The 69814-nt window shown below is 34.8% G+C and overlaps 8 protein-coding genes across 19 annotated transcripts in view; 4 read left to right on the forward strand and 4 right to left on the reverse strand.

Moving 5' to 3' along the window:
* Nucleotides 1-4029: 4029 nt before the first annotated feature.
* On the forward strand, nucleotides 4030-8446 carry LOC18104880 (triacylglycerol lipase OBL1). Its single transcript, XM_006374861.3, has 5 exons — nucleotides 4030-4387; nucleotides 4750-4946; nucleotides 5126-5159; nucleotides 7146-7756; nucleotides 7860-8446. Exons 1-5 carry the CDS (start codon nucleotides 4072-4074, stop codon nucleotides 8088-8090), a joined length of 1389 nt encoding a protein of 462 aa, XP_006374923.3. The 5' UTR covers nucleotides 4030-4071; the 3' UTR covers nucleotides 8091-8446.
* Nucleotides 8447-9499: 1053 nt separating this feature from the next.
* LOC18104881 (uncharacterized) lies at nucleotides 9500-13860 on the reverse strand. 3 transcript variants are annotated; one of them, XM_024585783.2, is made up of 8 exons: nucleotides 13534-13860; nucleotides 13332-13449; nucleotides 13144-13236; nucleotides 12367-13062; nucleotides 11369-11732; nucleotides 11106-11187; nucleotides 10198-10452; nucleotides 9500-9767 (listed from the first exon to the last, which is right to left on the reverse strand). In XM_024585783.2, the coding sequence occupies exons 1-7, from the start codon at nucleotides 13726-13728 to the stop codon at nucleotides 10246-10248; spliced, it is 1755 nt and encodes a 584-aa protein (XP_024441551.1). In that variant the 5' UTR covers nucleotides 13729-13860; the 3' UTR covers nucleotides 9500-9767; nucleotides 10198-10245. The 3 variants fall into 3 exon arrangements, with proteins under 3 accessions (XP_024441551.1, XP_024441550.1, XP_006374925.1); XM_024585782.2 differs by having other exon boundaries at nucleotides 9500-9800; XM_006374863.3 differs by having other exon boundaries at nucleotides 9500-9779; nucleotides 13534-13858.
* A 4256-nt stretch (nucleotides 13861-18116) lies between these two features.
* On the reverse strand, nucleotides 18117-23225 carry LOC18104882 (uncharacterized). Of its 6 annotated transcripts, none has more exons than XM_024584239.2 (11): nucleotides 22997-23220; nucleotides 22843-22894; nucleotides 22682-22736; nucleotides 22476-22552; nucleotides 21291-22378; nucleotides 20935-21104; nucleotides 20117-20348; nucleotides 19761-19896; nucleotides 19201-19295; nucleotides 18984-19107; nucleotides 18117-18543 (listed from the first exon to the last, which is right to left on the reverse strand). In XM_024584239.2, the coding sequence occupies exons 1-11, from the start codon at nucleotides 23071-23073 to the stop codon at nucleotides 18466-18468; spliced, it is 2184 nt and encodes a 727-aa protein (XP_024440007.2). In that variant the 5' UTR covers nucleotides 23074-23220; the 3' UTR covers nucleotides 18117-18465. The 6 variants fall into 6 exon arrangements, with proteins under 6 accessions (XP_024440007.2, XP_024440006.2, XP_024440009.2 ...); XM_024584238.2 differs by having other exon boundaries at nucleotides 22476-22561; XM_024584241.2 differs by lacking the exon at nucleotides 22476-22552 and having other exon boundaries at nucleotides 22997-23207.
* Nucleotides 23226-24575: 1350 nt separating this feature from the next.
* LOC7464925 (THO complex subunit 5B) lies at nucleotides 24576-28847 on the forward strand. The gene is made up of 8 exons (XM_002320751.4): nucleotides 24576-24853; nucleotides 24939-25229; nucleotides 25317-25653; nucleotides 25743-26080; nucleotides 26186-26445; nucleotides 26792-27371; nucleotides 27459-27587; nucleotides 27971-28847. Exons 1-8 carry the CDS (start codon nucleotides 24653-24655, stop codon nucleotides 28226-28228), a joined length of 2394 nt encoding a protein of 797 aa, XP_002320787.3. The 5' UTR covers nucleotides 24576-24652; the 3' UTR covers nucleotides 28229-28847.
* Nucleotides 28848-29075: 228 nt separating this feature from the next.
* On the reverse strand, nucleotides 29076-32756 carry LOC18104883 (ABSCISIC ACID-INSENSITIVE 5-like protein 5). Of its 2 annotated transcripts, XM_006374865.3 has the most exons (5): nucleotides 32588-32756; nucleotides 31130-32190; nucleotides 30147-30218; nucleotides 29985-30014; nucleotides 29076-29473 (listed from the first exon to the last, which is right to left on the reverse strand). In XM_006374865.3, exons 2-5 carry the CDS (start codon nucleotides 32177-32179, stop codon nucleotides 29399-29401), a joined length of 1227 nt encoding a protein of 408 aa, XP_006374927.2. In that variant the 5' UTR covers nucleotides 32180-32190; nucleotides 32588-32756; the 3' UTR covers nucleotides 29076-29398. The 2 variants fall into 2 exon arrangements, with proteins under 2 accessions (XP_006374927.2, XP_024441287.2); XM_024585519.2 differs by lacking the exon at nucleotides 29076-29473 and having other exon boundaries at nucleotides 29783-30014.
* Nucleotides 32757-43655: 10899 nt separating this feature from the next.
* On the reverse strand, nucleotides 43656-45396 carry LOC18104884 (protein DCL, chloroplastic). The gene is made up of 3 exons (XM_006374866.3): nucleotides 44901-45396; nucleotides 44693-44807; nucleotides 43656-44096 (listed from the first exon to the last, which is right to left on the reverse strand). The coding sequence occupies exons 1-3, from the start codon at nucleotides 45239-45241 to the stop codon at nucleotides 43923-43925; spliced, it is 630 nt and encodes a 209-aa protein (XP_006374928.1). The 5' UTR covers nucleotides 45242-45396; the 3' UTR covers nucleotides 43656-43922.
* Nucleotides 45397-48190: 2794 nt separating this feature from the next.
* LOC18104886 (glutamate receptor 2.7) lies at nucleotides 48191-57056 on the forward strand. 4 transcript variants are annotated; one of them, XM_024584767.2, is made up of 6 exons: nucleotides 48191-48525; nucleotides 54207-55501; nucleotides 55605-55899; nucleotides 55977-56170; nucleotides 56247-56374; nucleotides 56481-56688. In XM_024584767.2, exons 1-6 carry the CDS (start codon nucleotides 48255-48257, stop codon nucleotides 56539-56541), a joined length of 2244 nt encoding a protein of 747 aa, XP_024440535.2. In that variant the 5' UTR covers nucleotides 48191-48254; the 3' UTR covers nucleotides 56542-56688. The 4 variants fall into 4 exon arrangements, with proteins under 4 accessions (XP_024440535.2, XP_024440536.2, XP_024440534.2 ...); XM_024584768.2 differs by having other exon boundaries at nucleotides 56250-56374; XM_024584766.2 differs by having other exon boundaries at nucleotides 48193-48525; nucleotides 55977-56374; nucleotides 56481-57056.
* Nucleotides 57057-64442: 7386 nt separating this feature from the next.
* Nucleotides 64443-69814, forward strand: part of LOC18104889 (glutamate receptor 2.7) — a 5612-nt gene continuing 240 nt past the window's right edge. The window contains exons 1-5 of the mRNA XM_024585022.2: nucleotides 64443-64716; nucleotides 67203-68494; nucleotides 68614-68908; nucleotides 69010-69407; nucleotides 69508-69814. The exon at nucleotides 69508-69814 is cut by the window's right edge and continues 240 nt beyond it. Coding sequence (XP_024440790.1) covers nucleotides 64443-64716; nucleotides 67203-68494; nucleotides 68614-68908; nucleotides 69010-69407; nucleotides 69508-69814 — 2566 coding nt within the window. The remainder of the gene's footprint in view (nucleotides 64717-67202; nucleotides 68495-68613; nucleotides 68909-69009; nucleotides 69408-69507) is intronic.

Below are 69814 nucleotides of genomic sequence, written 5' to 3' on the forward strand. Positions count from 1 at the left end.
TCAAAGACAATAGACTCAATTTTCCAACAATTCTAGAGAAGACTTCACATCCATTAGTATCAGCACCTTTTCCAGCCTAAAGGAATGGCCAAAAGATGTAGAACAACACCCAAAATAAGTTCTAAAACTAAAAAAAAATGTGAGCATCAAACTAAATTCTCAAATCAATGCTTAATCACATCTTTGACATGTCATTAGTTTAAAACAAATACAAATAATTTCTTAACATCACTTGTAATAAGTTTGGAATTACCCGAATCTTCATTCTTTGAAATTTTTAATAATTTATTACTTGAATTGGTTCAAATAATTCTGAGTGAACTGGGTTTTTCAAAATAGTGTTCATCCATAGTAATGTTCGTCATGTAAGGCCATTGTGAAAGAGAATGGCATCGGATCTAATGCAGCATACACGGCGGGCGGAAACGCTTCGACAATGGGGTGGTTGAGTATTTACGAAGGTGGTTGGTGGGTTCTTTGAATTTCTTTTTATTAGCTGGTGAATACCCTCTCTGCCCCTTGGCCCATCGCCGGTGGACTTGCTTGGCAAATAATGATGATATTAATAAAAACTACATCTTGAGAAAACACGGCTCCACGTGCTCACCAACTTCTGTCATAGTCATTAAATTCAATTACAAATCGATAATTTTAAAGCTAATAAAAAATTATTTAATAACAAATCAAATATAGATAATAAAAAAATCATATGATGCTTTTAAAGCTAAATGAGTTAATTAGCAATACCGTTTAAAAGCATATTATTCTTTTTTTATTCCTTCCCCTTTTTAATCTCACATCACAACTTCGAGAAAGGATCCCAATAATGCCATTGTAACTAAAAAAAATAAAAAAATATATTTTAATATATTTTTATAAAAATATTATACATTACATTACTAAAAATTCAATAAAAACTTGTTTTATACTGTAATAAGGGTTGTTTTCTAAATTATTTTATATAAAAAAAATATATTAAAATAATATTTTTTTATTTTTTTAAAAATTTATTTTTAATACCACTACATCAAAATAACTTAAACACATTAAAAAAATAATTTTAAATAAAAAAATTCAAATTTTAAACAAAGACTCCCACAGTCATGCACATTGACAAACAAGCCACCGACAGCCAAGTTGTATGATTTTAAATCAAATCAAATCCAGCTCATCTTGACATTGGGACAAATTATGCAAGAAAAAGAAAGCTGTCCTCTCATGTGTAAAGAAAAAGAAGAAAGGTATGAGAGTACCTATAGTCTACTGACTCTGCTCACCTCCCTCTCAAGCTCTCTGGCGACACTCTCTTTCCTTTTCTGTTTATCTTTGGTCTTTTATTTTGGTGTGGTTACAAATGGGAAAATATTGAATACTCTTTAGATCTTTGTTGTTTTTTCACCGTCCCGAAACCCTCCCATGGTGTTTGCTTGCTTGTTTGGTGCATGACTGTGTAGACACAGACGACGCAAACACATGAGGACTTAATTTATTAGATTCCTCCACTATGACCGACTGACCTTCTACTTAATTCCCTTCCTTCGCATATAGCCCCTTGCTTTTCTTTTATCATATTCACATTATCATTTCGTAGATTCTTCTAGACGAAAAGAAAAGTTTACATTGTTCATTCATGCACTAAATTAATCTTCTTTTTGCTTTTTAGTATTGTCCCGAACTCCTATATATTGAGATGATCTCCTTTTCTCTTTCGTGGGAATGAAGTGAAATTACATTAGATGGTTATAATTGCTCCATTTCATTAATTTTTTCTTCTGTGAAAAGTGAGCTTCCTTTGGTTAGATAGTGTTTTTTTTTTTTTTTGGCTATTTTGATTTGCAGGATTTTATTTTTTTTCTTTGATTATCCTTACAGTTAATATTAAATTATTTCTTTGCTTTTGCGGGATTTATCCAAGTATCTGATTTTCTAGTTTTTCATGCTAAAAAATCGATTTTTATCGAACCAAACCAGTTTAGTTTAAATTAGTTTTTGATTTGGCCCAGGATGTTTTTTTAAAAAATTATTATTCCTGGTTTGGTTGTTCTTCTAGATTTAAAATGTACCGTGAACCACGATAAATATTAATCTTTTAAATAATAATTAATTTATCATAAATTATTATAAAAAAATTCACTGGAATCTTTTGAAAACGATCATTCAAGATGAGACTTTTTATATACACATCACTTGCACAATTGAACTTTAATACCATTATAAATTAATGGAAAACGAGGTGTGCTATGAATTATATTTCATTGATAATATATATATATAGATCGCTCCCATTCAAACTACAAAATAAAGTGTGAATATATTGTAATTAGTCAACAAAAAACAACCATCACAGTTCAGTAAAAAGACATCACACGACTTATTGAACTGATGAATGTTGAGTTGTGTCTAAAACTAATTAAATAATTTAATTAGATAATTTTTATGTACTAGTCAATGTTATTTTTTATTTATTTAAAATAGATTGAAGATGGTTTTTGTTTAGTACAAGGATAAAAAACGAGTATTGTGACAAGTTCAATATACATGTGTTTTCTCTGTAATGTAATGGAGAAATTAATTGACTTCGTGTATTTGAGGTAAGGTTCGTAGAAAAGAATTAATTGTCAAATTTATTTTTTTTTGGAGAATATTTGATTATGTGATAATATTGATTGTTTTTTAAAATGATTTTTACTTGAAAATATATTAAAATAATTTTTATTTTATTTTTTAAAATTTCTTTTTAACATTAGCACATTAAAACAATTTGAAAATATCAAAAAAAAAACTTTGAAAATATCAAAAATAAAAAAATTTAAGTAAAGATAAAAATAAAAATAAAAAAATTTAACTTTTTTTTAAAATAATTTTCAAAGACAAAAACAACACAAACACAAGCTCTTAATTTTTAACTAGTAATTTGTTGAAGGACTATTACTTTTACAAATCACAACACTAGCTCCCAATAATTTAACCAATGATTTTCATATATTATTATTATTATTATATGAAAACCATTTAAAAATACTTAAAACATTAATTTATAATAAAAAAATTCAATTTCAATTCTAAAACGTGTATCATGCCGAGACTATTCCCACCGAAGGTGAACAACTCAGCAAAAGGGCTCCAATTAATACGGTGAACGACAGCTCTGACCTCATCAGAACTTTTAATTGATTACTCAATGCCTTAATTCGACCCACGTGGGTCATGCTGATAGATGATAAATTAATTACTTATTTATTTGTATCATTAAATTTAAAATAAACAAACTGTAACTAAGATTGTAAAGATAAAATTATTTTTATATCAAGATAAAAATATTTTTTATTTTTTAATATATGACTAAATATAATAATATGTTTTTGCATGATTGTTCCATAATTTAAATTTTTTTGTTTAATCAAAAGTATTTCCAAGTTTATTTTGGTCGAAACTAATTCACTATTTTAAAAAAATAAAAATATTATTTTTAAAGTGTTTATTTATCTCAAATAGAGATAATACCTTTATGATACAACTAAACCCTCCAAAATTCTAAAACAAAAAAAAACGAGAAAGAAAATATATATATATATATATATATATATATATATATATATATATATATATATATATATGTTATCCGTGTAGTAACTAGTTTTATTAGTTTTTAAAATATTGTAATAAAATACTATATCTTTGAATATTATAACTGTTAATAAAACTATGTAATTATTAATGAAATAATTATATTTTAAATTAAATTAAATAGTTTTTATTTAGTTTTATCTCAAGAATCATAAATATTAAAATCAATTATAAAAATTAAAGAAATTAATTCAAAATCTTTCTAAAGGGAATGTCTCTTTCCAATATTAAATAAACATATTTTTCTTCTTTATTTATTTACAAACTTCCAACTTCACCACATGTCACTTAATTTTACCACCTCCATGCACCAATCACTAATAATATGTTTTTGCATGATAAATCAACTCACATCATTTCCCCTTACCATACTACAAAACGCTATAAATAGATGCGCTCAGCTTGTCGAGATTGCAACAGAGGTGGGCACAAAAAATCATCATCATGGCCAGTAATAGCTATGGTGAACATTTCTATCAAAATAAGCTGCTGCTCGATCCAACAGAAGCTAGTTTCCTCGATCTGATTCTTTTCTTAGTTTCCTCTAACATAAAAGGTAGAGGATTCATTGAGTGCCACGAAGAGCAAGGGCTGAGAAATTTTAATAGCCGATGGATAGTCGTCATATCAGTTCTTGTGCAAAAAATCCTACTTTTCTTCAGAAAACCTATGGCTATGATAGGAAATGCGTTGGAGATGTGGTTAAACCTTCTCCTATCCAACGGCGGCTTTTTCAAGCTCTTGTTAAATATTTTGAAGGGTATGCAATATTGCATGTTTGCTTCTTTCGAATCGTTATATGAGACTTCATGTCTGCCCTTTTTTTCTTACAAAAGATGGATTAATCATATATAGATTCATAATATTTGTCAAACTATATAGCTAGAAGGCAACAACATGATGCACTAAAATAATTATTTTACTTGAAAAATATTTTTGACACTAATATTAGCGATCACTCACGTTTCTCTCTCTCTCTCTCTCTCTCTCTCTCTCTATATATATATATATATATATATATATATATATATATATATATATATATATATATATATATGCCCTGAACGTTTACATGTACTCTTGATAATGCATACAGATACCATTAATGTCATGTCAATGCAGGAAAAGTTGTAAAGACACCAGATCGATCATCGGAAAAGTTCATATCCGTTATAGGAAATCTTGACTTGAGAGTGGAACTAGACAAGAAATCCAGTCCTGGTGACAAGAAGTATAATGCATCCTTGTCTTGGATGGCCGCTAAATTGGCATACGAGAACGGAGCCTTCGTTGAATCGATAGTCAAAGATCACTGGAATGTAAGTATTTACGTCTATCGCTAGCATAAACCTAACATGAATAATTAACGTGTGTGCTGCATGGTCATTGAAGAGAATATAAATTATGACCAATCACAGCTGAAGATTTAACAAAAATTAATGTTGTCTAATTAATGAGTGTTAATGATGTCTTAATTTCTCGTCTCACTTCTTTGCAGATGAAATTCTTGGGTTTCTTCGACTTTTGGAACGGTTAGACTTCCCTAACATTACTTGATCTGGTTCATTTCCTTATTAAAGATATTATATGCATAATTGTGTCCAAGATCAAATCCAAAGTACCTATCATTTTTTTTTTTTTCAAAATCTAAGTCATCTCAATTTTATTTCTTTTAAAAAATATCTTAATTTAAAGCAGGTTTGACCAGATCAATAGAATTACTAAATTAATCTATTAAATTACTCAAGTTTGTTTAAGTTAATGACAAAACTAATTCAAATTAAAATTCAGTTTGGATAAAGTTTTGAATTACTAATTTATCTTATACTATAAAAAAAATCAATTATCTTATTAAATCAGATCTAATAACTATAATTACATGTATAATTACATGAAAATGAATATATATATATATATATATATATTTCTCTAACTATGATAATAAAAAATAACAAAGGGAAATTTGTTGATCGATGACTCTAAAGCATTAAATTAACTAAATAAAATCGATCATTGACCTCCAGTCAATTATTAATGAACTCATAAACATTATGAAGTGAGTTTTGAATGCTTCATCAGAATTTCAATTTCAATAATTATTGTTTATTAAGGGGAGGTGTGGTATCATATATGTTTATAAAAACCAAATTTGAAAACAGAAAGAAAAATCTAAAGAACCTAATCATCAAAAATTCTAAAAATGGCTGTTAATTGGTTTAGCTTTTTTCTTTTTATTTAATAAAAAATAAAATATTTTTTTTTGTTTCTAAAAATCTGAAAAAAGGGGGTAAATGATACCAAACCACCCCTAGACAAATCTAATCATCTAAGTTTGAATTTATGCACAGCATTAATAAAATTTAAATTTAACTTTTAGAGTTTTTTTTTTATGATGATCGTTATGGATTGTCAATTATATATCTTTTGTCTCTGTAATCAAGCAACTTAAAAGAGTATTAATTGGCCTGCTAATCTCCATCACTTCTGATAAAAAAACACAATCTATAATTCGAGTCAAACATTATAACATCTATGGAAATAATTAGGATTTTATCAAACAAATAAAAACAGATGATATTGGATGATATTCTCACAAGAAAAGGGATGGTACTTACAGATTTCTAGTCATAAGAGTTTGATGTGCTCAGTTGTTAATTCGTTGATTCGAAACTTGATTTTTTTAAAAAAATATATAGCCTTGTTTAATTTATTTTTTTAATTTAAATCAATTTATTCAATTAACAATCTAAATCTTAGATCAACTTACTTAGATCTATGTTCGTTATTGTGCTCCAAATTAGAATTGTTTTTTGTTGGAACATAAAATATTTTTATGTGATTGGTAGGATATTGTTGTGCAGAGAGAGAATGAAAAAATTAAAAAAAAACATATAAAAATATTTTATTAAAAATATTTTTAAAACAAACAAGGAAAGATTTTAAAAATATTTTTTTTATAAAATATTTCTCATAAAACAAAATAAAAGGACGCTTAGTATAAAAAAAATAAAAAAACTTTGGAAAAGCGTTTGCAATAGCAGACACACTTATTACTGTCCAGCCAACATCAAAATCAACTGACCGCAAACACATGTCATCTCACATGCCCTTCAGAGCACCAGACTCGTATATAGCAAAAGGGAGCTTCCAAGAATGTCCTCTCCCTTTCCTCTTCTCCATCACTGCATGTATATTTCAAACTAAACGCTCTTTCAGAACTCAAACCCACACTCTGGATTTGGACTCCAGGAAGAGCAAAAGGCAAACCCAACCACTTCATTTAAGATCCAAGCATATCATTTAATATGAACGTTCAAAAGAAATTAAAACAAAAATATCATTCATGTGACGATCTATGTCACCTTTTCTTTTGTTGTTTTTCTGTCACATGCACTGCTGTTATCTCTAGCGGATCTAATAACTATGAAAAAGAAAAGGCGTAATCCTTGAAGAATTTTAATTTCCTATTGGAAAACAAAAGGGCCACGAATAGTTTTTTTAATTGTGATGCTTCGCAGATCACTTGAACCAGGCTTCAACGCATGCCTTCATGTTCCAAGATACAAAGGCAGACCCTAACCTATTTGTGCTGGCATTTAGAGGGACCGAACCATTTGATGCATATGGATGGGCCACAGATGTGGATCTCTCCTGGTATAAGTTTAAAGGCATAGGTCAGATCCACCGTGGCTTTATGAAAGCCCTGGGCTCGCAGAACAATGGCTGGCCTAAGGAGATTATTGAACCAGATCATGACCACTTGTATGCGTACTACGAAACGAGACAAATGCTGAGGGACATAGTTTCCAAGAACGAGCAAGCAAAATTTATAGTTACAGGGCACAGTTTGGGAGGGGCATTGGCCATATTGTTTGTGGCTGTGCTAACCATGCATGGCGAGGCTGAGTTGCTGGAGAGATTGGAAGGCGTTTACACATTCGGGCAGCCTAGGGTTGGGGACGAGGAGTTTGGGGAATACATGATAGATGGGTTGAAGAAGCATAAAGTGAAATACCTGAGATACGTCTATTGCAATGACATGGTTCCTAGAGTGCCTTTTGACAACAATAGTTTCTTTTACAAGCACTTTTGGGAATGCAAGTACTATACTAGCTGTTATAAAGAGAAGGTAAGTGTTCCATCCCTCTCTCTCTCTCTCTCCCTCTCTCCCTCTCTCCCCATCAGTTATGCTGTTGATGAGCAATTAATGCATTCGTAAATAATTGATACAGGTTATGCAAGAAGAGCCGAACAAGAACTACTTCTCTTTGTTAATGGCCATACCCAAATTCTTGAATGCTGTTTGGGAGCTGATCAGAAGTTTTATAATCCCTTGCCTGAAGGGTCCAGATTACAGAGAAAGTTGGTTGATGACACTGATAAGGGTGGTAGGGCTGGTGATTCCAGGATTATCAGCACATTGTCCTCAAGATTATACTAATTCTACTCGGTTGGGGTCCTAAGCCTAGTCCCTCCAGCTTCAGGACTCTCAGCAAAAACTTCACCATCATAATATCTTTGAGCTTTTGCGTTCATTGCATATTTGATGATGAAATGATGTGCTCAAACAACTTATGGGATCTGAAAGTAGATCACTATAATATAATAAGTTGCTGTATTGTGTGTGAAAGACTACTTTGAACAATAAAAGTTGGATGTTCTCTGCTATAACCCTAGCTCTTGTATGATCAATGGGGAAACAAATTTAAATATAGCATTCCACCAGCTGTAGTCTTCAAAGAATGGTTTTCAGTTCTGGAAAATTATGAAAGACTACTTTGAACAATAAAAGTTCATTCACCGTTTGCCCCTTTTTTCATCCTTTGGGTCCTTCGTTTTTTCCCCACTATCATGCATAGTTTATTTATTCGATTCGATCATTGCATGGTGCGTCTAATTGAGAATTTTGGGCTTTATGGCTTGATTAAATTAGCTTTTTATCGCTAATATTGAGCTGGTGTTTAATTTTATAAATAATAGTTTAGATTTTTTGTTTTATAAAGAATTGAAAATTAAATGACTATAATTGAAATTGATAAAAAAAAAATACAGCTTTATTTTTTGATAGAGAAGAAACACTCACGAAAACAAAGAAGAAGAAGAGGGAACCTAAGCTCCACCTCCACCTCCACCATGCGTTGCCTTGGAAAAAAGTCCACAATTTCAAGAACACCAAAGAAAAACTACACGCGCCTCCTTAATATTGTGGTTTCTCTCGCTTGCTAGCACATATATAGACAACACATACTAGTACTAGCCACTTCTTTGCCTTCTTTTTTTATTTTATTTTTTTCAATTCAGCTTCTAATTCTATAATTAATCTTCAATATAATCTTAAACTCCCACATGAGCATAATGAAAGCCCAGAAAGAAAAGAAGTAGACAAATGACTAACCTTCAATATTATAGTCACGTACAAGAACCCGAGTAGTAAATTGGAGTGAATTAAATATATTATTATGTCAATATTTTAAAAAATAATATATTCTTGATTTTTTTAAAGTCACGTTATATTTTTAGCCTTTGTACAAATTATTTTTTAACTCTCCAAATCCATAGGATAATGTCATGCTGCTAGCTAGGCAAGGAATCAGTTGGAAGAGTTTCAAGGCTGCTCATCTCATTTTAATATATTTGTTTGCTTCCAGTAAATACCTCAACGTAGGTGAAAAACAACCAAAACATATCTCAATCCTTAAAAAATATTCATGATAAATAATTATAGAGTTAATATAAAATCCCACTAACATTGAAATTCCTAAACTAAATAAAAAATAAAAACAAAATTTTTTTTTCTCAAAAAGCTACGTACTGCATCAAAGCGTATATTTAATGAATTTATAAAGAAAAGCCTCACGAAATGATATCTCCATTTCAAGGAAAAATGTCATCATATAATAATTATTATTATAATAATAATAATTGTTGATATACATACATACATACATGCATACAAGGTTTAGCAGACAAATTTCCTGGAGATTTTGATACCAGGAATGTCACATCCAGGGTCTTGTGTCCCGTCTGAAATCTTAACAGTAGTACTTGTTCTTCACGCCCCAACTCAACTCCATTGACACCAAAATAGTGTCAATGGTGGTTTCCCTCCTATACGCTTCCATATTCTGCTGCAGTTTTTCCTGCAATTTGACCTGGGCAGTGATAAAATGAACCTTCAATAAAGTTTCAGGTAGTTGCCAGGATTATACTGCTTTAACAGATTTATTATTCTATAAATACAAATTCACCTTTTAGGAATGGCAAAACATTTTGTGCTAGCCCTAATTTTTCAGCAAGGTTATTTTAAGGAAATAAGATACCTTGACATGCTCCAAAACCAAAACAAATCATTGCATTTCATGGAATGCAAATGCGTTCTATATGAGACACGAACTACTAAACTGATGTTTTTCAGCATTAGACCAAAAGTAGCAAAGCTCTTCAGACTCTAGACAGGGCCAGCTGGTATGCCAGGGCTTGTCAGTAAAACCTTTCACAATAAACCAAATCTTGCAAGAGGAAAGGAGAAAGGTAAGAAATCTGAGACAAAAGTTGTTTCCAAGAAATTACCAGGTTTTATATCTATCGAAGTGTACCAACATGTGGCTGGATGAGATATCAGAAAGCATGGCATGTGAAACAACCACTCAGGGAACCCTTCTGACGGGTTCTGCGGAATGATATAACTTTGTGAGAGTTCGTGGAAACTTGATGTGCCTGGTTTGCTAGCACCGAGCTCCTCATTTCCTGGGCTCTCTTTTGAGCTGATCTCAGCTTATTCATAATTCTATCCATAGATGATGATCTCTTTTTCTCAAGCTTCATCTGCAATGAATCGAGTCAGTTAAGACCACAAAATGCACAAGCCTATAAATTTAGAAAACGTAGAAATAAATGTGAGTAGCCAAAGCTGGAACCTATCAATCTTGAATCTCAATGATCAATCATAGATTTATTTTTGTATTTTTCACGGTACACTATTATCTTAAGTACATTGAGACTTAATAAAACTTATTAGTTTTAGGAATAAAGAGTTCAGAATCCAGATAAAAAGTTCATTGCTCTGTTAATCAAATACTCAGGCACTGCTAAACTGTTATCAATCCTACAAGGGGATTTTGTTCATCAAAAACCCAAAACTTAGAATCCATTGTGTTTTATATCATTTGGGATGGCCCCTTCCCATCTATCAAACTGCAATGATGTACAATCCATGCAGTTAAGATTCTCACTTTCAGACATCTTAGCACAACATCCAACAGTGCTGATATATGTCCTGCAATAAACCTAGGTTATTACCTTTTGATATTCTATCTAACACCAGTATCTTATAATTAAGTACTAGCAAAGCTTTCAAGTGAGCAGAAAGGAAATATTAGAGAAAATATCTTCTTTGCTGCACCAAGGCTGATCATTAAGTGAATTAATCCTTCAAGTTAGTCAAAATTGTACGACGAAAACGCGTGGGGAAAAAGAACCTCAAGTTTCCTTATTTCTGCCTCAGCTTTTGCCTTCTGCAGGTTCTCCCATGCTGTGATTTTAGCTTCCTCTCTTTTGACCCTGCAAAAAAAAAGGGACATGTTCTATTATCCATCAAGGAAATTATGGTTTCTGTTCAAAGGATCTCGTGTTTGAGTGTAATTTAATCCATAGTTTCAGTACTAATTGCATCACATTCACAGCAAGTTCATGATCTGGCCTAATAAAACTAAAGGATTGCGTAAATTCAATATATCCTTACTTTGAAATGCTCTTTCCAGCCTCTGAAACATCCCAACCTGATGAAAGAGTATCAGCAGCTTTCTTTCTCCAGTCATCAACAACTTGTGAACTTTTTCCATGGTTGCGGGCTCTGTGTTTCTTAGACCACCTTGTGACAGTAACCCTCTCATCCACCTGTACATCCCTGGTCTCAGATCTAGAGGAAGGTACGCTCTGCAGTTCCACAATAGGTAGGACAGAGGGGGTGGAGGTGGAGAATGATGGCTTCCTGGTGGGAGATGAATGATTACTACCTACAGGGCTCATTTGGGTGGCCATGTCCCTTCTTGAAACAACACGGGAGATATCAGTTGCAGCATCCTTGACACCATCAAGCTTTTCATCTGCATGTTTAATTAACAGTGACATGGAATATTATATTTTCAAACTAAGAAAGGATCAACAATTGAAAATTAAAAAAAAAATCAAACATACATCAATATTTGTTCACATATTGATATTTTGATCTTATATTGAGTTTTTCACGATGTTCCCTGCCGGAGAGTGTGGATAGCCCACCTACCTTCTCATTTTCATTATAAAAAGGAGAGTAAAAACAACAAGAACAAAACAATTTAATGGAAAAGGATGCTTGACATTAAGATTGGATTCTTTACAGAGATTCTAAAAACGATTTTAGTGAGAGGCGCATATCAGGCATTTTATGATTAACTAGAATAGTAAATATATTTGGTTTTGCGAACAGTTTCAAGCAATACCACCAAATACAATTCAAAATGAGACCCCTTAATTCTTCATAAAACTGGTTTTGTGACTATCAATCTCATCCAAACCCATCAATTTGAATCAAACAACCAATGGGCGGTGTCTAATTCTTTGTTTAACAAGTTATAACTTCAACAACATAAGTTCTATAGATACATCATAATTCAATCCTCCAAAACAGAAATTAAAAACTGAAAAAAAGAAAACTATAGTGAAATTCAAGAAATCAGGCTGAAGTTCACAAGATCGTACCTTGTGATGGCAACGAAGACTGAGCTACCATCTCAGAACAACCATGCACACTAACCGAACGAGCCATACAGGGCTCTGTCCGCATGGGAAATGACACACCATGGCTCCCATGTGACCTAATACCCAATCCATCAGCAGCAATAACACCAGCTGAAAACGGAGAACCAGCAACAAAATTCCCCGCATTCCCTCCATCGAACACCTGCATCCCAGGCGAATACAAGGAATAATACGCAACTCCCGGTGGTCCAAGTGGTCCACTCTTTGACTTAGGCCTCCTCTGTGCAGGCTGAATCGAACTCCTAACAACCCCATCTCCCGAAACAGGACTAAATATCCACCTCTCAGCATCCTCCCATTTGGACGGCAATGTCCTTCCATTATTATTATAAGGCAAAACAGCAGCTCCAGTAGTATTCATCACTTGCCGCCTATTACTATTATTTGGCAACGGCACTCTCTCTGAACTCCAACCCTTCTGCATTCCAACACTAGAATGATACTGATTAAGGTAATTTGGGGTCCCAGGACTCGGAAATGTACCAGATTTTCGAGATGAACAAGCTATACTCTTCTTCATGTTACCCAATCTCGGCGAAGAAGATGTGACCACATTGTTAAGATCTAGTGACGCAGGCCTCCGCCTGTCTGGTTTCTTTGTGATCGCTTCAGATCTCGGTCTCCTCTCCTGACACTCTACATCAAAAAAGCTAGTCAAAATTAAGAATTTTTAGTACAAATTTGATCTGGGTTTGGATTGTGCAGTTAATTTGTTACCTTTGAGAGCGAGAGAGAAGGAGCTTCTTGCAGAATCTAGGAGATGAATATCGTCTTCTACAGAACTAATTCTGTTGTCTTCTTTTTTAACAGCTTTTATAATCGACAAGAAAACAGTGAGAGACTTAATTTCAAATTTTCTGTCTTTATGCGTATGCTTTTCAAAGCTTAGCTGTAGCTGTACGTACCTTTAACTTTTTCTGCTTTTCTGGAGAGACGGGTGTGAGTGTGCTGCTTCTGCTTGTTGTTGTTTCGATCTGGACCACTCGAAGAGTTCTCTTGTTGATCATGACCAGCTGCCAAATGCTGCATTGCACTCTCAAAAAACTCACTCAAAAACCATGGGTTAGAAAACGCATGCATGCAGGGAAGTTAGAGAAATGGTTTTACCAGAGAGATTTCAGAGGCGAGAGAGTCATGATCATGAGCATCGGAAGCAAAAGAGCAGCGATCGACGCTAGCAGAAGCAGAAGAGAAGAGACTGAAGTTGGACTCTAGAGTGAAAATTACAGAGTCAGGACTTGCATCTCGAGCTCTAAATCCTGATCTCGACGAGCTCTGCTCTTGGTACACCAGCTCCGGCATTCTCCAATTTTTCCTTCGCTAACTGCTCCTTCACATTCTAAGAGAGAGAGAGATTTGGCTATTCAATGGCATGTGTGCTGTGTAGTCACTCCATGGCGGGTATTAAAGCAAGGATGAGCTTTTTTTTATGTCAAGATCATTATGATTTTTTAATGCTTGTGACTTGACAAATTGCTCTAATAAATAAATAAAATAAATACATCACCTGCACCAAATTCAATACAAACCTAAATGGATCGATTTAAAAAAAATAAGAGAATTCCATTATAATAAAAATAATCGAGTCTAATTAAATCATCAAATCAGGATGGTAATTTCACCCAAACTTAATTAATATCAATCCAAACCGACCTGAAATAGTAGAAAAATTCAGACGCTATTGGATTCAAGTAAAACCTAAAGATATAAAATTGGTTTTTAAGTGGGTGTATGGATACAAGTCTACTCTAATAAAAAATAAATAATTTTTTTAAAATCATAAAAAAAACACTTAAAAGATTTTAAATTTAATTTTAAAATATGTTTAAGCACAGTCCCAAACGAAAAAAGAAAAAACAACCCGTGCCTAAACAATCCAAACTTGTAATAAAGTCAGTCCTGGAGCCGAGTTGATGATCTGATATGATTGTGTTTTTTAAATTTTGAAGGAGGTAAAAAGAACAGAGAGAAAGAGACAATAAATTTTCAGGTGAATTTAGGTTTTTTAGGGGGATTTGTAGTTATGATTGGACGTGATTTTGTTCTTGTTAATCAAGTAGAGGTGCGGTGTTAGTGCGGTTTTTGCTTCTTTTAATGGTGGTATGTATTATAATGGGGTCTCAGACATCATCATGCCCTTCTTCCTCAAAATTTTACAAAAACCATATTATTTGCCTTGACTGTGAATTTGACTGACTGTTTGTGAAAAGACACCTGGGGGCAACTGGATTGCTTGCTCGTTAGTCGTTACTGCCTGTCCTATTCAGTACGTGCGGGGCAACAATGACTTTAGATCACCTCTCTGTTTTTTGAACTTATCTTCCAGCTGAGGACAAAACGCAGGGGACAGGATGATGTCGCTGTGACGTAAGATTTTTACCTCCGTGAGTCGGTGAGCAGGGGAGCGTGGCAAGTGAAAAAAAGCGTCCCCCTTTTACATGAGACCACAGGAAGAAATAAAAGTCGGATATTAGCTGTGGTTCATTGCTGTTAATATGTTTGTCATTGCGGTGTAATAATATTTTTGAAAGTTTTTAACTTTTCTAGTTTTGAATTATTTTTTAATATATTTTGTTATTTTAATGTACTGGTATTAAAAATAAATTAAACAAAATTAAACAAAATTATTTTAACATTTTTAAATAAAAATATTTTAAAAAATAACATTTCGTATCTCTGGACAGAACTTAATAGTGATTAACATTAAAAGCACCTCAGCTATTTAAAAGTGATCAAAATCGTGTTAGTTTCTACCTTTTAAATTGTTTTTTAAGTATTGAATTAATGATTTCTGAGTATTTTGTATGATTGTGATGTGTTCATATTAAAAATATAAAAATATTTTAATATATTTTTTATTAAAAAATATTTTTAAAAAATATATGCATAGATTACCAAATATATTATCAATCTTTTCTCCAAAAGACAGAAAGAGGAGGGGGGGAAAAGCATTTTGCCAAAGCCCTATCATGTTTTGCCGGAGTTGAAAAGAATAGTAACCGTAATTTAAGCATGGGAGAATTATTTATTTCTTACAATGTTCAATTGTTTATGTTCGAACAACACCGACGGTCTGTGATCCCTTTAAAAGTGCCGTCGAGCGTGATGAAGATTTGACTAGATGGGTCTCTTTTTCTTGCCACCCCCTGGATTGACTGCAATAGTATCTCCTCGTGAAGCAAACATAATTTTGTGCATGTGATCATCTGACCAAGCTCCCTTTTCTTACCCTTTTTTATTTTCATTCCTTTCTGTCTCCTTGCTGTTTTTCTCATATCACCAAGAAAATCCTTCAAGCTAACAAACATAATTATTAACGGATTGAATTGGTGATTTATTGACTTACTTTAAGCTTAATTTGGATTTAAAAAAAAAAGATGAATATTAACTTGGTTAATCCATAATTCTATTGACATATTTAAATTTAAGTGAGATAGACAACTTGATTTTTTAAAATATTTTTTTATTTACAATAATATTGTTCTAAGGTTTTTTTCAACTTTTATCCAAAACAATATCAATTAATTTTTAAAAAATAATAATGACATGATGTTGTTTAGGATTGATTTTTGATCCACTCACAACTCGGGCTTTGAATTAGATGAAATCACAAGTGAGGCTAATAACTATGAAGAGGAATATGGTGATTAAATTTTCCAACTTGTGTGTTGGCTGGTAAAAACTAAACTGAACGAGTGAAATTTTATGGAAATGAATACCGATCGTAGAAGTTATTATTCACTTAGTATTTAAAAAATACAAAAAAAATCCAGTCAAATCTACCCAAAATCCACAACATTTACGAGAAAATGGACTCATCATAGGAAATAATTAAATGCTTAAAAGAGAGCAGCAGGAGCGCACCTCATGTCTAGCCGGTGGCAGCTTGACAGCCTGGACGCTTGCCGGTCAGACCAGTTATGCCATTAAAAAAATGGCCACGTTTATGGACGTACTGCCACAATGTCTAGAATATAGAAAGTTCTGAAATTCGAGTAACAATGATAGTTGCTAAATTATAAGCTGAAAACTGAAGAAACCTGCTTCTATGATGACTTTGATAATAGAATAGGACACTTGAATGCTTCGGTAAGAGCAATCTTTGCAGCTCTGACTCATCGGTAAATCCACAGCTTTAACTATCTTCTCAGTGTATCTTTCTGTCTCGTGACCTGGTTTATGCGTACTTATGTGCTTGTTATACCCGGTTCAAGGTTCGAACCGGTTATATGTCCAAGTCGTTAACCTGAATCAACCTTAAAACAAAGACGTGTTTTCAATTATTTTTTTTTAATAAAACATCTTCTTGATAAAAATTCATCAGGGTTGACTTGATTATGTGTTATCTAGTTAGGTCAGGTGTTCATCAATTAAAAAAAAATCTCTAAGTGAAAACTTTCACTTTAGATATAATTCTTATAAAATAAAACACGTGTGATGATATTTAAATTCTTGACCATGCTTAGTCAATATAATTTTGATATCACGTGAAAAAACTATTTAATTTAAAAATTTAAGATATAAGATGAAACCTCGAGATATAATTTTATATTAATTTTATATTATTCCTTAGTATTTCTCTTCACAATAAAACCAAGCTCCTGTCATTTTCAATTTCTCAAAGCTGTCAACAAATTAGACAGCTGAACCCTAATGAACTTGAATGGGAGGCTGCTTGTCCACATATCCAATCATTATCATGATAAAATTATTCTGTTTCAGAGGTTGTTTGTGTTTAATTTATCCAACAACATATCAGAGACACTGAGAGAAACTTCCTAATGACATGCCCGGCGGATCGTAAGTCCATTTCTCTTAACAAAACTTCAGGAACCAAATGCCTCTTTATGGTTTATCCCGTTCACAACAGCCTAAATTGAACCCCTTGATTTGAACATCTTACCTATCTATTAGAAGAAAAAAGAAGTTGGAGCTGGGTTCTCCATATCAGTATACGCATGGTGGTCATCCGTAGATCCCTCGACTCTTCTCTTTTTTTTATTAATTCTGTTGATCTCTTAGCTATAAGTTTGATCCGTAGGGCCATAGAAGCTAAAGGAGTACCCACCTGAACATTAACCACCCTTTCCTTTCAAAACCTCAAAATGAAACTATGAATTGTGACGTGCGATGATAGCTGTTTTTCTTGGGCATTCAACATCACAGGACAGGAGAATAGCCCAGACATTGGTTGACCGTCCCACACCAGCCCATACCCACCTCCCTCTGTACCAAAACATTCATTGACAATCACACAGCACGGTTGTTAGGCCGAACACGCTGCATTTTTCCATGGAAAGAAAAAGTAGGTGTACAAACACGGCTTCAAATTCAACTGCTTTTTAACTAAAATGAAATACCTTTCTTTAAACAAGAAATGCAGCCTTGTGCAGGAGATCTCTTGGTTGGCATTTGAAAGTTCCAACGACTCGAGTCTTTCCCGTCTTGGACACTTCAAGTAGAGAGGGGTTTCGTTAAGGAATACAAGCATGCAACTTTAATTAGCACCACAAAGGGAGAATCTCTAACGAATTATACTATGGGTATAATGGTATATCCCATGACACATTTTCCAGCTTGCAGCAGATGATTCCAGGAAAGTTAAAAAATAATTACCTATTGGTGATTTAAGGTTAAGGATCCCTAAAAATAGAGAATAAGTTCAAAGCTGATAAGTCCAAGAAACCATATGCAACAAACAAGCTTGGAATATCAGATTTTTACCTTGCAACTGTTAGTAAAAGGTCATTATCTAGCAATTTGATAGTATTAGCTCTCGAAACACTTGAACTAAAAAAGCGGTCTTCAAAAAAGGGAATGCTGAATTATTTGTTCGAGACTGTCCACTACACCTAGTAGCAACAATAAGATTACATTCCATAAATTTTCATCACTATAGCAAGCCAATTGATGATTAGAATAGCTTACATAACTGTACAGGTAGTCCAAGCCAGCTAATAGTCCCCTTTATAACCACTCGACATCCACAAGATGTTGACATCAGTTCCTTCCACCTGCATGCACGTGCATTAAGCTAATTTATTGTCCTTCAATCACCGTGTTGCTGAAGTAAGCAGTTATTGCCTTCAACTTGCCATTCATAAAGTTCTTCTCAACCTGGGACCATGGAGAATAACCCTTAGCAACAAGGATATGGCATAGTTTTTCACTGCACAAACCAACATGTCTCTAAAGAAAGCAAACAAGACCAAAAAGAATTCCTTCGCTGAGTTCATCTACATGACCAGGGTCGGTTAATCTACATGACCAGGGTCGGTTAAATGGTCACGTCATGGATCTAAGCAAGCAAGGACAAGAAAACCTATCTAAACTACGTGAGGGACCCATGTAAAATGAACAATACCTGCAAACATAACATGAGAGAGAAGGAAAGAATTCAATAATAACGGGCACTTAAATGTGCTCCTCACTACTGAGAGAGTAAAAGGGGCACCACATTCTATTTGTACCAACACATATAAGCTATTCATGGACAAAGCACAATGAATTCAACTGGAGAGCAGAAGGCACACAAAATGAACTAAATTGAACATTACCTCTAGTGACCATGGAGGATTGGAAGTTAAACACAACTCTGCCAATTGGTTGAGGTCAATATTTCTCGGGAGAAACATGATGATTCTATGACCAATTTGCTTTGCAGTGTTAAAGAGAGAATATCTGAACATGTATAGGAAGCATGAGATTTCATACCAGTATCGAAGATGAGCCAAAACTAAAAACCAAAAGGAACTATAAAGATTTCAAAATTACCCATCACGTGGCTTAAGCATGGTCTTGATGTTGTAAGTCTTTACTTTAGAATATGCAGGTCCTCCCCAAGGAGGTGACAAGAAGACACTGTCTGCCTGCAGTCAGGGAAGTAAAGATGACAAATTAAGACTGGAACTGAGCTAAAATGAGTTCATTGCTTTATTCAATATTAAAGATAAAACCCGACACCAATTATTTTTCTTTCCTGAACCTAAAATGGTGATTCACATCACTCCTTTCTCTAACTGAACTTCTATATGCAAGATGTATGAAATGGATGGGCTGGATAAAAGTTAAAAATTGGATACTTGAGGATCATAGCAACAGAGATTACAAAACCATAAATATTCACAGCTACAACAGTTAAACCAGTTCAACAAAATGGACTGAACACATGCAACGCACAAAAACCAACGCAGATGAAAGGAAACAAAACATATCATTGCTCCCTGACTATTGAAAAGAGAGAGAGAAGGAAAGGAGATAAATCACTTGGGATCTCCTACAGTGCAAATTACAACTCCAAAACTAGTCAATATGCAAGAAATCAGCTTCAATACCTTCAGTTTTGATGCCAAAGCAAAAAAGTCCCCTTCTATAAAGTCTATTTGATCACTAACTCCATAGATGGAAGCATTGTGAAATGCATAATCAATCTTCTTCGGATCAATATCAATTGCGATGACATGTTTGTACCTGAAACATTGAATGATATGAAAATCAAGTACATGTAAATTAACACATGACTTCCAAACATTCTAAAGAGAGCAATGGAGTTTAGAAAATAGAAAAATAATATGCATGGTGAAATTTTAAAAACTAAATGCCAAGTGAGCCATTTCTACATCACCAAGAAAACTTCCAGGCTAAGGCTAAAGGAACTTTATCTGGAATGGAGTTAAAAAAGTACAGTCACCTCTGTGCAAATTGAATGGCATTTCCACCAACACCAGTGAAACAGTCAATTATGGTGTCCCCCATACAACGCAATGCATGATGCTTGGCTATAGGCTCTGGTGTAACAGAAAACCATCCTTCTTCATCCATTCTTATACCATCATCAAATCTGGAAAATAAGGTGTACCTTTGACACCAATATTTGGCGATGTTTGAAGAAAACTCTTCAAACATCTGCTCACTTTGAAGGTCTGCACAAAACAAAGCAAAACCAAATTTTAACAGCATTTGATCAACATCAAGAAAACTGGGAAGTAAATAAACAGCACAAAGTTTCTATCAGTAGCTATCCTAACTACTTCAGCAAAAATACAGCCCATGCACAAGCTATCCCAACTCTTTAATTCAATTTTCACCGTCCTAACCCTTCTTATCTGCTGAATAGAAACAAGATGGATCAAATATTGTGAAAAAAATTAATTTCTGTGAATATTGAAATTTAATAGTCAATCTCAGTGACTACTATGGTAATAACTTCCAGTTATATAACAAACAAGAAAGCCAACAAAAAGAGGGAGGGGGGGGGGGGGGGACCTTCAAACAAAGGATGAAAATATCAGAACAAAGATTATTTTATGTACGATCAACTCCAATCAGCATGCCTTACATCAGTCAAAAACTAACTAAAGGTCTGTTTGCGTTCCTAAATGGGAACTAAATAATTCAGCATTATGGAAATAGATGAACAGAAGAGATTGAACAAAAACTGACTTCTATCAAAAATAATTTTATAGAATAGTCCATTTGCATGCCAAAATGGGAACACAAAGTATATACCTTCACTATTCATTGATGATTTCTTATGGACTCGTGTTTTTTTCTCTTTCTTTTTTGGTTTTCTGATGGCAGGGTTAAGCTGGATATCCAAATTATCAGTTGCGGGATCAGCAATTTCAAGATAGATATCACTCTCCTCAGTAACTTCTTCCGTGACTGTACTCATCAGGCTGCATGAAAAAATCAGATGTCAGCAGACTCACAAATGGGCAACACAAGCAGGTGTAAATTAAGTTAACCATGACAATCAGATTTATTGGTTCGCTTCATGTTTATCAAACCTGGTTACTTGATCATTCTCCAACAAGGAACAAATCAACCAAAAACAATTGAAAATTAGAATAAAGGCATAATACCCGTCCATACACTCCTGCACAGCTGATGGTAAGTGCAATGCAACTTCATCATCACAACTTCCATTGACAAGACATTCATCTGCATGCTCAAAACTTCCATTTGCAGGGACTATAGTTAAACCAGGCATGGAGTTGCCAGTTGCAACTCCAATCTCCATCGAAACTTCATCGGATGATTTATTTAAACAGCTCTCATCATTTGGTGGTCCCTCAGATGTCTCGTGATAATTAAGTGAACTGCAGGAAAAGGAAGGCCCTCCATCCATTTCAGTCACTTCAGCAGTTGCTTCATTCAATTCATCAGTGATATCGCCAGATGCTAGATGTTCCATACCAGGGGGTGGATACCATGTACAAGTGTCTGTTTTGACATTGTGGAAGTAATATCTCATGTACAGAGAGTCCCAATACACCCCCCAATCTCCAAAATCACCATAGTAGTTATAACTGTCTATTTCACCATGTCCAACCACTTCTGAACTCTGAGAGAACTCAGCAGGTTCAGAAATCCCCAAATGCTCTGTGCCACTATCATTGCAAAACTTATCACCTTCTTCATGATGGTTAGCAGCAGATGACTCTTCTAGACACTCATACTCCATCAACCTGTTGGCAATTTCCTTCTCACCATGGTTGACACCTGCATCTGTTAGACAGCACACTCCTGGAGGTGCACCATCTGAATTGCTCAAACTTTGTCCTCCATTATCATCATCCTTGGACATAACATCATTGTGTGGTACAGACTCGTATTCATGGCCAGCATTAGACAGACAGTGAGATGTCCCCCCAAGGTTTTTCTCCCTGACAGCACCAGAAATAATCTTAGTCGAACTTGCTGAATCACCAGTGGGGCATTCAGTTTCATCGATACCCACTGCAACATCATAAAAACAGGATTCACTTTGGCCCATCATTGACATGCAACATAAGGAATTGCTTGTGCTATCATTCAAAACAGAAGGAGATACAATCTCCAACCCACTCACTTGGGTAAATTCTAATGCTTCTTCCTTGGCTTCTTTATGACTACGGGAATGCTTCAAGCGAGCACCTCTCCTTTTGCTTTTCTTCATTTTGTTGCTCGTCTGCCAGAGTGTAAACAAAATCAGTAACATAGGTATCACAAATAACAACTACATTGGACTATAAATCATTAAAAAGCCAGTGAGAGCACGATTTTACCTCCTTGTTAGACAAGAAGGAAAAGGGAAGCCCTAATGCATCCATCTGTTTGATCAGTTGTTCATTCTCTAATATTTCACTTATTTCTAAACAAAAAAAAATCCCCCATCAAGACAAGAATTCCAACAACTAAACTGTTCAACTGCTGTATTAAAATTAAAGATTCTCCTTTCTTACACTTAAAAAAAGAGCAGTGACACACTTACCAATAGTTGAGGCTGGGATGCTGAAGCTAATATCGTCCAAGTCTCTAGATGATTTCTGTGTTTCAAGAGAAAATGGAACAAATAAAGTAACAAACTTAAAACCCTAATTGGATTGTGAGACTGGGGAGAGAAATTTAAATTAGCAAAACAACAGAACTTACAGTGGACTCAGGAAGCAAAGATATTTCTCGTGTCTCCGTCGAGCCATCGTTCCTGTTAGGTTAAATTTAAATGTATAAGAATAACGCACAGAGTCTAGTTTTTTTTTTTTGTCACAAAGAGCAGGGATGCAAACAGATAAAAAGAGAGATGAACCATATGTAGACTTCAGTGAGCTTGAAGAAAGAGCCAAGAGCTCTAATCGCTGCACCACCACCACCTTCAATTTCCATTTCGCCGCAGTCCGATTTGGTCGCTGGTCACCGCAGGTCAAAAAAGAATCATGCGAAGCTGACCGGAACTACAACTCTCCTGTTACCGCTTTTCTAATCACCACGGACAGCCGCTCCCGCTTCGCTTTTATGTGACGCTAGCACCATACGCCTAGACGACGACGTATCCACTCATTAAAATAACGAGACAAAGTGGCGCCGTATTATTTTAATTTCTTCCGCGGAAAAAAAAAAAGTAGGTTAATCTCATCAACACAACTGCAAATCCTGGCCCGATTTGATAAATCAACCAGATGTGGGATTAAGTTAAAAAAAAAAAAAAAGAGTTTTATATTAAACTAACCTTTTTTACTAAAAAAACAAAGTTGTGTCATTAAAAAAACCTTGAAACAATTTCTTTTTGGTTAAAAAAAATTGAATTAACATGTTGACCATGGATTAACCAAACTAATATGAGATTAGATCCTTGAGCTTGGTCAGATTTAGAATCGAAAGTATTATAATTTTTGTTTTTAGATGTGTTTTAAAAATACATTTCATTTAAAAAAAACATAAAATTAATGTTTTTTTATATGTTTTTTTTTAATTTAAATGTGCTGGTCAAAGTTATTAAACTCGATCCAAAAGTTGTCCCAATTAAGAGATTAGTTCTCAGGTCAACGCGTGAAAATTAGAAAAGATACTTGAGGTTTTAATATCTTATATGGAAAAGTTAAGAAACAATTCATGTGAATGTAGACTATATATACTATCTTCTTATTTTTAGTTGAAATTGAAGTATTTAAACCAATTTTTTTCATTTTATATTGAGAAAACATGACTTTATTATTACGAATATAAAATATATATACCAATTAGCTTTAAATTCTATATTAAAAAAGTAATATTTTTTTATAGTGTTTATATAATAAATTTTGATATAAACTAATAACAAAAAAAAAAAAAAAGCATGCTCGTTGGATAAAATTGAATCAAGCAGGTAAAAAACCTTTGACTGCCTTCCTTCCCGCATGCGCCTTTTTACCCTTACAATGAAACCACAGTTTTAGTAAGTGAGATTAGGTGTTTGCACATTAATTTTTTAGCTTGCCAGGCAAAAAATCCAGTTAGGAAATTGATTTTTTTTATTTATTAAGAAAAAAAAAGCAAGTTTTTATCGGGTTGTAAAGGGCCACGTGGATCTTGAGTTGAGCAGCGATCGCTTGTGATTAATATTTTTCTTTTTAAGATTTAATATGGATTTCAGGACATCCAGATTCTGAGTCAATTTGTTAGGTTAGATTAAATCTGATAACCTTGGTATTAATATTAAATTTTTTAAAAAAATATAAAAAAATTATTTTGATATATTTTTAAATAAAAATATTTTTTAAAAATACATTACATCATTTAAAAAAAACATAAAAAATATCCAAAATAACTCATTTTGATTAAAAAAAACGGATTGACTAATTAACCTAATCAATCCGCAACCAAAGACTTGGACCGGGCCTTATAACCATGCTCAGCAGCAGAGTTCAGTCGAGTGTGCTGGTTAAGTTGCAATCAGGAGAGCAGGGAAGCAGAAGAGGAAGAGAAGATGGAGGACGGCGAGATAGTGGAGGCAGTGGCAATGGAAGAAGACATGCAATTCTCTTCCTACGAATCACTCAAAGAAACCAAATCCTCTGTAGAGGAAATCATTTCCCAACTCCTCTCTATGAAAAGAGAGTCCAAATCCAAATCTCAACTCCCCGAATTCATCGCTCAAATGTTCCTCAACTTCGTCAATCTCCGCCAGGTAAACCTAACAAATCAAAAGTGCAAAACCTTTCTCAATTTCTTTCATTTGTTTACGGTTAGGGTTTTTGGGTTTTCCTTTTTAGGTCAATAGGTCGATTTTGCTAGAGGAAGATAAAGTGAAAGCGGAGACGGAGAAAGCAAAAGCTCCGGTGGACTTTACGACTTTGCAGTTACATAATTTGATGTATGAGAAGAGCCATTATCTTAAAGCTATAAAAGCTTGTAAGGATTTTAGATCTAAATATCCTGATATTGAACTTGTAAATGAAGATGAGTTTTTTCGCGATGCTCCTCAGCATATTAAAGGGTCAAATTTGTCTACTGATACTTCGCATAATTTGATGCTGAAGAGACTAAATTACGAGCTTCATCAGGTAATTAATTTAAATGAATTGATATTATGGGAAATGATTAGTGTTCGTAATTAAGGTTTTGAGATGGTGATTTTTTTTTTGGATTAGAGAAAAGAGCTGTGTAAGTTGCGTGAGAAACTGGAACAGAAGAAGAAAGGTTTGTTGGAGACTATTGCGAATAGGAAGAAGTTCTTGTTGAGTTTGCCGTCGCATCTTAAATCGCTTAAGAAAGCTTCATTGCCAGTACAGAATCAGTTAGGGGTTCTGCATACCAAGAAATTAAAGCAGCATAACTTGGCGGAGTTACTTCCGCCTCCACTTTATGTGATTTACTCGCAGTTGTTGGCGCAAAAGGAAGCATTTGGAGAATGTATTGATCTGGAGGTGGTGGGAAGTGTTAAAGATGCTCAATCATTTGCTCGTCAGCAAGCGAATAAGGACAGCAGTATGTGATTTGTAGAAACTTTTTTTTTTTTGTGTGTGATTTTACATGGTTGGAGAGAATTATACAGTGATGTTTGTTGAATGGATCAGGTATATCTACCAATGTAGAGACTTCCAGGTTGGAGGACGATGCACCTGATGAGGAAGATGATGGTCAAAGAAGGAGAAAGAGGCCAAAGAGGGTTCAAAGCAAAGAGGGCGTTGATCAGGCAGGATCATATCAAGCTCATCCGCTCAAGGTTTTTCTCCATATATTTGACGATGAGGTTTCTGATCCAAAATCTGCGAAGCTCATTACTCTGAAGTTTGAATACTTGCTGAAGTTGAATGTTGTATGTGTTGGGGTTGAAGGGTCACTTGAAGGACCAGAAAATAACATCTTATGCAACTTATTTCCCAATGACACTGGAGCTGAGCTGCCTCAGCAGGTATTGATTTGTTCTCCTTATCTGCCACCCCCCCCTCCCAGTTTTGTTGTTCCTTCTTTCATTTTCTTTTCCATATTATGATAATTGTTCTTGATGCCCATGCAGTCAGCAAAGCTCATTGTAGGTGACAACCTTGCATTTGATGAAAGGAGAACTTCACGTCCATATAAGTGGGTCCAGCATTTGGCAGGAATTGATTTCTTACCAGAGACAGCCCCGTTACTCGGCGACCTTGAAACTGCAAGCAGTGAAACTGCTAAAAACGAGATTGTTTTATCTGGATTGTCACTGTATCGCCAACAGAATCGGGTGCAGACAGTTGTGCAAAGAATTCGCTCTCGGAAAAGGGCTCAGCTGGCTCTTGTGTGAGTCACTGATCTGTCTGTTTGAAGTCTTGGATCATTAGGGGAAGACTAGACAAATGAGTTGGGGATGGGTACCAAAATGTGATCAAATCTCAGTATAAGCTTTCGTATCTTTGTTCATTCAGCTAGGACTACAATGGCATCTATTATGAGATAATGTAGTGACTCATATTGCGGATTTTTTTGTAGTGTTAATCTGTTTTACTTCTTATGACTTTTGATGTGTGCATATTGCCTCTTATTTTGTGTATTAGTTTTCATTCTGTGGCTCCCTTGTTGTCTTCTTTGTCATTGTGATAAGGTGTGCTTTGAGTTGAAAAGTTGGAATTCTTTGATTGGCTTACAGGGAACAACTTGAATCGCTTATGAAGCTTGAATGGCCTCCTCAGAATTGTGAAAGTGTTCCATGGGTTTTGCATACACCTTTATGCAATTTACATGGCTGGTCGCCAGCAGGGCCTCCACCTAATCAAGCTTCAACTTTGGCTGTTACTGATACGAATATAGTTCAGGAACCAATAGATGTCAATATGGATGGAAGATTGGAGAGTGCTAGGGAAGATGGGGAGCTTCCATCTCTAATTGCAGCTGCTTCTGCTGTGAATGATGTTAAGCTTACTCCAAAAGTATCTACTCTAGAGCATTCCAGGCAGCTGAGTTTAATGTCGAAGAGCATTATATCACCAATTAGTAAGGTGAAATCACAAAGTTTCAAGAAACATGATGAAGATTTTGATCTCTTGCTGGATACTGATAGTGATTTGGACGAGCTTTCACAAATTGAGCCAGAGGGAGAAACCGACGCTTCTATTAAATACAATGAAATGGCTGAAAAGTCATGGGTGGATTATGGGGTTAAAGAATATACTCTTGTCTTAATAAGGAAAAAGGATGACGGAGAGAAGAAAGTAAAGTTAGAAGCAAAGGTTAGCTTAAATTATTCCCTAGTATTGGTCCTTCATTAACCAGCTGTTGAAATGTAATGTCAGTTTCCTTCTTCTTTTTTATGGCAGGTTAAAATCAGCATGGAGTATCCTCTTAGGCCTCCTCTCTTTGGCTTGAGTCTGTACAGTGCTGCAGAAAATCATGATGAGAATAATGGCTCTGAACGGTACAATGAACTTCGAGCCATGGAAGCTGAGGTGAGCAAACAATGTCTTTTGGAATAGCTAGCTTTTATTTAGGTGACACATTAATAAACTAAGACATCATAATTATACTGCAGAATATTACCACTAGTAGATTATTGTTGCAGGCATTTAGTGGTTGTCAAACTTTGTGTAAATAACACCTTCACATAGTACTTCTACCCTACCAGTTATTTTGGGTATTTGAATGTTCTGCTTTGAAATCAATTTTCCATTAATGTTTGCCTACAGTTGCATCCTGGTGATTTCTCACCGTAGTGTTAAGCCTCCTAATTATCATAATTTTCAGTGTTCATATTATGTTGTTTGTTTCAAATGTGGTGTTAGTTTCTTTGCTGAAACACTACAAATTTATGTTTCCTTTTGGTGTTCTGCAGGTAAATCTTTATATATTAAAGCTGCTACCTTTGGATCAAGAAAATCATGTCTTAGCTCATCAAGTGCGCTATCTTGCAATGTTGTTTGACTATTTAATGGATGAGGCATCTCCAAGTGCAAAATGTACTTCTGTTGTCGATGTTGGCTTGTGTAAACCAGTTAGTGGTAGTCTTCTTGCTAGATCATTTAGAGGGAGGGATCGCAGGAAGATGATATCCTGGAAGGACATGGAATGCACCTCTGGCTACCCATACTAGCAATAGAATCTTGGGGCATGCAGGTGAACTTGTTACCACAAACTACTGCTGCTACCAATCAGCTGGGGGTAGGAATAAGCATTAGAGGGAGGTGATATTTACCTTTACTAGACTACATTGTTCTTGCAAAGGACCATTTTGGGTGCGCATTCTACTTAAATTGATGGATCTGCGAAACGCAACACATTAAAACTCTTTTGCAAGGGGCTATTGTATCATGTACTGCTTTGTGGATCTCGGGGCACCAAAATAGGAATTTCCCGGTGTAGCATGTGCTGACTGCATATAATTTCCCACTTAGGAGCTGAATGTTGTGATTTTTCCAGATTCTGAAGAGTCGAGGATTTCATGGCATAAACTTGATATGGACATGCAAATTTGTAATGTTTGTGGAACTTCATTGCTGCAATAAAATTGTGCGAGATACAGTTCTGAACCGGGCCAGTTTTGCAGATGGATACGGCTCAGATTATGAATGTTGTCGGGAATGGCATTGTAAGGCAGGAGGTTTATTTATCTATCATTTTATGTTCGTAACTGTGGTATCTCGTGAAAACATGTGATTAGCTGAAAAGCTATATTTATACCATCCATGAGACTGGAATAGCCATTTTAAGAATTGTAATATTATTTTTTTTCTTGTTTGGAAAAACATTAAAAAAATATTTCTTGTAAAATTTAAAAAAGCATTAAAATAATAGAGACCTGACTCTAGCTCAGGTCAGCTTCCAATCCAAAAAAGAAATCTCGAAATGATTTATATTAATCTATCCAACTCGTAGAGTACTTGCTGAAAATAAGTGAGGCTTGTATATATAATTCTTTTCCTATGAATGAGGCTTATACGTGAAAAAAATCGATCACTATGAAATGAAAAAAAGAAGAAGAAATACAACTCTGAGGAAAACATGGATGAAATGGTTCCTAACACAATGAATTTGCTTCCTTTCCTTGCCAATCTAATTACCTATTCAAAGAAGTTCAGAGGATATGCAAACACAGATTGTAGATATTGGAGGGTTTAATCTAAGTCACAGTAAAACTCTGGATCTTCTCACTGTAAAACTCATGTCTTCTCCATTTACAGAAGAAAACACATTTCCATTAAATATGTACAGTCACCTACCATACATAATTTTCAACTGTATAATCACAGACGACCCTTTCAATTCACCATGGACCTGTCTGAGTTCGTCTCAAGCACCGCCTCTTACCCCCCTGCTGCAAAGTCATCATCTCCATAACCTATGATACCACCAAACGGAGAAAAAATACCACAAAATAAGTAAAGATGCTGTCCATGATTTGAAGGCACTATGTTTGTAATGCCTTCAAGCAAACCATTAAAAAAGCAATATATAGAGTTATGCATGCATAGACGCACGCATAATCTAATTCCTTCTAGTGACTTTAGGCTTGGACATCCATGATAGAGAAAACAGTGGAAAATACATGCAGACTATTCAAATCACCAAGCGGATAAGAAAACGATATAGATAGCAGCATTGACTGGCCATTAGACAGGTTATGAGCAAATAGGCATGATTATTCGTTATGTTTTGATGTTTTTCCTTTTAGTAACCTTGGCTTGGACATCCGTAATAAAGAACAAATTGGGAAAATTCATGCAGACTATTCAAATCACCAAGCGGATAAGAAAATGATATAGCTAGCAGCATTGACTGGCCATTAGACATGTTATGAGCAAATAGGTAAGATTATTCGTTCTATTTTGAGTAGTAGATAGATTTGGCACCTGATTTTTCTGCATTTCCATCATTTCAGCCTGCAGCAACCAAACCACAATCAATGAGAGCTAAACACGGATTTTGAATTTGTAGTAGATACTGATACCACGAGTGTGTGGGTGTGATATGGCAGGCACACATAATTGTGAGTGCAATAAAAGCTAAAATACCTGTTTCTTCTGCAATTCTTCGTTTTCCGCTTTTAACTTTGCCACTTCTGCTTCCAATTCCATCGTATAAGCCTGGTAAAAATAGAAATGAGAAAAAACAGTATATACTGAGAACATGCTTAAAAGTAAGAATGAAACACACTCTATTTTCTAAATATCTACTTATACTCCCATATAATGTTTTGATTCGAAATAAAGCAAAGGGGTTGAACTTCTAATAAACGTTTGTTGAGTTTGGCCCAATACAAGTTCAATTTCATGTTGCGATCCTTAAACCATTTATACCTTGTAACAAACGGGATCCTTATAACTTCTCATGACCTTGACTTCTCAAAAACTCTCATCTTGTCATTTCAGATCGCTATCACATTACTATTCTGCCCCATAATCTTTCATGATGTTTTGGTATGCAGCGTGGCCATAGATGATAAAAGTAGAAGGTTAATGGCTAGCAAAATTCATGAACCACAAGAAGATGAAACTTGTGATGTTTTTTCTTTCTTAACTTTTGGTGACATAAAACATGTGACAATAGGGAATATTTCAAAACAACTTATTTGTGTAAAAAACTAAATACAAAGGTTCATTCTTCTTTCTTCTCATTTGCACAGCAAGTTTGTTTATATGGACACTTATCAAGTGTCTAGTAACTTCAGTCAGTAAAACATGGCCAATGAACTATTATTGGCTTTCCTCTACTTCGGTGCAGTGTACAAGAACTCTTGTGCAGTTGTAAGAAAAAACACAGGAAATAATCATGGTATTGGATACATCGAAAACACAGAAGATTCGTACTTTTCTCACATTCTTTTATCTTAAGATATTTAAATTGCTTCTAGATTAGGGAAGAGTTTCAATTCAAGCAAGAACAGATTTCAAACTAGTATACCGAAATTGAATCTGCAGCAAACTTACAAACTAAAATCAAGACCTATTTGTATAAACCAGTAGATTATAAGTACAATATCAAACAAGATAATCACCTGCTTGCGAGCACGAGACCTTGCAGCTGACTCTCTGTTCTTAATCATTCTCCTCTGCCTCCTCTCAACCACCTTCTCAACTGCGCCACCTGCTCTCCTTCCCCTTCCACTTCCACTAAATACATAAGGCACTGGAGATACTGAAGATGTATCCCCATTACTCTTCCCAATTCCATCCGATGACAGCTGGTTCGCAGGTGACCCTGTAGCGACACCTAATCCAACCACTCCCATCCCTCCACCCTGCATCAAATTGCTATTGATCCCTTGATCTCCAATCCCCAGAATTCCACCTCTAATTCCAGGACTACTTTGTGGAGGCATCTGTGTCACATATCCCATATTAGGCTGCTTAGGAAATATTTGTTGTTGCTGCTGCTGCTGTTGCACCTGTGCCTGATTTGATCTAAACCCGTTACCATTCAAAGGCAAATTCGAAGATTGCAACGAGATTTGATTGGTATTATTGTTATTCAATCCCACACCCCTATTCTGCTGAAACCCAATTGCTGAACTATTATTGGCTAACCGCGATAAATCACCAAAAAATCCACCATTAGTATTAATCTTTGCAGCCACTGGAATATCCTCCCTCACCACCCCAGCTCTCACCAAGAACTCCTCCAAAGTTATCTCTCCTAAGGTAGGCTGCCTCTGGGGCACATTATTAGCAACTCCAGCACTAGTCCCATTAATAGCATATTCCTTTGACATGTCTTTCCAGACCTCATCCACCGTCTTCAGGCTCAGTGTCCGCGGCAGCGTCAGCGAGCCCTGTCGCTGGAGACCAACACCATCTTGTACCCCAGCAGAGGTTGCTGTTGCCACGGTCTGCGTCTCCTCTGCACTCCATATACTCTTTAATAGCTCATCCATGTTCATTGACCCAAAATCCTTCCCTAATGATCCTCCCATGGTGTTTTGAAGTTCTTCAAGCGTTAAAGAATAGATCGATGACTGACTAGCCAACGGAAAATTCCCCGGTGGCCGGCCACCACCGGCATCTGACGGGTCATTTGTGAAGCTCTTGAAATTGAAATTAGTCCCCATTTTCAATATATCTGGATAAAACAGGGTCAAAACAGCTAAAAAATCTGACAACTAAAGCCAAAAAAAAGTTAAAAACCCTAGCCTTATTGCATTTCCAATCCCGTGATGATACTTATCAACCAAATCCCGCATAAAAAAAGTAAAAAAGTCTTCAACTTTTTATTTTTCAAAACAAAAAAAGCACGAACCCGAGAACACATTCAATAAGAGGACTAGCAAAGGGAAAAAAAGAAAAGGTCTAAAGCATGCAAACCATAAAGCTGGTGCATCAAGAACAAAGATCAAGAAGAAGCTTAGAGCCAGCAGAAATCAATCCAAGATGGTTAATTAAGACGATAAAGACACTACTAGAGAATATACAGAGTCGTAAGCAATGAGAGAGTAGAGAGTAAAGGAAGAACAGCTAACCATATACTTCGATTTTGTGTTTGTATTATTGGTCAAGTCTCTTTGTTTTTGCTGGCTTCGTTCTTTCTCTGTCTGCGTTTCCAAGTATGTCTTTGGTTTCCTTCTTCCTCGATTATTTAGGGCTTCTGGATGCGCCAAGTGTCGACTGTCTTTTCACCTTTTTCTATTTTTTTAGTAGATTTAAGACAGTGGAATGGAAGAGTTTAATATGTTTTCTTACAAGTAATCCCCACACTGTAATATCGTGGTAGAAACTGTAGCTAGAGTGAAAAACATTATTTTTATATTTATTCTTCTTAATCATAGTTTTAAAATATAAACAAATTACTAGTATGTGTGTGTACGTAGATAGGCTAGTTCACATCTGATAAGAAATTTTGACAAGTTAAACGAGTTTTCGAGTAAAAATTAATATAATTTTCAATTTAATTATTAAATTAGATTTGAATTTTATGAATATATTCTACAAGCTCCGTTATAAAACATGTTCAAAATATGCTGGAGGTTGATATTTAAGGGTTAAGTTTCAATGAGTTAAATTAGAATTTTCTTTAATAGATAATTTTAAGATTTATGAAACTTGGATTTTTTTTGCATATAATGTAAATTTTTTTAAAAAAAATATATATTGAAATATTTTTTAAAAATTTATTACATCATAATTATTAAAAAAATATTAATTTAATATTTAAAAAAATAAAACTCACTCTTCAAACACTTAAAAAAAGCGTTTTTGAAAAAATTTAAATTTTTTTATTTTTTTATTTATTTTAAATTAGTTTTTAGATAATTTTGATGTACTGATGTCAAAAATTATTTTTAAAAATAAAAAATATATTATTTTAATACATTTTCGAGTGAAAAGTAATTTGAAAACCAACTGTAACCATACTTTCAAACACGTATGTTAAATGAGTGTGAAAGTAAATTTATTTACCTCTATTTGCAAACCACTTTTTCATAGTCAAAATTAATTTCTTCAATGTTTCAACTTGTGCAGATCATTTATAACAAATTTCTTATCTTTGATTTCTTCTTTAATTGAACCTGTAATCATAATGAAATTGCCTGTAAGCTTCTTACTGTTTCTATTCGAGCTGAATGTAAAAAAGAGTTAAAAAGCTGGACAGAACCAGAATTTAATATAATAATTGGGTTAGAAAAAAGAATTAACAATTGTAATGTGAAAGAGAATTCAAAAGCTGGACAAAACCAGAATTTAATATAATAATTGGGTTAGAAAAACAATTAACAATTGTTTAGTGGGGCAGCTGTCTATAGAGACGTGGATCAATCATGAATGGGTAGGCGCCTGTGATGTGACGTTCGTCCAATAGGAGAACGCAAGATGGGTTCACGAGAGCCGTCCACGCAGAGACATAGATGCTGTTAGATGGTGCTGATAAAAGTGATTTTATAGTGCTCTTTGCCCGTGGGGTCAGAGGGGTATTTTCGTCAAGAAAGTTGATGTTTATCCCTTTCGTGCACGTGAAATCTATGTGCCGACATCAGTTACGTCCTCTGTTTTTCCGAGTTTCGCAGGGAATCACAGCCACTCCTTGTGGCGACTTTTCTTCTGTCAAAACTGCCCTTGTTCGTTTAATTTTTGTTGTGGATGGACCTTTTTTTTCCGGCTAATTATAACACATTTATTTAAGTAGTGGAAAAGGAGATAATCGGGTTAGGAATTTATTTTAAAAATTGATTTATTTTCATATTTTTAATTAAATATATTTTCATGGTTTTTATATTTTTTATTATCTTTATATCTGTTTTTTTATCATGAAATACTTATAAATTTATTTGTCAATCCATATTTTTGTAACCATTTTGGTAACGTGATTGCTTTTTATTTTCATCTATTCACGTCAATCATGCGTGATCAATCCTCGTAAAATCACGCATCCTCATGATCTTGTCGCGTTATAAATGGACCGAGCAAGTTTGAAAGTTTTGACTATAAATGACTTTCCGAGATCTACGGTAATTATTTTATTTAAATAATATTTTTTTATTTTTAAAAATTTATTTTTATATAAATACATCAAAAATATTCAAAAACATTAGAAAAAATTAATTTAAGAAAATCAATATTTTCGAAAATTCTTGTTGAAATGCTATTTAAAACATACACTTAACTAAGAATGACCAAGATTTTATTTGTTTGTTTGTTTTGATTAATCGGTGGGGAAATATATCTCTCATCTTGTTAATTAAAAAAACTATATTCTCTACAAGAATTTCCTAACCCTAATATATATTTTTGATCGAATTGAATTGAAAAGGTGATTGAAATCTCAACGCAACATCACCTAGTCAATAATAAAATAGTAGATAAGTTGTGTTTAATTGATTAAAAATAAGAATAAGAATATTCAATTAACCAAATTAGTAATAGAAGAGTTTTTTTTCCAAATAAATCGATGAAAACACAAGATATATACGAACAATGAGTTTAGCCAAGACAACTTCAATGAAAATGGGGAAAAAGGGAAAACAAAGAGAGGACCTAATTAAGAAGAAATGCTAGGAATTACGTAACTTTGGATCAAGAATCATGCCGGCCATTCATGGCAACCAACCATGTCAAATATTCTTCGTAAATTTCACAATAAGAAACATCAAGATTCCGAGTCACGATTTGAATGTTGAGGTGACATCATTTAATTTTTTTGTTTAACTTAATTTTTTATTTGAATATTGTAAATAAGTTTCTGTTTTTTTGGAGGTTGGAGCCTCGACACACACTCACCACCTTAGGGTTTTTATATATGCCTTGAATTTAATTGTATTCTTTTTTAGTTTTCATGTGCGAAGCTGAAAGTTTGAATTTTACATATTTATACCTCCATACACTATCATAATTATTTTTAAAAAGATTTCAAACGGTAACTCTAACATAAGTACGGTTAAATAAAAGCATGATATGATATGAACATAATGTTCTTTGTCGAAAAGCATCAGTAACCCAGAAAAAAAAAAAAAGTTTGAAAACAATATTTATTCTTATACTCCATGCCTATTTTTCTCCAAGATATTTTGGAATTATCGTTGTTAAATAATATTAGGAACTATACCCTTTCCTCTTTAGGAAGGGGTGTTATGATTTTTTATTCGTTCATAAAAGGACAAACCTTGTCCTCTCTTGTTAACAGTGTTTTGTTTTTTTATTTCAACAATATTTTAAGTTTTTTTATAATTTTAACTGATATAAAAATAAAATTTTTAAATAAAATATAATTTAAAAAACAATTATTATCATAATTTCTAATTTCATTAAAAAAAGAGAGTAAGTAGACACTTTCCTCTCGAGGCATGGCCGTGGCTTGCCACATGCTTAGAATTTTTGGGGATGTGGCAATTGGGTTTGGAGAATTAGCTCTTCGATTAATAAATAACAGACCATTAGTCGGGGAGGGAGATGGAAGCATTTTGAAACCATGGCCGAAAAAATAAAAAAGGATAGATCTTGCGGAAGCCATCAAAACTTGGAGGATATTCGCACCTACTTCCTACCTATACGAAGAGGATAAGGATAAGGGTAGAGTGGACGGAAAGTCAAAAGGCCTTGTTTTTCTTTGCCAGTGCTGTCGTAATAGACCATTTTGTCAAGGCATGACTTTGTTGTTCTCGAGAAAAAAAAAAAAAACAGATTTTGGTTACTTGATTATTATATAGTTTAAATATAAGTTTGATATTATAATAATTTTAACTAAAATCATCCTTAATTAACATAATTTTAACCACATTATGTTAATTAATTGGATATGAGATGATACCTTAAGAAGCTAAATTGGGGATTTATAAAAATTATTGCATGGAAGACAAAAGGTTCCTGTCAAGGAATTGTAATTCAAGGGATATTAGTGTTTTTATTTTCTCCAAGAGATATTGTTTTCTAAAACTCTAATTTATAAATAAAAAAATAAAATGTTCCACACTAATTTGAAACGAAACGAATTCTCTCAAGTCAAAAAGCCTCAAAGCCCATAAAATCACGTTGTTCCTCTTGAAGATCGCATCGGTTGACAAGACCATGGAGAGTACAAAGAAATTCAACTTATCCACTTCACTTGGACAAACACAAAGCCAGAGAAGAAAAGTAAAATGTCGGTGCATCTAGATAACCATTATTCAATCTTATGTTTTAAAAATATTTTTTTAAAAAAATTAATTTTTATATATTTTTAGATTATTTTGATATAATAATATCAAGAATAATTTTTTAAAAATAAAAAAATATTATTTTAATACATTTATAAATAAAAAATACTTTAAAAAATAAATAACAACATGCTATTAAAAAAACAATTGGTATAGTCTCATTTCATACACTAGCCCACTTCAAATTCTTATTGATTTTTACTTTCATTATAGCCAGCCATTTAACAAGCTGGAAAAAGTGGATTTTCAAACTAGTACTATCATATCATTTGGTTTATGTGTTCAGATTATGATTATTATATTTGTATAAAAAATTATAATTTTTTTAAGTTGTTATACAATCAGATCTTTTTTTGGATTTAAAACTATCCTAGTAGTTTATTTACTAGGTTATTTACATAATTTATTTGGAACACATTTCTATTTAATTATGACAGACCTATACCTAACTATTTAATACCATTTATTTTTGTGTGAAGAATAAGTTTTTAAGATTTTAACTTTAGTTTATTTTTGAATTTATAAGCTGAGCAAATATTTATATTTTAACTTATAAAACATTTTAAAAAAATTATAAAATTATAGGTTTTGTGTGAAACGGTCGATGAATTAAGATAAAGAATTAAAGTTTGACTATATAGCATTTTATAATATCAATATTTAGTAAATATCATCCTTTTAAAACACGTTATAATCAAACTGTATTATTACATCAAATTATTAATTTGCTATTTTTTAAAAAAAATTACTGTACTAATTATATATATAAAAAAATACCAGAACCAACGGTCATTTTGCAAAAGACAAGGCCCATCGTCTCCATTTTGGAGTAAAAAAACCACTACAAATGATTCTGGTACGAACCATAACGAACAACGATCACAGGGAGAGAGAGGGTGCATGTGTCCAAACTGAGGAACACTTGTTTCGACAGTATTCATTACATTCGTATAAGATGGTCGGAGCACTCTGAGATTGGAAGCAAAGCAAGCCTGCCATCTGTTATCTAGCTTCGTTGTACGATCCAGCATGCACCAAAAAATAGACCTCGCAACTGCCGAATCCACACACACAATGATATTTCGGGCAAGTCACACTCGTCATCTTTAGGTTAAGTTACCTAATTACTTGGCTACTTAAAATAATTTAAAAAAAAAATAACCATCTAAATGGTGATCCAGTAGTAAAAACTTGGGATTAAGAAGTTTATTCCCTCTGTGGTCTCAGGTTCGAGCCCTGTGATTGCTCATATGATGACCACTGGAGGCTTACATGGTCGTTAACTTCAGGGCTCGTGGGATTAGTCGAGGTGCACGCAAGCTGGCCCGGACACCCATATTAAACTAAAAAAATAAAAAAATAAAAAAAAATATATAATATAGTTGAGTTCAGTAACGTTTTGTTAGGTTTTGTAATTTCATGATACACCCATGGTTCACGCAATTAATTTTACAATCTGATTAATTGAGCTCGATGCCTTTGAGTGTTTTCCTTTGAATCTTTAATGGTCTTCACTGAAGATGTTTTTAAAAAAATTAATCAACCAACTAAACTATAAAAACAAAAAAAAAATAACTAAAAACATACTAACTAGACTAATTTAAAAACCATAAAATTCACTCGGAACCAATTTGGTTTCGGTTTCAAAAATAAAAACCTTATAAAATGACTATAAACCCGATATAAACCTACTCCAACTTTTTTTTAAAAAAAGGTATCAATAAAAAACTAACCTAAGTTTCATAACCCTAAAACATTTCCTTCCTTTTTCATGGGAACAAGCATAAGTCAATACTATCTCCTCTATCATTTCTTTGTCCAATCCATCTCACTCGATTCATCCCTCTCTACTTCTCTTTCTCGTTCCTTCCTTTTATCAAAGACCTATTACAATTTTTAGAATCTAATGTAATCCATCACCATTCTCTTTTATTTTCTTCTAATTTAACTGCAATGTTTTTTTTATTAATTAGTAGCTAGGGTCTTTGAGTTTTTTTTTGGAAGTTCAATGTTTCTTTCCTCACATGATGATAATTTTTTCTTGAAAGTTTAAGGTATACTGCTGAGTACTAGGGGTGTTTAAAAAAATCAATCAACCACTTATAAACTGTAAAAACCAAAAAGAAAAAAATTGAAAACACCAAGCCGAGAGAAAACATCAACTAAACTGATTTAGAAACCATAAAACTCACTCAAGTTTGGTTTGATTTTGGTTTCATAAATTAAAATCATATAAACTAGAGCGAACCTAATGTAAACCCATTCCAACTTAAAAAAAAAATAGTATAAATAGAAAACCGACCTAAGCTACCTAACCTATAAATAAATACTATACTTAATAGGACAAGTAACATGTGGAGTCATCTAGGTGTATGTCAAAAATTTCCTTTTGTGATTGACCATAAACAAAAAAAAAAGGTTTTGAACCTAAGCCTAAAATAAAAAGGGATGATAAGGGAGAGGAAAATTTAGAGAATATTAAGGTAGCGAGTTATAATTACGATGAGTGTAGGAAAGCTCTAGTGAAAATGATTATTCTTGATGAATTGCCTTTTAACTTTATTGATAATTAAGGATTTAAATCATTTTATTGGATAATACAACCTAGATTTGATGTTCTTTTTTGCTTGATGATTTGAAGAGATTGTTTGAAAATTTATATAAACGAGAAGGTATAAAGAAATCTCTTAAGGGTTAACAAGAATGTTTAACAACCAATACTTAAACATTGACTCAAAATATTAATTCCATGTGTTTGACTTCCTATTGGATTAATAATGGTTGGAACTTGAATAAACAAATTCTAAATTTTTGTCAAGTTTTTAATCATAAGGTGAGATAATTGGCTAAACGATTGAGAGTTGTTCGTTGGAATGAGAATTTGATAAGATTTTAACAGTAATAGTAGATAATACAAGTTCAAATAATTTGACTGTTAAATATTTAAAGATGGTAAAAAAATGGTTGGACAATTAATATATTATCAAATAATTTCACGCATGTTAGATATTATGCGCATATTGTTAATTTTATTGTATATGTTAGATTAAAAGATATTGATGATTTAATAGTTAAGATTAGGAATGCAATAAGGTTTGCTAGATCTTCTCCTTCTAGGCAACTTGTATTTAATTAATGTGCGGAGAGGTTGAAGATTTAAAGTAAAAAATCAGTGTGGTTTGATATTCTAACTAGATGGAACTCAACATATATGATGTTAGAATCTACCGAGGAACTTGAGGTGGTTTTTATGAGGTCAGAAAAAATTGATCCTGAGTATTTAAGTTACTTTAAGGTTGATTCAAAGGGAAAACAAAAAAACTTAGATCCTCTTAATTTAGAAGATTGAGAAAATGTTAGATCTTTTGTTAAGTTCTTGAAACTATTTTACATGGTTACATTAAAAATTTATGGCTCGTTATATGTGAAATCTATGTTTCTTTCATGAATTGATTTTTATGCACATATATATAACTCAATTTTATAAAAGTGAAGATGCTTTTTTAGGTGAAATAGCCAATAATATGATGACAAAATATAAAAAAAATAATACCAGGGGGATTAAGATAATTAAAACCTTTTATTGCGTGTTACTATTGTGTCATATCCACGTTTCAAATTAAAATATGTAAGATTTTATTTTAGACGATCAAATGATGCTGAAAATGATGAAAATCTTACAAAGAAAGTTAAAGATACTTTGCTAAAGTTGTATGAGTATTATATTAAGGTTGAGGATGTTGAGGTTATGAATGATGTTGAAACTATTATAAATGATTAGGATATTAATGTTGATTCAAAGGTGGTAAATAATATATCAGATTACTTGACTTTTGAATTCAAAACATATTTAGGGAAGAAAGATGGTGTGGAAAGAAAAAAACATGGTTGAGATATATTTGGGTGATGGTTGTGAGGACCTTAAAGATTATAAATTAAATATTTTAAGTTGGTGGAGACGTAATGCTATAACATACAAGATTCTTTCTAAGATAGCAGAACATGTGTTAGCTATCATTGTATATCTACTGTTGTTTTTAAAACAACCTTCGGTATTGACAGTCGTATATTAGAACTATATCGAAGCTCTTTATCTCCATAAAAAATGCAAACACTTATTTGTTGTCAAAATTGGTTGTGTTTAGCACCAATCCCAATCAAAATGAGAGTCTTCATGAATTATATAGAAAATTATGATATGATTAAGTCAGGTAATTTTTTTTACAAATTTACAATTGGTTATTTTGTATTGTTGTTTCTTTATATATGTTTAATTTAACATGTTTAATTTATAATTTTATAGAATTCGGTGAAAGTTTGAAAATCTCTATTGATTGTAAGTAGTATTGGACCTATTGATGATGTTAGTGAAATGCTAGAATAAAATTGTTGAGGGTAATTGACTTATGTTACCTTGTTAATTCCCTTTTAATTTTGAATTGTTAATTATTTTAGTGGCTGAAATCTAGTTTGTTGCTAATTTGCTAGTGTTTTTTTATAGCATTAAGCTTGTGGGATCTTTTGGCTTGCTGGATTTTGTAAATGCTCATGTTGTTGGATTTTACGAATACTGATGTTGCTAGATTCTGTACATCCTATATAATATGGATGTTTTTAGTTAAATTTATGCTAATTTGGATTTAAAAAGGCATATTTGTTTGAAGTTTGAAATATATAACATGTAATTTGTTATTTATAGTGTGAACATTGAACACCTTTGCACCAAAGAGTTTAGACTTTAGACAAATAACATGACCATGAACTAAATATGTTAAATGAATTTGCTCCAACTTTCAATTTATTAATGACAAGTGTGTTATTACTTGAGAAAATAACTTGCAATTTTAACTTAAATAGGCTATAAAAATATAAACTCAACAAGAAATTGTTAAAGTCCAATTCAATATAGGCCTATTTAAAAAAAAAAACCCATTCAAAAGGGGTTAAGTTATCCGGTTTTAAGTCAAAAAAACTGACCTTGACTGAATTGGTCTGGTTTGAACCGATTCTCAATATGGTTTATGTTATTTTCTAAGAAAATTCCATCTCCCAGTTCGGTTGAAAATTTAGATCCAAACTAGATCGCGAATACTCATAATCTTCATTAAGTTAACATGTTATTGAAAAAGATTATGTCAACACATAGTTTATCTGAAACATGTTAAAGACATATTTATGGATAAGATAAACAAGATAAGACTCGTGAAGATTTTGCAAGCCTAGTTCTATACAAGTTCAGCTTACTATAACCAATAAAGGTTAGAGAGAGCTTTGAAACTTAAAATGTTATTTTTGTTGTTTTAATTTCTTTCCTATTTAATTTTGTGTTTTATTTATTTTTCTTATTTGACTTTGAATTCTTATAATGAAAACGGTTTTTTTCATATGTTCTTTTTTTATTACAACATTGAATTTAAAGAATTTTCAAGATACATTAGAGTTTTTTTCTATTATACGTTATAATTGTAGCTTTAAAAAGTTGAAAACTCTAATTTTTATTTATAATATAGGGTTGAATCATGTTTCCAATTCATGGACGAGAGTTCTCATGTAAATTTGATAAAAATATCAACTCCTGGATAAGTATAGATTCGGAGGCAATCATTATCATTATATCACTCTCGTATCTACTCTTAGTGGGTAGGATCAATCGAATTGGAGTAGACGTGTCTGACGATACAGGTAAACTATCACAGAATCCAGATAAATGGCGCTGGTGAGCATCGACCAACCAAAACATTTTAGACAGCTGTTGCAATGTCGATTAACGTGGCAAAATATTGTTCCTCCGAAATGTTAACGTCAGGATGGTGTTTGATTGGTTTCATGCCAGATAAAGGAGGGAATGTATTGATTCGTTCGTCAGCTCCAAGTGAAGCTATCATTAATGGTGAAAACTGAACTAGAAGCTTTGCTGTACAACTCAATGGAGTATGGGCAGGTCTAACTCCTGATAAAGATCCTCATTGTCGAGTTGAAATGGTCCAAGTAGCGAAATAAATTTTCTAGGCCCATCGGAAATGATAGTAATGGATGAAAAGTCTTCATGATTCGACATTGCAATTCTTCCTCGAGAATCAAGAGTGGACCTTGCCGAAAGCTTGGATCCTGGGTAAACCCACGAATGGACAAGTCATCCCATACCATGATCTTTTTAAAAAACTTCAAGAATATTGTTTAGGTAAAAAAAAGAGAAAAGAAAAGCAAAGTTCTATAAAATAAAACCCGAACCAGGCTAGGTTCTGGGAGTCGCCGAGTTGACTCACTAAGGATTTTTATAATTACTATCATATACTACTAGCAAATTCTTCCTCAAGAATCGAAGAATGGTACAGACCACTAGGAAACTGACCATCAAGTGATGGCAAATAATACAAATGGTGCCAAAAAGAATCTATGGACCTGGAAAGTTTGAAGCTATGAAATTTTGCGAGTTTTGGAGCTGGAGAGGAGCTGCCCAACAGCAGTTGTTATGCAGGAAATACAATGACACCAGTCTCCCATTTCCATAAATGCACAATATTAATATTTGAAAAGAGCACAGAATAAAAAAGAGGTCTCCATTAGCCTGTATGCATGACATTTGTCTCATTAAAATCCCGAGAATTGCCAAATTCAAGGCCAACTTTTGTTGAAACTAAAATGAAATATGAACACAAGGGTATTGAACATGAATCCATCCAAGTTAACAAGACACATCATATGGCCAAGTGCTCGTGAACATGACATCAACTATTGTGCACGGACTACCGAGTCCAATTTAAACATCATTTGAGAGTGAGAAAGATGGACTTGGCTCTTGTCTCTTCCATTTTAGGATCCTTAGAGGAAGCTGTTCCCCAGTGTGCAACTTACCATGAATTTTACAATACACCAGCAATTTTAAAAACGGGAGATGTTGATGTGAACAAAAATATAGCAGATTGCAGTTGAGTTGTACTCCAATTTTTTAGATTTATACTACTAGAAACTTAACTGAGCATTTCAATTTAAACATCAAGGGTTTCAATCCTTGCTTCTACTTGCTACATATGTTGCTTCAAGACGTACAAAGACATTCTAGACGATAAGAAAAAAACAAAGAAAGAAAGAAAGGGAGGGAGGGAGGGAGGGAGGAAAAAACCCTCAGCATACAATTATACAGGTAGTCAACAAGTTGAGGAGGCTACCTTCAACTCCTTCTCCGCCGTCGGAAATGTCTGAGAATGAAACTGTCTGCATATAGTGGATAGTTCTTCTTGATCAAGCCCTTTATGCATTTCCAATAAGAAAAGTCAACCAATTGGCCATCTTTTCGAACTATGAACAAACATCGCGATTCTACAAAATCAGGATGATACCCAACCTGTCAGCACAAACAAGAAACCCACACGATTAGCCATAGCCAGGAAACACATATCAATCACAATTCCCAACCCCAATAAAGGCAACCAACTCACTATCTGAAGTTTGCAAGGTTATGAATGCAGACAATCAAGTTTTATATTTAGAAACAAATTAGAATCCGTCTAAGAACTGCTCAGCAGTATTCCACAAGTAGATAAAGCCAGTCGAGTCTAAACAAGACTTCTTTAACACCAAAACTTTAAGAGCCACTCTCTCAGCAGCATTCTTCTGCCGCACTCATGAATTTGCCTTCACTGTCAAAAAGAGATCACTCCCAGCTCTTCAAAGAAACAGCTATTCGTGTTTTCCGCAACACTTAAACAACGAATTTTTACCAGAATCAAACTTCGCAGATAGTTTGGTTACTAGCAAACAATACATAATCTACTTAAGTCCCAATTTCCATGTATGAAACACACACAAATACACTAACAATATGCATGATTCTCAATTCAATCGATAACCAATAATGGGAAATCAACAATACATTCGTATAATAATGATAATTAAAAAAAAAGCTAAGCCAAATTGATAATAAAGCGTGAAAGAGATTACTGTAATATAATCGATTCCACATCCAATCTTGCTATCACAATCTGGATGGTATGCAAGCAATCTATCCACAATAGTTCTTTCATGATCTGGACTCAATCTATCTCCACTTTCATATCTGCCACAGCAAAACCACATTAAAAAAATTCACATAAAATTTTAGTTACTGAAAAATTAACCTTTTGTTTTTTTTTAATAAAAAAATACCTACTTTCCAGAATGAAGAATCATTCTAACAAACCCAACAAGAGGGACAGTATCCTCCAAAATCCGGTCCTCCCAATCCACAAATCCTTCCTCCTTTTCCTCTTCACTGTCCTCTACTTCTTCAGAAATTCCAACCAAGTCCTTCTCTGACGGTACAATCGGTTTTCTCAGCAAATCTGAACCGTCTGATCCTGTCTTAATTGCGAACAAACGTGGACTAGCGAAAGCAGTTCGATTAAACGGAAAAGATAACACCACTGCCGGAGAGGAAAACAAAGAGATAGGGTTTGAGAGAGCGGGTAGGGATAGCGATGGTTGTGGTTTAGATAACGAAGCCATGGCCATGGCTATGCCCTAGCTTCTTTTTGCTGTTAATCACTTGCAAGTGATGTAATTTGCTGTTAGAGAAGAAGAAGAAGAAGAAATTGGAGAGTGTAAACGGTCACGTTATCATCACTCAACTCTTCCAGTGAAGTTGCTGTGTGCATGTTGAGACCTACCTTACCAGATTGCTTCACAAGCCAATTCCCTCTTTGGGCTTAGTAACTGGGCCTCATCAGTTATTGATGGGCTCAGACTTAACTTTCTAATTTCCTTTATCCGAGAGTGCCTTGACAAACCACATTCCACGTCAAAGTCTGGTACTCAAAATGGAAATAACAATAATATTATTATCTTGTTATTAACATAACTTAAGATTTGATTTATCAGGTTAATTTATAAGTTACTGAATAAATTCTAAAACAAAATAGTCTCACCAATATTTAACTAAAACTATAACAATGATGAAAGGAACGACAACGTTTTGTGAAGATTGCTTGGTTAGTTTTTTGGGGGCCTGGATCACCTCAAATTAGTTTACCAAATTATTTTTCTTTTATTCCATGCCATTACTTGTTTCTTTTATTAATTTACAGTGTTTTTATTCAATAAATGTTTTCTCGTTTTACCCTACACTTACAATTTTTATGCAAAATAGTCCTTATTAATCCTATCAGGTTTATTACACCGTTGCCGTCTAATTTCCCGGAAAAGGAGTCTGCCTCCTCCTCGGAAACGTAATTAAACCTTTGAATGATTGAATGGACTTCTTGTTGGAAATCTCCACTTGACTTACGGCTCCATCCAAGATTCAAGATTCATGCACTTTACACTCTTTATATATTGTTTGGTGTTGCGATATAAAATGTTTTTAAAAAATGTTTTTTTATTTTAAATATATTAAACTGATTTTTTAAATCTTTTTATATTAATGTATTAAACTCATTAAAAAACTAAAAAAACTTATTAATTTGATGTTGTTTTTTAAAAATACACTTTTAAAATACATGAAAAAACAAAAAAACTACAACATTCCAGAACAAACACTCAATTGTGTAAATAATATTAATAATAATAAAAAGGATGGACAGACCATGATCTTGGTTTACCCATTCAGTTACCCTTGGCTTATTTATTATAGTCACAATTAGCAGTAACTTTCAACTCTTCAAACAACTTCCCTTTCGAGGTTCTCAGCCTACTCATTTGATTTTCTTTCTTTCTTTTTTATTTTGCCATGAATTTTCTTAGCAATAATATACTTCCCGAGACAAGTTGCCTGTAATCTATTCGGCTAACAATTAGCCTGAGGAAATCTTAAAACGTAAGTATGGAATATTATATAGTATAGTAGGAACCACTCAACCACTCATAAAACAAAGAATTTTAACTCTGAAGGGGTATAGCGCAATTGATCAAGCTCTAGGTTTGCTTCCTAAATGTCACTAGTTCGAGTGCCACAAATCTCAGGACCACAAACCAGTTGGATCTGCGAAAGCTGTGTTTGTGATTAAGTCTCGTTTCATAAAATCAGCTCTGATACCATGTTAAAACAATTCAATTAACACAAAAATAAATACGAACATGAAAGAGAAGGAGGCTAGAATTTTTCTCAATTGATTTGTCTTAAAGTTCTTACATTAACCTAAATACAAAAAACTTATATATAAATTAAATTAAAAATACTATTATATCTTTAATAAATAAACCAAGATAAATATATTATTTTAACAGAAATCTCAGACACCATCAGATGCATCTTACCTCAAGGTTGTGGATTTCCAGAAGTTACAAACTCTTATAGACTGCCAAGTTTTCGGTGGTTATTCTCCACTCCATGTGACAAGTGCTGCAATAAAAGGGTACGAGATATCTTGCACTTCTATTTTGATTCTTTTTTTGGTCCAAGTTTATTGTACTCATGTGTTCATGCTTGTTAAAAAATAATAAATAAAAGGAGAAGATGACATTTTAACTTAATGGCCAAGTCCTTTTAACATAAATTTAATTTGCATTTTTGTTTTTCTTCAACTTTCCTGCCAAAAAAATAAAAATAAATAGCATATGCCATTTTAGCATTTCGTTTCTTTAACAAAAAGATCAAATGAAAAAAAATATATTTTGTATGCTTAGTTTTTTTTATATAAATATTTGTTTTAACACTAAGAAAAATAAAAAAAATTTGCTATTTGATGAGGGTTGATGATATGCCCCGGTCAGATGTGGAATGATGACAACCAATTTGCTTGGGGCGTGGACCGATGCTGATCGTAGTAGCGGCCCAAGCTCGGGCCTTTGAAATGACCGCAAAGACGCTGTTGTGGCGATTATGGACTGTAACGTGCACTGTTACATTTGTATTCATTAATATCAAAATTAAAAATACATTTAACATTCACTAACGCTAGAGTTAAGAGTATTAACATTAGATTTAGAAATAACTTTTAGTCCAATATTTATTGGGGCTAAATTTAAAAATATTATATGCAGACCATTAATGACATAACATAACAAACCCTTAACAATTTAAGACAAAATCAACAATGCAGCTCATCTCAGGTAGGATATAATATGAGTGATAATATCTCTTTTAGTGTAATCACTCTTGTACCATATAATCTATGTTTATTAGTTAGGATTTCTAGTGATCATAACACTAGATGATAAGTGCTTAAATGAGATCTTTCCTTTTAAATAATAAGATGTCAAAATCTTTTTTTTTCTCAAAATAACTGTGATATTGGATAGTCAAAGTCAAAATAAAAGAGATTGCACAAAGGCTATAAGCAAATAACAAATATTAAATCTCAATCTCAATTTCAAGATTCCAAAGTAAGAAGAACTGTAGCTTACGTTAATTAGTCTTTTTTCTGATAGTAGCTTACGTTAAATATTAGTCTCTAATTTAATTGTCATTTTTTCAAGCATGAAATTTCTGCCCCCTTGCAAAAGTCAAACATTAGGCTCTCAAGTACTCTCTTCATGGCCTTAGTTTCATATCATTCAACTAACAACAAAGATTCTATTAAGAACAAAAATGTCTCCTCTCCTCTTCTTTTTCCTGGTTCTGCCGCTACTGTTAGAATCAAAAGCTAAGGCGATCGAGGCAGGAGATAACTGTTCACTGATCACCCATCAGATAACGGGGAAGATTGGTGGGGTTATCAATTATAGTTCTCGTTTAGGCAAGGAGCAGAAAGTAGCAATGGAGATGGCTGTTGAAGACTATTTTCGTTCAAGTTGCTCTAAGCAGCTAACTCTGCAACTTGAAGATTCAGGTGGAGACTCATCTAGAGTTGCCTCTGCAAGTAAGGCGCTCTATCTCTGTCTTTTAACAAGCATATTTAACAAAATCATAAGCAAGAAAATTACTATTAGAAATGATTCACCCGCTCGAATAAGCCATTTTCATGCTTAGTTACAAGTTTCTGCAACTTGAGACGTAGCTGATCAGCCGTGCTGGCATAGTGTTAGCCCATAACCTAATTAAGCCATGCCGGCATTCGAGTTAACAAGTTGGTCCTGCCGTGTTCAAACATTAACGGGGACCATTAGGAATTTTCTTTTCTTAGGGTGTAGGGTAGTATATTTTTTTATTGTCTTACTTAATGTGTAGTATCTTGATAAGGTCAACGTTTTTACCAATAATATTCGACCATTAGCGAGCTACTTTTCTTGCTGTAGATTAAAAATAACGTTGTTGGAAAGAGTTAGTAGATATAGGATGGAAATATCTCCAAGTATTTTGGGAGCATTCATCATTTCATACCCAGTCATGTATATTGATTAATGATAATTAATATATTAAAATTGATATCATTTTTATTTTTATTTTAACATATTTTTTCTATATTTTTAAATGATATAAGACATATCATTTCATCATTTTAATATGATTATCAAATATTGGTATATATATAGCTTAATTTAAGTGAATAGTGTGTGCTTTTAAACAACATATAGCGAAAAAATTAAATTAGGGTTCAGTTCTTTATTGAAGAGAGAAAACTCTAATATATTTTTAAAAGTTAATAATACATATAATCATGATGATAAAATAATACATCAACTGTTTATATAATAGTAAAAACTAATCTAAAAAAACAATCTGAAACTAAATAGAGAAAAAATAATTAAAATTAAAATAGAGGCAGGAAAATAATTAAAACTACATAAACAAAATATTTTAGGTCTAATTGGACAGGCTTCTTAGATTTAGTTGAGTTATAGCTACCCAGCTGAACTCCTATATAAAATTAGACATGTTATTAAATTATTATCAGATTTAAAGCTATGATTATTTTTATTATAGTACTGGTCATTTGGTAAGTTTTTTTCTTAAACTTTGTTATTTCTGTATATCCATATATAAATATATTTCACATATATAGTGGACAAGGCTGTCTGGGCGAGCATTGTAAAAATTACTTTGTTTCTAAAACGCATGAAATTATGAATTATCCTTTATTCCTAATGTAGTTTGTAGTTTAAATGCTCTGATATATATATATATATATCAGAGCATTTAAACTTATCGGTCGGTTGTGTAGGGAATTCCGACCGGTGATGTTCTGATATTTGCTCATAGGAGGTAAAGCATACTAACACAATATTTAACGTGGTTCGGCAAACTGCCTACATCCACGGGAGAAGCCATTGCATTATATAGGGAGAGAACAAGATTTACAACAATAGAGGAGGAGGAATCATCCCCTCTTTGGCAACTCTCAACCTCACTCTATTTCTCTCTTTTCAGTGCTGCAATGGCAGCTACTGCTGGCTGCCTTGGCAGCCCACTCTCTCCTACATTTCTCACATCTTTGGCTCTACTTTCCCTCTCTCAACTCTCTCATTTTGCTCTCTAATGTATGCCTCTATTTATAGGCATCCATGGCAGCTTCTCTTGCTCTTTTGTCAACAATGGTGGCTGCCAAACTTACCAAACTTTGACATTAGACAATGGTTGTTGGCTGCCACCAACAACCCACCATTGTAGCCTCCTTCTTTGACAATGGTGGCTGCACATTAATGGCAACCAACCCAACAATCACCCCCTTTGCCATTTATGTGGGCAATTGTCCTCTTGCTTCTTCAGCACATGCTTGCATTCTGTAGCTCTTCCAAGCTTACCATTCTGAGAGCGTCTTTGGCCAAGTTTCCAGGTACTTGCCAAACCTTTCAATCACCAGAGTCATCCAAGCACCCCTTTGCTTACTCCAAAGGATCACTTCAACCAGATGGTTTGTCATATCTCATCTGAAGAGTGTTTAACGCTTGTCTCTGGAACAACATCCCCCTTCAAGCATATCAACCATGCTTGGCCCGGAATGATTTATCAAGCCTTACACCAAGGCTTACAACACCCCCTCAAATGGATATTCCCAAGTGCGACAGTCATTGAGTATTACAATGCCATTACCGAGCTCACCACCTGGACAAGAGTCAACTTGTTCCCAGAACCTGCGCATGCCCTCTGCTCCTACATAGCAGTCGCGACTTAATGCTCCACAAGTCATCCACTTATTGTCCAAGGCAAATGTCTTCTAGCTCATTGATCTTTAGCATGGGGCAATATCCATGAAAGTCAATCCTACATTTGTCTCCATACTCATCATAGCCTCTTCATTGGCTATACACTTGTCTACTTATATCCAGCCATCACATCGGTCTTTAGGGCGTTCTGAAATTGGGCTCCTATCATGGCCCTCACACCTTCTCCTAAGGTGTCTTCGCCTGTTGTCATGAGACGGTCTGAACATGGACTCATATCATGGTCCTCACACCTTCCATCCGAGGTGTCTCCGCCTGTCGTCATGAGACGGTCTGAACTTGGGCTTATTTCATGGTCCTCACACCTTCTGTCTGAGGTGTCTCCGTCTGTCGTCATGAGACGGTCTGAACTTGGACTCATATCATGGTCTTCACACCTTCCATCCGAGGTGTCTCCGCCTGTCGTCATGAGACGGTTTGAACTTGGACTCATATCATGGTCCTTACACCTTCTCCTGAGGTGTCTCCACCTGTCTTCATGAGACGGTCTGAACTTGGACTCGTATCATGGTCCTCACACCTTCCATCCGAGGTGTCTCCGCCTGTCGTCATGAGACGGTTTGATCTTAGACTCATATAACGGTCCTCACACCTTCTATCTGAGGTGTCTTCGCCTGTCGTTTATGCGGCGGTTTGTACTTGGGCTCATATTTGTGGCCCACACACCTTCTCCTGAGGTGTCTCCGCTCATCGTCATGCGGAGGTCTGTACTCGGGCTCACTTCATGGCCCACACACCTTCTTGCCTGAGGTGTCTCCGTCCATCATGAAGCGGTCACATCCTCCTTCATCGGGGATGTCTCCAGTGACTCTAAGATTCTCTACCACCATGTGGACTTGGGAGAGATCACTGCCACTGATCACATAGAAAGAGAGAGCTGCGGTGCACTTTTCGCAATCTTCCATCTCATTTTCTATGTTTGGAGCTTCTATGCCTTTCTGCTTGATAGCTCCACCCACACCAACTCTCTTTGGTGTTTTCGCCTTTCATCGGCGGTCGCACCCCCTTAATTAGGTGCTTCTGCAACAGCTCATCTTTCCATCCTTGCATGCATTGGAAAGGTCCTCGCTTGTTGTCTTTATCAAGAGCACAAGAGACTTCTTGTTGTACAACTTTTTTTTTCACACAGTCTCTGCTCTGAGCTTCATCTGGGAACTCTTCTTCTCCTTGCACCTATCGTCTCATTACAGTACCTCGTTGGATCCTACGGGTACTCCTGCACAATCTCCGTGTGCTCTCGTGCAATTTTGATTCTCCAGATTTCTTCCTATTCTTTGCTTTTATGTTTGACAACAGCTCATCCTGTCACAACATTTATCCAAGTCAAAATAGGGTGCCAATCTTAATCCCTTGTTGTATTTCTCTTCCATTATCAGGGTCTTCATTAATTCTCCCTTCGAGAAATTACAGTCACCAAATCTAACTTCTTTGGAGAAATCACCACTCCATCAGATCCTTGAACATACGGAACCCAACTGTTCCTTTGTGCCATAATCTTACTAGTCTTCAACAGTTTCATTACAAACTGTTACATATACAAAAATAGTACTGTGTGGATGATCCTTCAACTAAGCAAGTTCCCAGGAAAGATTTGGAGGGGTCACACTGGTCCCGCTTAAAACCCAATCTCCTAGACAGAACTTCTTAGAACGTATCTATCCACCGTACTGCCTTTTCGTATATACAACCATTTGCTAGCTTTGTTGCGGCTTTCCTTTACAAGTGATCTGGGGTATCCCGGTTTTATACCTGATTTCTCAACATCTGGCGAGACTACCAGTTCTTAGATTCGTCAAGATTGGTCTTCATCAATTTCCACTCTCCACCTCAAATCGTCCACATGATCGGGTGTCCAGAGTATCCCAATTTTGCCTTCCTTCAAGGCAATTAAAATTTCTCCCCACTTAGCAGTTCAGCACATGTAATTGGGCAAACATGTGCACTTTCTCCTTCTTCATCTCCATTGACCACCATGATGACCTTCAGATGCCTCTTCATCGGGCAATCTCTTTCAATAATTCACCACTACCATTTTTTGGTCTCAAATCTCAAAGATCGGACCGTACCATTGCATCCAGAACGATCAAATTAGCTGGAAACAAGTCTGAAATCGTCCAAATCGCATTTCAGACGGCTACGATTTGATCAAAACAATTCTGGCCTGATGAACGGCTCAGATTCAATCTCAGATCCAGTTGCACATAGGATCAGCTACGCTGGATCCTATCCCTCGGCTCGCGGCTCGGCTCCAACTCGGCTCAGCTCCATTCGGCTCGGCTTAACTCAGCTCGGCTCGCGACTGATGACGTGGCAGGTGGTCCCACTGTGCTGACGTGGCTGCTGACATGGCATGCTACTGTACATGATGATGTCACAATTACATCAGGATGACGTCATCCCTGGCATGTCTACTGTACATGCTGACATCATCTTTATCCGAGTCAGTCACATGGGTCGGGTCAACTGGTATTCGGGTCGGGTCAAAATATCCGGGCGAAGAAGACGCGTGGCACGCGTGGGGCGCGTCTGCGCGCGTGGGCAGACACCTTGCCGGAGAGTGATGGAGAGTGCGGCCATGTCCGACGTCCGAGTTTGACGCCGTTTTCACCAGTGGCTTCGTCTCTTCCTCCTCTACACGGTGGTATGGTCAAAACATAATTTTCACAACTTTCATTTTTGAGCAAAAATCAAACACCACTTCAAACCATATGCTCTGATACCAATTGTAGGGAATTCCGACCGGTGATGTTCTGATATTTGCTCATAGGAGGTAAAGCATACTAACACAATATTTAACGTGGTTCGGCAAACTGCCTACATCCACGGGAGAAGCCATTGCATTATATAGGGAGAGAACAAGATTTACAACAATAGAGGAGGAGGAATCATCCCCTCTTTGGCAACTCTCAACCTCACTCTATTTCTCTTTTTTCAGTGCTGCAATGGCAGCTACTGCTGGCTGCCTTGGCAGCCCACTCTCTCCTACATTTCTCACATCTTTGGCTCTACTTTCCCTCTCTCAACTCTCTCATTTTGCTCTCTAATGTATGCCTCTATTTATAGGCATCCATGGCAGCTTCTCTTGCTCTTTTGTCAACAATGGTGGCTGCCAAACTTACCAAACTTTGACATTAGACAATGGTTGTTGGCTGCCACCAACAACCCACCATTGTAGCCTCCTTCTTTGACAATGGTGGCTGCACATTAATGGCAACCAACCCAACAGGTTGGATTACACAAATTGCAGATGAATTAAACTTTACTGTGGTGTGGTTCAGCTAAATGGTCATGTTCAGAAGAAGAGTCAATTGGATTACCATAAAATACAATTTCTTTGCACATTTTAGGAAAGAAAAGGTAGCAGTTCTTATCCTGCTTGAATTTTGGAAGGATACTTGTCTGCCTGAGCTTACCCCTTCGGTTTATAACAATTCTGCAGCAACTGAGCTCATTAGTAGCAAACGAGTCCAATCGATAATCGGGGCAATGACAGCACAAGAAACTGGTCTATTTTCGGAGGTTGATATGAACATGAAGAACATTCCTATTATATCCCTGACTTCGCCTGCAATAACTCCACCATCGATGCCACATCAATTGCCGTATTTCCTACAAATGAGTAACCATATAACCCTCCACATGCAATGCATAGTTGACATAGTAGGCCACTTCAAGTGGAGGAAAGTGACAGCACTGTACGAACACAAAAATGGTTTCTCTGCTTATTCTGGGATTATAACTCTCCTATCTGACAAGCTTAAAGTTGTCAACTCAGAGATTTCATACCACTCAGATCTCTCTTCCCTGTCTTCTATATCAAACCCAGAAATCACCATTGAACAAGAGCTTATCAAGCTGAGGAGCAAAAGCAATAGGGTCTTCATAGTTTTAGTATCCTCCTTGGAATTGGCTATCCTGCTCTTTGAGAAGGCAAATCAAATGCGGATGATGGAGAAAGATTATGTATGGATTGTCACAGATGAGATTGCAAGCCTTCTCGACTCTGTTGATTCCTCTGTCGTGAACAACATGCAAGGCGTGATTGGTTTCAAGACAAACTTCGCACGCACTCGTGACACTTTTAAACGTTTTAAATCTAGATTTCGAAAGAAGTATGGATCAAAGTATCCAGAAGAAGAAGAATATTCTAATCCAAGTATCTTTGCACTCCGCGCATATGATGCCACTTGGGCTATTGCTCGAGCTATGGAGAAATCGCAGGGCAAAATAACCTCAAAAGAATTATCTGGGAACATTTTATCCAGTAATTTTGAAGGTCTAAGTGGCACCGTGAGGTTTGAAAACAATGTATTATGGCAATCGCCATCGTTTCAGATCATTAACGTTGTTGGTAACAGCTACAGAGTGATGGCAGTTTGGTCACCAAAATTTGGATTTTCGCAGAGTGAAGAGAAATATAATGGAGCGACTGCCAACGGTTCTTTGAAAAACTTGGGTCCAGTTTATTGGCCAGGTGGAATGCCAAGCACAAACCCAAGAGGATGGGCGATATCTGATGCAGATATCCCATTGAAGATAGGGGTTCCTGCTATGGGTGCTTTCAAACAATTCGTGAGGGTGACTTTTGATCAGACCCAGAATGCAACTTGTGTAACCGGGTTCACAATCAATGTATTTGAAGCAGTAGTCAAGCGCCTGCCTTATAACTTGCCTTATGTGTTAGTTCCCTTTTATGGAACATACGATGAGATGGTGGAGCAAGTTTATCGCAATGTCAGGCTTGTTTTTCTACTTTATTCTGTTTTATATATGATGTCAATATTGTTGGAGCTAACCTTGTGTCATGGCTGATGACAATGTCTGATTCCTGTAATAGGGCCTGGACGCAGCTGTTGGCGATACAGAGATAATGGCAGATCGATTTCAGTACGTAGAATTTTCGCAGCCATATGTTGATTCCGGACTTGTTATGGTAGTAACTCAGAAAGCAGAAACATCGCACGCAACATGGATGCTGAAAACCTTTACGAAAAAATTGTGGCTGCTTATGATAGCAATGCATGTGTTCATAGGGTTGCTAGTATGGCTAATTGAACGTGGGAACAACACTGAATTTGATGGGATCGGGACAATGCTATGGTTTTCGGTTACCATAATATTCTACGCACATCGTAAGTTTAACTACACTTCCTTGTTTATTGATCTGTAAGGCTTTGGCTTAAATTTTTTGATCAATTACCATCTGCAGGACAACCGCTCACAAGCAACTTATCTCGATTAGTGTTGACACCATGGCTATTTGTGATTCTCATTGTCGTGGCAAGTTTTACAGCTAGCCTTTCGTCGGCAATGACAGTCTCACGGCTCGAACCATCAGTGTTGGATATTGAAACACTTCAAAGAACAAATGCACCTGTTGGTTGCAATGGGAACTCCTTTATTGTAAGATATTTGATTAATGTTTTGCTTTTCAAACCAGAGAACATAAAGAAGATTAATTCAATACATGATTACCCAGAAGCCTTTGAAACTGGATATGTTAAAGCAGCATTCTTTGTGGAGCCTCATGCAAGAGTCTTCCTTGGAAAATACTGCAAAGGTTACACCAAAGCAGGACCTACCCTCAAGCTCGGCGGTTTTGGCTTTGTTGAGTTCTCTCCTTTGTGTCTGCTCCTCATTTCACCGCACATAATTATTTTGCCTAAAAACCAGATTCTTATACTTCGATCCTTTCGTTGGTTTTTCTTCTCAGGTGTTTCCAAAGGGTTCACCTCTGGCTTTTGACATCTCGGAGGCAACCCTCAAAGTTATAGAGAGTGGAGAATTGCGCCAGTTAGAGGAGTTGCTCTCCTCTTCTAATTGCACCTCTCGAACTACCGCAATTGACACCTCAAGTTTAGGCCTGGAACCTTTTGCTGGTCTATTTATATTGTCAGGTACCATTGCAGCCTTCGGATCCCTCGTTGCCATTTTTCGTCTGGGTAGGAATTTGCACATCTTGAGTTACATTCAAACAGAACTCACAAGAAGAAGAATTTGGAGATGGGCAAGTCTTCAATTGTCAAGAAAAAGTTCTACCAAGGAGATTTCTTCGACCCAAGCGTGTTGAACCTGAGATCATTTTGCTCCCGGTAAAAAGTTGATGTGTTGGATTGGCATCTTCCACACCAAGAACGCTTTGGCAACTATACATTTGCTTATTACCAAAAAAAATAAAAAAATAAATAAAAATTATACATTTGCTTGAATGGATTGACCTTGTGAAACTTTTAGGGGCTATTTGAAATTGAGTTTCAAATAATATTTTTTTGTTTAAAATTATTTTTAATTTTTTTTGAATCGTTTATTGCTCTGTAAATTCAAAACTGATAGAGAATTGCTGAAGTTGCCCAAACAGTGTGGAATAGTACCATTCACGTTGTTGTTTGACATATCAACTACTTGAAGGGTACAGACCTTGCAAATCAATGGTGGAATTTCTCCAGTCAACGGATTGTTTGAGATCAAGTATGGTCGAGACTGGCGGAACTGGGAGTGAGCCTTGGAGCATGTTTGAACTAAGGTTAAAAATGCGTAAGCTTGACCATGGAAGAACAGCTAGAGGTTGGTCAAAGCCTGTTAGAAAGTTGTGAGAAACATCCATGTATTATACAGTTTCTGCACTCACTGTCCACATCTATCTAGGTATTTTCCCCTGAAGGTTGTTGAAGGATAGGTCTAGCCAAACCAATTTGTCCTGCATACTCAGGAAGTCAGGAAAGACACTTTGAAATATTCAATTCAATAAAAAGAAAACTCGTTTAGTTTGTTAATAGGGTGAAGATAAGTTTTTTTGTTTTGTTTTGGAACGCAGGGTAGGACGTCTGGGATAATTTTCAAACACAAGACTAAATTCTTGTGACCCGGAACTACTCAGCAAACCCCCGAGCTCCTAGCTAATTTGCCGCTAGAAGGCTCGATTGCCTAGCTCCCATAAAACGAAAACCATTGAGTTGCATACCACTGCTTATAAGTTCTCTTTTGATGAGTTTAGACCATGGACACAGACCGATGGCCCTAATGATCGCTTAGCATGGGTAACAGTTTCTAATCTTTCTATTATGGCTTGGAATGTTACTTGCATCAAGAAGATTCTGCATATGCTGGGAAAAGTAAATGGTTTTGATAGAATAAGCCTACTTTTCAACACTCTTGATACATTTAAATTCTTGATTGCAACACAATGTACAAGCCCAATCAAAGAAGATACAGTCTTAAGGATGGAAGGTAGGGACTACATCATCCATATTCAGGAGATAGATCATTTGTACTACCCAGAATATGAAACAATAAAGTATAATATGAACTCTTTTAGCCCACAACTGGAGGTTGAAGAAGATGACGATGCTGAGTCTAGTCAGGCCCAACCTGCTTTCTTGACAGAATGCAAGAGTGAGGTGGATAGTTTTGATGCCTCTTTCTATCAGCACTGGGACAGGGAGATATATAGTACATCTTTGTCAATTGAGACTCTCTTTCCAGAAATCATGATGTTTCATCCATATGAAAGGCTTGTGAATCAAGGAAATGGAAGACGTACCGCCAATGGTCTTTTAATGGGAGAAGATGACAGTTCTACCAACAGACAGAGTTGTGAGGTAGAGAAGGCTATTGCAAACCAGCCTACTTCTCCCAGTCCGATCATGGTTTTTGAGACTCAAGACTCACGCTCCTCACTGTGTTCTCCCCAGGATTCTATCAGAACAGACATCATAACCAAGCTGCAACTATCGAAAGCTCAAACCAGCACACACAAAATGGCCCTACGCAAGAGTAAAAGGAAGATTAAAATTCTTTCAGCTAATGTTACAGTACAGGAAACGGCTGAAGAGAAAAGAAGAGGGATCTTCAGATTCAGAGACCTGCATACAGCAATCAAATATGCGCCTTCTTCACAGTGCTGCCCCGTTATCATCCTCAAAACTAGATGCTGAGCAAGAGGTTCCGGAGATGATAAAAGATGGAATGACATTGGGTTTTGGTGAGCTGAATATTTTGAAAGAAATGGCCGCATATATTCAGGGACAAGTGAGTAGGGAGATTGAAAACTGGGCAGACACACAGTAGCTGATCTCATCAGGAGTCAATAGGCAAGGCTTCCCATTTGATCTTATGAAGTTTTTCTCCTGGAACTCTTGTGGCTTGGGTACGTCCTCTAAACGTGTTTCTATTCAAAATATGCTTAATCATCATGAAATAGAAGTCTTCTTTTTTGCTTGAAACTAAAATGTCATTATGTTCTGATAACTTGGTTAGAAATCTATGGAATGAAACCAATATTAGGTGGGACTATATTGCTTCTGAAAGAAAGTCAGGCAGTATCTTAGCCATGTGGAAAGATAACTGTTTCAAGGTGGAATCTATAGAATTTAGTGGGCAATGGATAGCCCTCTTCGGCTATCATGTTGCAACTTCATTCCACTGTGTAATAGTAGGAGTTTATGCTATAATCTCAGCCCATGAGCGTAGAATTCTATAGAAAGAACTCATAACCTTAAAGTCTACCTTTGATGTTCGTTTTTTCTTTTTGTGGTAGGTGAAACTCTTCATTTTAAAGATACAAGTAATGGTTATATTAATGTTAGAGGCTCCAAAGCTTTTAAGTTCTTTCTTAACTGCTGTGATTTGCTAGAGTACCCTTTTCATGGTCATCGCTACACATGGTTTCGTGGTAGCTTAATGAGTAGAATTGACCGTGATTTTGCTACACCAGACTGTTTTCTTCATTTCCCTGATTTATCCTTCTCTAGTTATCCTAGAGGCTTGTCAGACCACTGTCATCTAGTTATCGGGTCAGCTATTCAGAAATGGGGTTGGAGGCCTTTCCGTTTCCTTGATTGCTGGGTTTCTCATCCTTGGTTTATGAAGTATCTAGATTCTTTTTGGGAAGAATGTGGATGCACCTTTCATGGCACTTTCCAGCTGATCAGAAAATTGAGTTACTTGACAAAACAATTTCAGATTTAAAACAGAACAGTTTTTGGTAATCAAGACAGTAGACTTTCAGAGCTGCAGAATGAGATTAAGTCTTGGAAGCAAAGGGGGAGAGTGGGCTTTTGTCAGCTACTGAACAATTTCTTTTAAGCAACTTGAATAATAAGCAATGGGTGGTAATAAGAAATGTAGAAGCAATTTGGAGACAGAAGTCTAGACAAAATTGGTGCAAGCTAGGAGACAGAAATACTAAATTCTTCCATCTAGTAGCTAATTCTAGAAGAGCCAAGAACTCCATCAAAGGCCGGAATGGTTTTATCCTAAAGTTAGACTTTCACAAAGCTTTTGACTTTGTGCGATGAGAGTATTTAGATCAAGTCATGGATAACATGGGGTTTGACAAGAAATGGAGGAATATCATTCAGGATTGCATCTCCAGCTCTCACCTAGCCATTCTCATTAATGGCTCCCCAAGTCAAGAGTTTAGTGTTCAGAAAGGATTGAAATAAGGTGACCTTCTTTCTCCTTTTCTTTTCAGCATAACAGTAGAGGGACTTTTTGTCCTCTTTCAAAGAGCTTCTGCATCTGGGTATTTCAGAGGTCTTGAATATGAAAATGATGAATTCCTCGGTCTTTTGCAATATGCAGATGACACTCTGATATTCATACCTAATGACTACAATTCTCTAACTCATGCTAAGAGGATACTTCGATGGTTTGAATTGACTTCGAGTTTGCGAATTAACTTCTACAAAAGTTCTCTTGTAGGAATTAATTTGGATGAAGACTTCACGGCTGGTATGGCAAGATCTATCTTTTGTAGATGGGACTCCCTCCCCATCAATTACCTTGGCCTCCCTTTAGAGCCAATCCTAAAAGACTATCTACTTGGAAACCAGTTATCACTCGAATTCGTTCTAGGCTGGTATGTGGAAGGGAAGATTGCTTAGTATGGCTGGACGTATTTGTTTGCTTAAAACAATTCTAAACTCCCTAAATTTATACTTCATGTCCATTTTCTTAATGCCAAAGGGTGTGGTGCAAGTTATCAAGTCTATTCAAAGACGATCTCTTTGGGCTCGAACTTCTGACACTGGAAGATTTGCAAAGTGTCTTGGGATCTAGTGGTGCGAGAAAAAGACAGAAGAGGTCTGGGAGTAGGATCTTTGACAGGAAATTAAAAATAAAGCTTTGCTTTTCAAATGGCTTTGGAGACTTGACGATAAAAGATTATTAGGAGGTTAGCAAGATTTCATAATCAGGAAGTATGACCGACCTTTGAGAATGGGCTCCCCTCTTTCAATCTTCCTCTATCTGATACTTGGCAAGATATTCATTCTGTCACCAAGGCAGCAGAATTTAGTTCAGCTCCAATCAAAGAAAGTATTTGATACAAAATGGACAACAAGAAAGATATCTCTTTTTGGAATGACCGATGGCTAGATTGTGGCATTCTTAAATATCTATTCTCTCAGCTTCATGTTCTGTCTCATAATCCAGCAAGTAGAATTGCTGAAATGGGGTACTGGAACAATGGAGTTTGGTCTTGGAATCTTGGAAAAGACAACAATGCACTTCTGAACTATATCAAGTCCGCATGCTTCTTTCAAATCTGGAAGGAGTTGAATTGCATCAGTAACATGAAGATAAAAAGGTTTGGCATATTAAGAGAAGTGGGGATTACTCGATCAAGTTATGCAGCAACCTTTTGGACAGAATTCTTTATCCAGGTGTATCTTCTTTCGATCCTCTCTTTTATGGAAAGGTACAGTACCACAAAAAATTAAAGTCTTCTCTTGGTTGTTATTGCATGGTAGAGCAAGCACCCAGGATTTCCTTGTAAGAAGGAATTTAATTGACAATCTTTCAGCAGGCTGTCCTTTTTGTGACTCAGAAAGAGAAACAATTGATCATCTTTTTCTTCACTGTTATGAAACTTGGAAGCTATAGAATCACTTCATTCTCTTGATAGGTTTGCAATGATGTATGTGAAGATCCTTGGAATCTCTTATGATGCAATGAAAGATCCTAATCGGAGGCAAGTTTCGAAGAAAAGCCTTATTTGATTTTGTGTGGTATTTGGTTGGCAAGAAATTTTTTAATTTTCCACGAGGAACAGCTGGATTGAGCTCAATTTTCCAACTAATCTTATACGGTCTAATTCTATGGTTGAAGTCTAATGATATGAATTTTTCTTACTGTTGAACTGGACAAACTTGTTAGGTTACTATCTATCTTGTCATTCTTCTCTTAATTAGCCTTTGTATTTCCTCTCCATATTCATTTTTTTTGTATATATTTGTATTTAAATTCTTCCGTGTTAGCTCGTCTGCTTTGATACTAGCATTTTACTATATATATATATATATAACTCTTATTTAAAAAAAAAAAAACCTTTTATCCTCCTTTAAAACCTAATCTAAAGCCTTCACCTATGGAATATTGAATCCGCTAAAATGGCGCAACATGTAGTAGGAGAATGAGATTTGTTAATTCTCAACAATATTCGAAATAAACTCAATAAAGTTGTAGTTCTCATAAGTTTTAAAATTTTTATTCAAATATAATTACCAACGAACACAAGCCTATAAAATTGATTTAAATAGCTTGCTGTAGCTGAATAAGAGCTAAACATTAAAATAAAATGCAAGTAAATTATAAATTAGTCTCTTTAGTTTTATAAAATAAATTAAATATTCTTTCCAGTTTTAAAAACTAATCAATTAGTATCTTTCATCCATTTTATATTCTTTTTAATTTATGTTTTTAATTTTTGGTTTTAAGAAATAGAAAAAAAGATAAAAACAAGTAAATAACATGGAAGTATTGGTGAGAAAAAAAAAGGATTTTTTTTCAAAACAAAGTAACATTAAATTAAACATGCTCAATATATACTGGTCAAAAGATTAATTAATAAGTTTTTTAAACTAGAGGGACTATAAATTATTTTGTAAAACTAGAAGAACTAATTAATTTATAATTTACTCAATAAAATAAATATAAAAACCAAGAACATTCAAAATGTATGCAAAAGCAAAGGAAACAAATAAATTTTAAAAATGGATCAGTACTCTACATATGATATGTGGATCAAATGGCTAATAGAGTTTGAAAATTGATCTTTTAAATGGATTTTGGGATCCTATATACAACCTTTCAAGTTCTTTGTATTAATATAAAGATCTGAATCAACTTTTCATCAAATCATATCCTAATTGAAAATACAAATTTTGTTATGGTCTACAAAAATTATAATACCCATTTACTCTATGAGACTGAATTTCTATCTCAATAATTAATTCATGAATTCATATACTCATCTGTTAGACATTAATTTAGGTTTCAAAGGAAGGAAAACATTTTCACGTCTTACATTATTAATTTATGTCAATTTTGTCTAATGATAGCAAAGAGCTTGAGAACTGAACAGCAGGTCTTGAGTTCGAGTAAGGACATGCACCTCTTGTAAGAGTATGGGACAGCCGGGGTTTTACTCGCTCACCTGAACCCACAAAGTGCGCTTTCCAGGAAATGGGGTTTCCTTGAATCCAAAAAAAAAAAACATTTTTACATCTTACATTATTAATTTATGCCAATTTTGCCTAATGATGATGACCTACTTCATCGTGTTATAGTTTATTTAAGCATGTAAAATGTTAAAAATCACAAGTATGCTCTCAAACCTGGTTATTAAAGTAACTGGTAAATTGATATAGGATTTCGTCTGAGTTTCATAATAATTAAAAAGAGTTAATCTAGTTGGACTTTATTAATAAAAAACCTAGGACGTACTTGTCTAGCAATCCAAACAAAAATCTATTTGACTTCTTTAATTTTTTTTAAATGGATATTGTTTTAATTTTTAATTTTTTTAGATTAATTCAAATTTATCTGGTTTAACCCTTAATATAATATGTGAGTACTTACCCTAAATCATTTTTAAATTGAGTTTAATAAATATATTTTCAAAACTATATAATGAGGTGATGACACAGTCACGGATGTTAGCGCTTGACAAGTTTACTTTTCTCTTGCAATCTCCTCGTATTTAGGAAATTCGAGACTTGGTCTATAAAATATTGTAAGTACCATTTGAGCTAGTATATTTTAACTTCAATACGTAAAAAGTGGGATGGAAAGTAATGTAAGAATTAAGCCACAAAAATTGTCAAATCTGGGATTTATTTTCTCTTGAAAAATCGGCAACTTCGAGGAGGTTGGGTTTTTTTTAAAAATAAAGTGGGTTTTAATTTATTATAATCTCGTCAACTTAACGGTCGATTCTTAAATTAATTAACTTGACTAAAATATAGTTTGATTTAAAAAAATAATTTTTAAAATAATAATTTTTTAAAAATGAAAATGACACTGTTAGAATAGATTAATCCAAAGAAAATAATGAACATGTTATAGGTTAACATATTTAACCTATAATCCAAAGCTAAGGTCAAATTATGAACCCGGTTTTATTAACTTCGATTATAATCAGTCAAACACCGTGCTATTGACTTTCTAGTAGCAGCTAGAGTAGAAGTCACTCTAAGTAGATGGCTGCAGCAAGAATTTAATATCACTATAATTAAGTAGAACGAAATAATCTGCTAGTTAACAGACGTTTCCTAAGAAATTTCTGATACTTTGCAAGCGTTTGAACATTTCTTTGTAAAATTGTCTAATAAATTTCCTTGCTGTGGCATGTTCCTTCTCATTCGATATACCTTCTCAATATTCGAAAGTAAAAATGTCTCTTGTGATCCTCTCATTTTGCATGCTTTGGCTGCTAGTGGCGGTGTCGAAGACTAACGCCGATGAAGCAGCTGGGGATCACTGCCCATTGGCCCGCCACATAATGGGGAATATAGGTGGCGTTATAGATTATCGGTCTCGGGTTGGAAAAGAGCAGAAAGTTGCAATGGAGATGGCTGTTGAAGACTTTGCTCGATCAAGTTGCTCTAAGCAGCTGGTTTTGCAACTTGAAGATTCACGTGGAGACTCCGCTAGAGCTGCGTCTTCTAGTAAGGCTTATCTTCCCCGTTCATTGACAACCACAAAAAAAAAAGAAAAAGAAAAAATCTTCACTTCTTGCAAATTATCTTAGGAGGAACAATTTTTTTCTATGAATCAATATCATATATATATGGCAATGGATTTCTTCATTGGAACAAGCAATTTTCATGCTTAAAAGGGGCTTCATATATAGAACCTGTGCTGGTTATAGGCTAGCTTGTTGCATTTCTTCAGCTTAATGTCTTCGCCTTGCTAGCTAGGTCCACGTTGAGATCCAATGCAAAGTAGAATATTATCCCATGTCAGAATTCTTTATCAGTTAGGTTGGTAGGTCCAGTCTTTGTCAGTTTATCCAGCCACAAAGAGAATTGTCAACTCGACAATAAATTAGCGTTAATGGAATGAAACAAAAGAAAAGGAAAACAAACAATTGGGTTTTCTTTTCTAAAACTAGCTCATTTCTATTAAAAAATAATAATAATAAACGAGAAAAAGATTTTGAGAAAACGTACGCTGGTGTTTGAAGATGCATAATAAAATATTTTTAAGAAATACTTATCAATTAAAAATATATTAAAATAATATTTTTTAATATTAACATGTTAAAATTATAAAAAAAATCAATTTAATATATTTTAAGATTAAAAATTACTTAAAAAACAGGTCAAATTAACTACAAAAATAAACACTCCCTTGAGTAACTCTTGTCCCAACAACTTTTTCTCTTCAAATATCTCATTATTTTTCAAGACTTTTTTAATGCTTCATAAGTTTAAGAATAAATTGCAATCACAAATCAATTAAAAAAATTATCTCCTGGATCTAAAGATTTAAGCTCAAATTAATTAAGACCCAACAGATGAAACACAAACAAAGATCTTTTTATCTAATTACATAAAAATCAACAAATTTAAGAATAAAAAGATATAAATCTAGAATTGTCTTTATAGTTTAGGTGTAATTTTAAAAATCAAGAAATCTTAATTTTCTCTCTCTATAATTTAGAACAACGAAAAATCATAACTTTCTATCTTTCGGTGTACACTGCGCTAATATATAGGCTACCTCTGTGTTTTCTAAGATTCTTCAAGTTTCAATGGTATTGTACTATATATATTGTTAACCAAAAGCACAAAATATTTTTCACCATACCATTTTGAAATTGATACAATTTAAGGGTGTTAAAAAAAACACTATCAACTAACTAATTAAACTTTAAAAATTAAAAAAAAAATTAGTTAAAACCACCAAACCAAAAGATAAAAACTAATTAAATCAATTTAAAAATTATAAAAATCACACGATCGGGTTTGATTTTAGTTTTAAAAACTAAAACCATAACCAAACTGGATCCGAGGCTCATTTTTTAAGAAAGTAGGAGTATAAATAGAAAACTAACCTATTATAAGTTCCCTAACCCTAAAAATATCTCCACTTTCCCATTAAAAAGAGTGGTCATCTCGTTTCATCTCTTTCTGGTTGCCATTTCCTCTCTATTTGTTACAAATTACTTTCTTTATTTTTTTTATTCAATCAATTTATAATATATATATATATATATATATATATTATTTAATTGAATATTTCTTTTAATTAATAAATTTAGCAAACACAACCGCATAAATATCACGTTTGAAATGATTAAATATTTTAATTTAAACATATCTCTTAATTTTTCAGTTTTTAGTTTTAGTCATTATTTATGATTCTTTTCCATTTATTAACCTCACACATTTTCTCCTTAAATTTATAGCAAAATCTTAAAATAAAAAAACAATGAACATTAAAATATGAGAGGGTGAATAGTATGATTGCACAATGTTCACCCCACATACTTTAGATTATAAATAATATATAAGGGAAAAATAGGAAAAGTATTATGGACTTGCATAGTATTTTTCTTCACATCATATATATGAGAAAAATATTATGGACTTGTAGAGTGTTTGTTCCACACGGTTTAATTAGGTTTAATTAGATTATAGGTAATTTGTTTGACAAATTATTTTCTCTTTTATTTTTGTGTGTGCCGGCTATAGTGATTAGATTTTCTGGTCCAATCTTGATAAAACCAAACAGGTTCAGTTTGAACTGGTTTTTAATTCAATTTGATCCATTTTTTTAGAAAATTTTATCTCCGGTTCAGTTGAAATTTTAGACTCAAACCGAACACCCTAGTCCAACAATCTACATTGTATGACTTGAAAAACCATGATACAAGTTAACGTAGTCTGATCGAAAACCCCAACTAGGTTAAAAAAATAAAATAAAAATCTGATTTTTTGACTCTTAACAATTTACTAATATAAATAGAAAAGGTCTTACTTTTCAGCTTCAGTTTCATTTGACAATCATGGTGTCAAGGTCACAAATATTTCTATATATAATCACAGCACACACAGTTACACCAATGCTTATCTCTATTGTATTTTGTGATATGAAGCCCAAATATTTGCCACAAATATATAACAGGCCTCTTATCATATTGCCGCAGCAGTTGAGCTCATTGATAGCAAACAAGTGCAAGCGCTCATAGGAACGATGTCAGCTCAGGAAACAGGACCTCTCTCCAAGGTTGACAAAAACATCAAGTATCTTCCTATAATATCCTTAACATCACCGGCAATAACCCCGCCATCGATAGCACACCAATTACCACACTTCTTTCAATTTAGTGACCATATCACCTTCCACATACGATGCATAGCTGCTATTGTAGGCCAGTTCAAGTGGAGGAAAGTTACAGTGATATATGAATCAAAAAATGGTTTCTCTGCTTATTCTGGGATTTTAACTCTCCTATCTGACACTCTCAAGGCTGTCAACACAGACATTGAACACCACTCAACTTTCCCTTCCTTGCCTTCTCTATCAAACGCAGAAGCCTTCATTGAACAAGAGCTTGTCAATATGAGGAGCAGGAGCAACAGGGTTTTCGTAGTTGTGATATCTTCTTTAGAAATGGCAGTCCTGCTATTTGAGAAAGCAAAGCAGTTGGGGATGATGGAGAAAGGTTATGTGTGGATTGTCACAGATGAGATTGCAAGCTTTCTTGACTCTTTCGATTCTTCAGTTGTCAACAACATGCAAGGTGTGATTGGTTTTAGAACCGGATTTGTACGCAGTAGCAAGCCTTTTAAACGGTTTAGATCTAGATTTCGCAGCAAGTATCGTTCAGAGTATCCAGAAGAAGAAGAATATTGCAATCCAAGTATCTTTGCTCTCCGTGCTTATGATGCAACTTGGGCTATTGCTCAAGCTATGAAAAACTCACCAGGAAAAATAAGCTCAAAAGACTTATCTAGAGCCATTTCATCCAGCAGATTTAGAGGTGTAAGTGGAGTAATAAGGTTTAAAAATAATGTGTTGCGGCAAATGCCTTCATTTCAAATCATTAATGTTGTAGGTAACAGCTACAGAGAGATTGCAGTTTGGTCACCAGACTTCGGCTTTTTAAAGAGCCTCGAGAAACATAATGGTGTGAATTCCAGTGGTTCTTTTGAAGAATGGGGGCCGGTTTATTGGCCTGGTGGAGAGGGCGGTGTTCCTCGCGGATGGGTGATTTCTGAGACGGATAAACCTTTGAAGATAGGAGTTCCGGCCATGGGCGCTTTTCATGAATTTGTGAAGGTGAGTTTAGACGAGGCCAGTAACAAAACTTGTGTCACAGGGTTCTCAATTAATGTATTTGAAGCAACTTTAAAGCGTCTCCCATATTACTTGCCGTATGTGTTCGTTCCATTCAATGGGTCATACGACAAGATGGTGGAGCAAGTTCATGACAAGGTCAGGTTTATTTATTTTTCTTCTATCATTAGTCTCATATGAAACAAGAAGCAAATTTTTTTTCTCCAATTTATCATGATATAAAAAACTTTTAATCATTGGTTTTCTCATGCAAATAGGGCCTGGATGCTGCTGTTGGTGATTTTTCAATAGAGCCTGGAAGGTTTCAGTACGCAGAATTTTCGCAACCATATATTGATTCCAGACTCGTCATGACAGTACCAGCGAAATCAGCCAAGTCCAATATAACATGGATGCTGAAAACCTTCACCAAAAAGTTATGGTTACTAATGGTAGCAATGCATATGTTCATAGGATGCCTAGTATGGATACTTGAACGTGGGGGCAACACAGAATTTGAAGGAATCGGGGGTATGTTATGGTTTTCCGTCACAGTAATATTCTACGCACATGGTAAGAGTATAATTCGATTAATTTGCAAATGATAATTGTCGCTAGTTCTTGTTCTTGTATAAGGGTTTGGCTTAATTTTCTTCATTGTTTACCGAATACAGGGCAACCGCTTAGAAACAATTTATCTCGAGTAATGGTGGCACCATGGTTATTTGTGATTCTCATCGTCACGGCAAGCTTCATGGCTGATCTTTCCTCAAGGATGACAGTCTCACGGCTAGAACCATCAGTTTTGGATATTGATACACTACTGAAAACCAACGCACCTGTTGGTTGCAATGGGAACTCCTTTGTTGTGCGATATTTGACTAACGTTTTGCATTTCAAACCAGAAAATATAAGGAAGTTTTATTCAGGAAACGATTACCTAGAAGCCTTTGAAACTGGACATATCAAAGCAGCATTCTTTGTTGAGCCACATGCAAAAGTCTTCCTGGGAAAATACTGCAAGCGCTTCACACAAGCAAAATCCACCTTTCAATTAGGCGGTTTCGGCTATGTTAGTTCTCTCTGTCTTCGTTTCCTCATCTCGTTTCCACATTGATTTGCATAAAGAGAATTCTTACTCTTCATTTTACTGGCATGGCTTTCATTTCCAGGTTTTTCCAAAGGGTTCTCCTCTGGTTTTTGACATGTCAGAGGCAATCCTGAAAGTTATAGAGAGTGGAGAAATGAGGCAAATGGAAGAGATTCTCTCCTTTCCCAATTGCTCCTCTGATGCGTTAAGGGACAACTCGAGTTTAGATCTGGAGCCTTTCGCTGGGCTATTCATATTATCCGGTAGCGTCTCAGCCTTCGGTTTCCTAGTTGCTATTCTGCGTATGGGAAGGAATCTGCAGATCCTGAGCTACATTCAAGAAGCACTGACAAAAAGGAGAATTTGGAGATGGGCAAGTATTCATTTGT

This window comes from Populus trichocarpa, chromosome 14, assembly GCF_000002775.5.
Source record: "Populus trichocarpa isolate Nisqually-1 chromosome 14, P.trichocarpa_v4.1, whole genome shotgun sequence".
NCBI classification, from domain to species: Eukaryota; Viridiplantae; Streptophyta; class Magnoliopsida; order Malpighiales; family Salicaceae; genus Populus; species Populus trichocarpa.

Bases quoted from the DNA above. Each gene is read 5' to 3' on its own strand.
- LOC18104880 (XM_006374861.3), top strand. From the start codon at position 4,072: ATGGCCAGTAATAGCTATGGTGAACATTTCTATCAAAATAAGCTGCTG. The intron at 4,388-4,749 runs GTATGCAATATT...ATGTCAATGCAG, and splicing joins CTTGTTAAATATTTTGAAGG to GAAAAGTTGTAAAGACACCA. The intron at 7,757-7,859 runs GTAAGTGTTCCA...TAATTGATACAG, and splicing joins CTAGCTGTTATAAAGAGAAG to GTTATGCAAGAAGAGCCGAA.
- LOC18104881 (XM_024585783.2), bottom strand. From the start codon at position 13,728: ATGCCGGAGCTGGTGTACCAAGAGCAGAGCTCGTCGAGATCAGGATTT. The intron at 13,450-13,533 runs GTAAAACCATTT...AGTGCAATGCAG, and splicing joins TCGCCTCTGAAATCTCTCTG to CATTTGGCAGCTGGTCATGA. The intron at 13,237-13,331 runs GTACGTACAGCT...CGATTATAAAAG, and splicing joins AAAAGCAGAAAAAGTTAAAG to CTGTTAAAAAAGAAGACAAC.
- LOC18104882 (XM_024584238.2), bottom strand. From the start codon at position 23,073: ATGGAAATTGAAGGTGGTGGTGGTGCAGCGATTAGAGCTCTTGGCTCT. The intron at 22,737-22,842 runs GTAAGTTCTGTT...CTTGAAACACAG, and splicing joins CTTTGCTTCCTGAGTCCACT to AAATCATCTAGAGACTTGGA. The intron at 19,108-19,200 runs GTAATTTTGAAA...ATACATGTTCAG, and splicing joins ATGCTTAAGCCACGTGATGG to ATATTCTCTCTTTAACACTG.
- LOC7464925 (XM_002320751.4), top strand. From the start codon at position 24,653: ATGGAGGACGGCGAGATAGTGGAGGCAGTGGCAATGGAAGAAGACATG. The intron at 24,854-24,938 runs GTAAACCTAACA...TTTCCTTTTTAG, and splicing joins ACTTCGTCAATCTCCGCCAG to GTCAATAGGTCGATTTTGCT. The intron at 26,081-26,185 runs GTATTGATTTGT...ATGCCCATGCAG, and splicing joins GAGCTGAGCTGCCTCAGCAG to TCAGCAAAGCTCATTGTAGG.
- LOC18104883 (XM_024585519.2), bottom strand. From the start codon at position 32,179: ATGGGGACTAATTTCAATTTCAAGAGCTTCACAAATGACCCGTCAGAT. The intron at 30,219-31,129 runs GTGATTATCTTG...TATTTTTACCAG, and splicing joins GGTCTCGTGCTCGCAAGCAG to GCTTATACGATGGAATTGGA. The intron at 30,015-30,146 runs GTATTTTAGCTT...TGGTTGCTGCAG, and splicing joins AAGAATTGCAGAAGAAACAG to GCTGAAATGATGGAAATGCA.
- LOC18104884 (XM_006374866.3), bottom strand. From the start codon at position 45,241: ATGGCCATGGCTTCGTTATCTAAACCACAACCATCGCTATCCCTACCC. The intron at 44,808-44,900 runs GTAGGTATTTTT...TTGCTGTGGCAG, and splicing joins ATGATTCTTCATTCTGGAAA to ATATGAAAGTGGAGATAGAT. The intron at 44,097-44,692 runs GTAATCTCTTTC...TTGTGCTGACAG, and splicing joins GTGGAATCGATTATATTACA to GTTGGGTATCATCCTGATTT.
- LOC18104886 (XM_024584766.2), top strand. From the start codon at position 48,255: ATGTCTCCTCTCCTCTTCTTTTTCCTGGTTCTGCCGCTACTGTTAGAA. The intron at 48,526-54,206 runs GTAAGGCGCTCT...ACAATTCTGCAG, and splicing joins ATCTAGAGTTGCCTCTGCAA to CAACTGAGCTCATTAGTAGC. The intron at 55,900-55,976 runs GTAAGTTTAACT...TACCATCTGCAG, and splicing joins CATAATATTCTACGCACATC to GACAACCGCTCACAAGCAAC.